Consider the following 72089-nt stretch of genomic DNA (forward strand, 5'->3'; position numbering starts at 1 on the left):
ATGAATTTAATATTGGTAAAACAAACTTCTTAGAATTAGAAATTATGCTTTATACAAAGTGCAACTTTTAAGACCCATTTTCTTAAAACAATTTCAGTCAACAAAGCAACTTGACCTATGGGGAGGCCTTTGTGAACGATTTTTTTCAAGGAAATTGCCTCATACTCATGCTACAGATAGGAAGAACCACAAAAATTCCAGTGCAGCCACCTTGCATTAACAGGGATTTTTCAACCTAGAACAATTCTGAATGGTACCATTTGTCACATGTCCCCACTCATCATTTAAAACATAAATTGCATTAGATTAACATTTGGTTCTAATTTCTACATATTTACAGTAAGATGTATGTATAAAAACCACTTAAAACACATTTAAAACTTTTAACTACTTGCTGGTTGAGTGACTATAAAACTACAGATACATTTGGGAAAAGAAAAATTAGCTTCATTTTTTCCACAGAAAAGTAAGTAGGTCAGTTTACACCTACTAACAGAAGTGCTTCCTAGTCATTTTGCATAATTTTGTATTTCATTTAATTGGCTTGATACAGAATATCTTAGATGGCATTCATGCTTTATGATTCATTGTAAAAATGACAAAGTTTTTTAGCATTTAGTTATTAAAATTAGTATGATGGTTTAATTGATTTTATAATAATTAGTAGTTTCTACTTTTCAGTACCTGTCATATTAATACATAAAAAAACGATAATTTTTTTCGTCATTTGATCTTAAATTTACTTTTCACCATCAAACATTTTTATTGTAGAAGGTTTTATTGTATTTTATTGTTGTCTTTATTGTATTGTAGAAGCAATTTTTCTCTCAATTGAGATTCCTGTGCATAACTTTCAAACATCAGCTAGCTAGGGAATCACACCATGACTTATGACAATACATTAACTGGTGTTAGCTAAAACCACACTTTAGGTCTTGTATGGTGTGGAGGTGAAAGATTAGTATTTTTCTATCTGATCTAAACAATAAAGAGCCAAAAGACGCATTTATTTATACAGGGATGGGGCTAATATTGGTTTTCTTTTGTTTGCATGATATAGGAAAAGAGAAAGAATTAGATTTGGAAGAAATTCAGTTAACATAATAGAATGCACTTTTCCTTAACTAATTTGATCCACATTAATATATAAAAATGACATAAAATAAATTTTTGATTGTGGTAACAATGCCCCAGTACGCCATAAACTAACAGACAGTGAAATCTGTAGAATAATTTTAAATCCAGAAAATATCACTATCAATAGGGGTGAAAATCATGGAAAGATTTAGATTGGCAATTTAGTGGGAATTTTCAACACTGTATTTACTAGATTTAATAATAGAACTTTGTAACCGAACAAGAAATTATGCCTATCTATAAAATTAAAAAAGAAAGTATAGTATAAAAAATGAAAAGCTTAAGCAAATTACATTGATATAAATGTTAAATAAAACAAATACTGAACTTTTTTTTTTTTTTTTTTTTTTTTGGCATTTCCTTAAAGCCATACATGCTTCACTCTAATGATCTAAATTCCAGAATCACATATTTCATGATGATTCCAGATTGCAGACTTTGTAGTATATTTGTTTTATAACATAAGATGCAATTAATTAAAAAATATGTCTTTAAAAATTAACAACATACATAAGTGATCTTGATATAATACTCTAAATATGTAACCTATAAATGTTATGCTGTTCGCGATGGTAAATGTCTGTTGATGCCCTTCACTGTCAACATTCTTAGTCTGTGATGCGAGTGCTCTGCAAGGCACTGTCATAGTTGTCTGAATGTTGTAACATTACTCAAGTGATCTTAGCCCAGGCACTTGCATTTCTGACTATATTACTGACCATGCAGGCCAGTGTTCAAGAGCTGATTTCTGCTGGTGCTGTTGCTGAGTATTAGTTCATTCAAAGATTGAAATGGTCTGTATTGCCTTCCTGGCAGTAAGGACATGAATCTGTGTCCATAATCACAAATCTAAATAAGTATGAGGAGAATGGACCACATAACTAACATGAACTGAGTGATTGACAAGTTGCTGCTCCAAAGTACAATGCTGACTTTGGTATTAATAGATGAATGCATTAACTTGTGTTAGCACTACCCCAGTGTCCTTGCCATTTGAAAAGCAGTATCTGTAAAGTGGTTTTTAAAGTAAGAAAGAGGTAACTTAGTCGTGTTCTCAATGTGAGTGATATTGTTTGCAGTTTCTTTTGCAGAAAAATCTGCTTTTCCATTACCCTTAATGTCCATGTGGTCTAGAACCGAGCACTGGATAGATGGGCCCACAAGAGAAATGGCCAACAACATTTGTTATAGCTGTACTAAGGGTTACAACTGCTTACACCAGAGATTTGCTATAGACTGGACTGTAAATTTGCTGTAAACCAAATCCTTTGAACATTAATAATTTAATGGAAAATTCAGTTTTGCACTACTTCAAAACCATGATAAAAAAAGCTTTATCAAGCTTGCCCCACATTTAAAAAGAAAAAAAAAAAAAAAAAAAATTAGAGTTAATTAAATTTTGATCAAAAGTAGAGAGAACAGCTTCTCTGTTTAGACCAGTGGTATTCAACCTCGCCCTTACCACCTACTATAGGGCATTCCAGCTTTTATGATGGGTGGTAGTGGACGGCCAAATGATGACACGATTACATACTAATCAATTAAGTTTGACCAGCCAAGATCAGGACTTTGTTACAGAGCATTTGTAGTGGGACCGCACCTGACCTCATTTGCGACAACCTAGCCCACATCTGCCTGACCAACAAAAAGAGAAGAGAAAAACATCCCACATACTGGATCGAAAAAGCATACAGCCTTCCAAAAGCTACGACCATGCAGCAGACTTCAAGCTTATAAGTTTTGTTCGTGTGACATAAGCGAAGTTAAATCGCTATGTAACTGAAACTAAAGTCAGGAGCCCATGTCTCGAAAAAAGAAATATGCATATGGCTATTCGCCAGAGTATCTGAAGTTGGGTTTCATAGAATCTGTTGCAAATAAACAACATCCAATGTGTTTATTATGCCATAAAACATTATCCTATGAACCTTAGTCAATTGCCAAAAGATCTTTCTGCAAAGCATTCAAATGACAAGGACAAGCCCATTGAATATTTTCAGGAAATACATAAAAATTTTCAAAATTGTTCAACTATCTTCGCATCATTTATGAAACAACATACAATGAAAAAAAATGGATTAACTCACACTTAACATATTTCACAATTAATTGCAAAAAGTGGTTAAAAACTATAATACAGTCAAAAGTCGTTAATCCGGACCTCAAAGCTACAAACTTTCTGCGCATGCGTGAAAGTGCGTAATACCTTTACGATGCATGTATGCATGCGCGTAATACATTTACGCATGCACGTTTAATATATAACGGACGGATTAAGCTAAGCTAAAATTATCTTATTATCTATTTCAGTTAATGTTGCAGATTGCGTTGTTCCTTAATCTTCGAATTGGATCCGGCTGATTATTTTTTGCAGACTGTTAGAGCAATTTTATAAAAGTAAGTTGGAACTTTCGATTATGTCAAAGGGAATTTCTGATGCTGAATATACAAAGGGAAAGCATGTTTCGATGTCCATCAAACAAAAAGTGGAATTGCTGCAAAAAATGGATAAAGGCATATCCTTTGTTTCTCTAACCATTCCGAAACCTGTTTATCAATTTCACGCTGCTCTGCGGGGAAGGGGGTGGAAACGTCGTGGTGCACAATGAACTGGAAGTTGATCTGTCAGCACTATCCTTATCTTCAGGGCAGATGTTTTTATTTTATTCGGTTTATAATTCCTTACTAAATGTAAGGATCATCTCGATGTGCTCCGTCTTTGATATGATTTAAATCAAATTTCTCATCATTATAAATATCACGACTACATATCAAATAGTTTTCTGGTTGCAATTTTCTAATTTTGACTATGTGTAATGTATGCTTTACGCATGCGCACATTGAAAGATGCGCGTTGAAAGAAATGTTTAATAAAGTAAACAAATAAATATAAAGCTTTTTTTGGTAAATTTTTATACCCTTTAGATAATAATTGCTCTTTATTTCATATATTAAATTTTATAATTTCTGCATGCCATCTTACCAGATTTAAACTGATGATCTATAATTAAGACACAATAACACGCTGAACAAATAATAATTCAGAAGTCAAACAACAAAAATCAGCGTTATATTTTCAAAATTTTCAATAAATCTATAATCCAAAAAAATCGATAATCCAGAATCACCGAAGTCCCGACGAGTCTGGATTAAAGACTTTTGACTGCATTGGAGAAACTGTGATAATACACTCTGTAAAAGAATTATCTCAACAGAAATGCATCAGGATATACTTCAAATTTTAAAAATGTTGCTCCTAAGTGCTAGCAAAGTAAAGCGATGAACTAATGAAATGGCAGTTAATCTTGAAAACAAACTTACACGTATTCTAAAAAACACTTCATTTTCCATGCAACTGGGACAAATCTACCATTGCAGATAATGATGCTTTATTGATGTCATATGTATGCTATTTTGATGAAAGCAATATACTAGGTGAACAAAAGCTGTTTACAATAAATCTCATCACAACTACAAAAGGATTGTTTATATTTAATACTGTGAGAACACAATTTACAAAAAATAATATCTCTTTGAATAATATTGTTGCATGTGCTACTGATGGAGCACTATCAATGATAGATCGCTATCATGGATGTAGAAAATGATATTCAGTTATTGATACCCTTCCCTACCTCATATCTTGTGAAATCAAGACTTAGTGTTGTTAATCCTATTACGACCAAAGAAACTGCCTGCATATTTCCAAAAGGGCAGACTTTTATTTGTTCCTCACAGAAATTGCACTGAATATTCAATATTTAATTTCCCAGCATCAGCCTTAAGGATCCCACTAATAATTCAAAAAAGAGATAGATTTAACTAGTAAATTGTTTTATTAAGACTTATTCTGCTAAACTTATGCAAAAATCTGACTTAAAGTACTTGGTAAGTAATTATTATTACATGCTTTAACTTGATGTAGCTCTGCTTTATAAATTTTAAAAAGTAAAGTTACTTCCCTACTTTGTAAATCACCACTGCTGTGAAATGGTAGGCAGTTAAAAAATTTAGTACTAACAGAGATACAAAATTGGGTGGTAGGTATAAAAAGGTTGACTACTCCTGGCCTAGGCTACACTTTTTATATAACATCAGACTTTTCCTTCTGCACTGCAACTTGCTAACAATAGTCACTTTTTTCACAAACTGCAACAACTTATGTTTTACATTTGTCATTATTATTTTTAAAAGATTAAAAAAAAATAAATAAAATAAAGATATTCTACCTATATGACAGCAAATTTACTCCTAAAAGATTTTTGGTCAAGAAAAAATGCTTTTTTCTACAAGACAGAAAAAAGCTATTAAGAAATTAATTTAAGAAAGAACAGCAAAATGCATAGCCAGAAAGTATTTCAAGAAATAAAATACTTACCTTTTTCCTAAAAACATCTGTAATATCTGCCAAATGTGCAAATGAAAAGAATGTTTACCTGTCATTGTAGAAATGAATAAATTAGGAATAACATTAAAAGAGTTAAAATTTTTAAACTAATTCAAAGCCTCTTATTTCTCATTACGTAATCTTTAAAAGTGTACTTTGTGGAGAAACTTGCAATAACAGAGCAAGAGAAGTGCTTCGTCTGTTTGATCATAGCTTTCTTTACGACGTCACTCAAATGCTTACATTTCAAATTCAAGGAAGAAAACCAGCATTCTTAAGAGAAAACATTCCCTTATAAGGGAAATAATGTTGGAAAAGGCATTTCCATACATTAAGCAAATTCTAATGCAACTGAACAGAGTCTTTGTATCCCAGAATTTCTGCCGAACAAGAGTAAAAATTTTTCTCTAATTGCATTGGCACTTTTTTTTGGAGGGAAGGGACTTTCGTTAAAGGCATGAGAAACTTAAAACAACATTGACAGCCACAGAGACATAAAACAAGGAATGCTAGTTTAGCCGTGATCTCAGGCTGACAGTGCTGATATCAAACAAATTCAACCTCGTGTATGTAGTGTACATACACATGTATCATATTTTCTCCTTTAAATATTTAAACAAACATAGATATGAGTGAATAATAAGCCCTTTCCCCGAAATGAAAATATCCTCATAAGAGAAACAGCTTTAAAAGATAATATCAATGATACAACTGAAAATGCACCTGATTTCTGACAGAATGAGTAAAGCACAAATCTACAGGAACTTCCCACATCCATTAAATTAGAATGAACACAAACTGAATGAAAGGGATAACTAAGCTACTACACAAATTATTAGCAAGTGAATAATTTACAGGATTTTTTAAAACTTATTATTTTAACATAATGTGGACGTTTTCAATTTTGTGCACAATACAGACACATTATTCGTTGATAAATTAATTTAAATTTTCTAATTTACATAGCTTAATCTGTTTATTAGAAATACCGTATTTCACGGCATATAATACACACCCTTATTTAGAAGGCCACACATGTAGATGTAGAAAAAGTTATGTGTGTCTAGACCTTTATCCGGGCTAAAAATAGCATTCAGTATTGAAAGTTAACCCGTGTCCTTCACGTATAAGATGCAGGCAACTTTTTTTAGACAAAATTTAGGAAAAAAAGTGTGTCTTATATGCCGTCAAATACGGTAATAGGGTGAAGCTACTTCAAATGACTCATGGTAAATATTTTAAATAATCAAAGGTATAAATAAATAATTATAAAACATAGTTGAACAAATATATGTATTGCAATACATATACATACCTATGTTACAACATATTAATTTAATTTGAAATAATAAGTTAGCTTCTGAATTTTTATTAACTGTACTTAAGAATTTGTCACATTACCATTTAATATGCATTACATCAGTAGGTGGATATTCCACATACAGTTTAGTTAAAAGTGAAAGAACAAAGCAGTTTCTTTTCTTCTTGTTTAAGTAATATATTATTATGGAAACATCCTTACCTCTACTATTTTAAAATCCATTATCCATCATTTGCTGTCACTGGATTAATTAGCAGTTTCATTATCATCCATTTCCATATTGTCTGCTTCAGCTTTTTATTGAAGCATAACATCCAACATACTCTATTCTTTTAAATCAAATTCAACATCATCCGATACTAATCAAGTATTTAATTCATCCTGGACAATGTCCTCCAAGAATAAAATTTATTACAGCATCACTTGTAGGTTGAAATAGTCCCTACCAGACAAACATATTAGATTTTGCTCTACAATTTTTTATGAGACAAAATATGTTTACCCAGATTTGAATATACCAATAGATAACATGCTTCACAATCACAAAGTTTAAGAAACTTGTTAAATTTTTGGTGGATTACCTTAATTCTTCCAGGAAAGATTTTTAAAAAAAGAAAAATCTGACATGGACACCTTATGTTTTTACATATGATATATCGAATTCTAAACATTTTTTGCTGCATTTTATTTAAACTTACTTCTTTGAATTTCATTAGAGATATATTTTTGATTTAATAAATTCAGTTCTCATTTCATGATAAGGCATATATAAATAAAACTCAAAATATCTTTATTACAAATTGTAAAACACTGAAAAACTTAAATCAACTATACTTCAAAACAGTTTATAAATATTTTTTTTTTTAAATTAAAACTTGAGTTTCTATACAAAAACAAACAATTCGGTCAATGGCAGAAAGACATAGTTTTCCACGCACAAAATTTAGAGTTAACTTTTGGACAAAAAGGCAATGGAGTTGGCACTCCAACTGACTTAATTCACTATCCTAGTAGGAGTTTCAAATGTTAATAAATGGTGGCCTCGTTAGGCTAAGTGCTACTTAAACTTTCAAACTGTTGATAATTCTAAAACTATTGCATGCAGATTGACTAAAGGCACAAAAACCTTAAGAAGAACATATGTGCATATATATATATATACACATTATATACATACATAAGAATGAATATATAAACACCTTCGTGGAGGCTGATTACAGTGAAAAAGGGAGGTGCACAACTAGATGTTACAGCAGTCCTTCATACAAAATTTCAATGTTCTACAGTTAATTGTTTTGAAATTATGCAAGATAGATACATACATACGTATGTACAAAAATCACGAAAAGCTCTCATCTGAATCCATTTTTTGGGGGGGGGAAAGAATCCTTTATTCTGTCCATACATACAGATGTCGTGCAAAAAATTGTTCAAATGGATATTTTCATTGAAATATTAATACCCAAATTTTTTTGTGATTACAATATTTCCTTTACTTTGCACAAGGAAGTAAAAAAAAAAGAGTCATGATGACCAGGAAGTCAAGCATAATGGAAGTAATGAATGGTTCAGTTTTCTTAGACACACAAATATTTTAAGCTTGATTAACACTTTTGATGAAAACATTCTGTGAAAAGATCCTAAGGCATCCATGCACTTTCCCAAGTTTGATAATATTTCAGAAGTGCATTAAGAGAAATAGTTCTAGGTGTCTCAGAATTTTTAAAATTTTCTTATACAAATTAGCTGAAGTTTATGAGTACTAAAGGCATTAATATACTATAAAATTGTAATCCTCTCCTTATTTATTTTGTATTTCGGTGCAGATGTTTCCTTTATAAACGTCAGAGACATTTAGCTTCAGTTTGAAATCCAGTCCAGTTTTACAGGCATTAAATATCTGATCATTCATGAACTCCTCAGTGATATCCTGAAACTCTGACAACTGACATCTTCTTTCCACTTAAGTATATATTCGATGTAGGCTATATATATATTTTTTAATTTATCTAGAACTAGCATTAATTTTTTCTATCTTTCCTCTCCTCTCTGAGTATAATTTAGCCTTTTCTTGAATTATAAGTCCAGTTGATATCCTTTTTATGTGCCTTTCCGCAACTAAGAAAAATGGTGCTTCTTTAATTTTTCCAAACTTAATTTGTTTTATTGTTTCATGATTTCGAAGTTTAGAGAAATGCTCCAAGAGTTCTGATTTTGATTTTACCCAAACTGAGATAACTGAGGTAACATCATAATGAACTGTAATGTTTTGCAACTATTCTACTTCCTTCACAACCTTATAAGCTTTGCTTTCACTTTATAAAAAAACACTACTTTGGAGAAAAAAAAAAAAAAATATGCACTTACTTAAGCTACTACACAAATAATAATTAAATATATGCAGAGTTTAATTAAACAAATATTGAATGCTTGTCATCAGATAAAAGCACCCACTAAGTTGTTAATTAGAGTGATCCACAGGAATATTTGGATAAGACCAAGTAAAGAACATGATATTTAGTCTTGTGTAGATAAACTGTGTAAATAATGAATAATGTTAGGCAACTCTTCTAGTAAAATGCACAATTTTATTAACATAATTCATTAACAAATGTTAATTAAAAAACTCTGAGTCATCTAAAATCACCGTTTTAGCACATATTACTTTTGCCTACACTAAACTGGGATCAATTGTTTTCATCATAAAATATATATTTATCCCTAAAAAATAAAAAAGGAAAAGTTGCTTAAAATATATATATATACTAGGGTTGCAATTTACTGATTAAGTATACATATTTACATTTATTCTCTATTTTGGCTAAAAGACATTTTATTGTGATTAAGATTTTGCTAATTTAGCATTTTTCATAAATATTACCAATAAATGGATAAATAAAAGTGGGGAAGTATACAGTTTCGAACTGTACCTTCATTCTTACTCTAATATAGCAAAAATTAAACAAAACTTATTAAACTAAATTAAACAAAAATTTATTTATAATATTAAATTCTAATTAGCAACAAATATTATAAACACAAGACTTCAAATGACAACATAAAGCAGATAAATTTAAAATTATTAAGAATACAAGAATAAAAAATAATTCTAATTGTATTTACTATGTGAAAATTTAATTCAAATACAATTTAAAAAAATAATAATAATCTTATGAGAAAAACAGACTTATTGTGCATTTTTGCAAAATTTATTTTATATACAAATGCAAAAAAAGAATACATTTTCATCAATTACTCATACAAATTCTACCATATTCATACTTTGTTTAATTAACACAATACACATCAAATGAAAACATTAAATTTAGAGCTTTTTTCTACAAAAAAAAAAAAAAAAAAAAAAAAAAAAAGCATTCATATGTAAAAACTAAAAAAAAAAAAAAAAAACTCCTCTCAAAACTTATAATGATTTCCTGTGACAATTATGATAATGAAATTTAAATCCAATTTTGGATCGAAACTCCTTCCCACATGCTTCACATTTAAATGAATTTGCGCGTGAATGTGAAAGTAAATGAGATTTCAGGTTCTGGGTCTGTGCAAAGCTTTTTCCACATAACTTGCAAACATATGGACGTTCACCAGTATGTATTCGTACATGTTTTTTTAAGTCATACTTGTAACATGTACTATATGAACAGTAATTACATGAAAACTGTTTTATTCCCATAGAATAAATCTTTCCAGAACAAGCATCATATTTTTTTAAATGACCCAGCACGTAAGCAGTACCTAAAAGAAAAATTTAAAGACAATTAACAAATGCATTTGCAAATTTTAAAATAATGCATAGTTACAAATATATTCATGAACATTTTTATTTAAACTTCAGAAATTAATGCATAACTTTAGCAATGGAAATTTAAATTAAATTACATTAGTTTACAGCATTTTGTCTTAAATATTGTATTCAATGGTATTTAGGACCCACCAGCGGCCGAGCGGTAAAGTCGCTAAACACTGGTAATTTGGTCCGAGGTTCAAATCCCACCAACGGGCTGGCTGCATGGGCGTTTTTGTGGTTTTCCCCATGTGTAACATGTATACGAGCCATGTGTAATGCGTATAGCATCTTTTCCCTTAGTCCTACACGAAGGCATTCCTCCCATTAGGCAGATAGCCCTCGAGGCTTTGCCGTAATCACACACACACACACAATGGTAATTATATATATTTAAAAAATGTCAAAGTAAATCAGATCTTTTCCATTACAAGGCAATGTTTACTAAGTAATTTTCTAAAGAATACATATCATTGTTACCTGTTGAATGCCAGTAAACTAAACATGTTTGTTCTAAGATCTTATAACTTTTTTGTTTTCAAAGAAAGTATTATCAATAAAAAGTTCTTAGTATTTTCCATTTAGTTTTCTTATTAAAATAACTAAACAGGGTACAAACACATTTCTGCAAATAGAAATTAAGGAATTTTTAGGATCATCAATAAAAAACGTTAAGGACCTATCAGTATCAGCAAATATGAACTGAATAAACTAAAGCAATTATCTACTTGCAGTTTGACTGTTTGCTAACAGACAGAGAGCCACTGGTCAGAACAGATGTGAATGCTTGGCGTTGGTACAGTTGGCAAGTGTTGAAAGTTAGCTACCCCTTGTCTGACCCAGTTAGGGTCATAGCTTCATGTAGATATGGTGGAGTTATAACCCAGTTAATGTACAGTATTTAATATAAAGTTCCAATAAGCCACTGAAGCACCAGAGGTGAAAGGTTGCCCTGTTTTATTTTTAGTCTCATTATCTGTATGGAATAAAGTTTGTGTTAATTTTTATATTGCATCTTGCATCCACAATAAGGATTAAGGAAAGGCGGTAACTCACCTTAACATGGAGAGATAAGTTCTAAAGGTGAGCAGTTATTTATGAATAATTAAATTATATCGTTACATATCTTGTCATAATAGATTTTCACAGTTACAACTATAATATTTTTTTTTTTTTTTTATTTCTAAAAGATATCCCATGAAAAAGTACTAAGAACATTTTACAGCAGTTACAATTTATGATATTGATATGAATTAATTAAACATGAACTTTAAAAGCTACAAAATATTTATATTTTGTAACAACTAACAACAAGCTAATTTACATCAGTTTCTTTCTCTTAAAACAAGCATCTTTTCTACGTTAATTTGTTTCAATAAACTAAGCAATGTTCACACTAGTCTCTGCTTCATCCCCTAAAGTATTAATGTTTTAACAAATGCACCTCTGAAGAATAATTTTCTCTCTTTTATAAAATTAATTTCTTCCTCAATGAGTTCCCTCTTCATTTTAGAATTTTCAAATTTAAGTAAAGATTTCTGTTTATTCTAAATAACTTACACTTAGAATGCATAGAAGAAACTGTTCATTTTATTTCTTTAGTAATATGAGTATTACGGATAAATATGAAATGATAATATGTCAAGGCTGATACGACAGTCATTGTGGCAGAATGTTTAGACTTTAATGAAGTGCTGAGGAACAAAAGTTAATTTAGTGTAGGCACTGAGGTGTGTAAGGTACACAAAGAAATATATGATTTTTTAAAATTAATTATTGGTTTTCAGTGTCTTTGCTTGCTTTAATGCTTGTGCCTAATGGAAAAATAAGAAAATAAAGGAAAGATAAATATGTTAAGGAAAAAACCTTTGGGATCTAAAGGAGAAAATTCAAATAATTTTGTTTTCACTGTTCTTCCAAACATTTTCTAAAGATAAGCAATTCATTACAAATTTCCTATAAAACACTTGTGTAACAATTTATATGTTAACACCATAAAGAAATTTTTCTGGAACCATAGATCTATAAATCTTGCCTTCAAATCTTTCTAAACCTTTTGAGATGCAAGGTTTGAAATCCAAAAGAAAAACTATTCCTACCTGAACAAATGTAAGAACAAAATTTAGAAGGTTTAAAAAAAATCAGAAAAGAAAAATGTAAAATGACTTTTCAAGAGAAAACTGATACCCATTTAAATATTCTGAACAAATTACGTAGGAAAAAACTTTTATCATGAAAAAATATAAAAGACAAATGAAATTAATTTAAAAGTAATTACAGCAGCTTTTTTGCTTTTTCAAAGAAGTGTTTCAGAAACTGTGCTTTACAGCATTCAGTATTTTGTTTAATTTGCAAAATAAAAACATTTCTAAGTCTAATGAAACTTCTAAGTCTAATTTCTAAGTCTTTCTAAGAAATGGAAAGTCGTGCAACTTTAAAATATGACAAGAGAATTTTTTTTCATTTCACTGTTATTTCTTAAATATAATTTTAACATATTATCATTATTTCTATGTTATTTATCCATATTCATAAAAAAATCAAAAAATTCACAAATCTCCAAATTAAATTTTTTTTAATACAAACTGAGCTTGAATTCATCAAATTTAGCAATGCATAATAACAGAACTCGTATTTAAAAAAAGGAAAAAAATTTTTTTGATGTAATATTATATGAACTCTTCATTCGCAAAAAAGAACTCGTATTGAAATATGTATTTTTCAATCAAGGCAGAGCCTTGTGCCTAAAACTCAAGTATACATCATTTTTATTAGCAGTAAAGAATTCAAATGTTAATTCATTAAATACACATTTGTCAAAAGCGTTGCCAAAAATTTTCCTCCAAAATGTTTATTCACACTCAAGATGTCAGGCATAAGAAAACAGACAGAAATTTTCTATGAGTAAAATTAAGGATATTTTGCTGATTTTCACCAAAATTGAAGACAGATAAAAAATTGTTTAAAAAAAAAAAAAAAACACTTAAGAACTTTTATGTACTTTTAAGGACCATATGAAGCTTGCTAACCTAAATAATATATAGTTACTCCTAAGAAACATTTTTACACAATCAAAATGAGCTGATGATGAAAGTATGCTTTATCACTGGAAGTGTCAAACTGGTATCAAGAGAGATTTGGTGGCACTGTCCTATAATGGAAAAGATCCAGAACCAATATATTAACACAATACATACAAAACATTATTTTGAATATACGGCATAATAAAATTAGAAAAGGAAATAGATTTTATGAAGAATTCCAACTAAAATATTACTTTCGCAATGAAAGTACATACTTCACATATGAAACTACATTTAAAACTCTTTACTCACAGATTTTACCCTGCTTCACAGATCTCAATTACAAGAACTGATTTCAATTGCCCGATTTGTATACCCTAAGGAATCCTATTTTCCTTTTAATAACAAATATGCTCTGTAATAATGAGAAAGAATACACAAACAGTTTACTGATTTAATTTCAAATATTTGTGCTATGACAGCTTAATGTTCTCTTGCATCGAACTAAATTACTATATTATACATTCCTTGTTACAAAGAATAAAATATAAGGATGGCAATTTAAATCTGTTGACAACAAATAAAATATTTCAGTAACAATATTATATAATATTTTCAATTAATATTTAACACAATTTTATAAAAAAGCTGGAGAGAAATAAGTTTCATGTTTCAGTATGTATAGGCTTCATACTCTAATAAGATTAATTACATCTTTCTATAACTATTAAATACATTCAGCACTACATTTTATTATTGCTTATGTGCAATTACCTGACAGTTTAATATGTGCATGTGTAAAGCTGTTTGTTTTGACAAAAAAATCAAACGATAAATTTTTCATATTTATATTATTGGAAAATTTTATTTAAATAATTTTGCACAGACAAGTTTCTTAGCCCAGAAATCTGAATTTCCATTCTTGTCTAAATATTAAACAAATTATAATCAAAGTATAATAACAAAATGTTCTGTTTCCACGTTTTATCAGCACTGAAATAAAATGCATTTATATATATATATAAATAAACTAAGTTGTAATATGTACAACACGCAAGGACTTGAAAATTAAATTAGAAAATATCTTAGGTTCTAAGATGCAATTGCAGCTAACTGAGCTAATAAATATTCAGTGATAATATGTAAAAAGCATTAAAAAATCATAAAAATTACATATCTGTATGAAATTACAGTTTTATCATAAATCCAATTACTACACATATTTTGACAGGAAGATCATCACAATCATGTCAGCAATCATTTTTCAGATAGATCTACACATATAACCTTTAAACAAAATATTTATTTCTGTTTTGAAAATGAGCAACCATATTTATAACATACATAAAGAAAAATATGTCAACAGTAAATTGCAGGCTTTCAGTTATTAAAAGTTAAATAATTTAACCTCAGAGCAATACAGATGACTTACTGCTTTTCGTTTTTCATAACGTTTTAATTAAAGGTGAAAATATTAGAGATTTATAAATGACTTTTAAGTTTACAGTGATTTTTAAGTAATAAAAAAATGTAGACTACATATACACATAAGAAGCCAAGATTAAAATGTAATTACTTTCATTATAGGAGGAAAAAATATATATAAAGCATTAGGTACAGTCAAATAAATATCATATATCAAGTTAAAAATTACATTTTTATTACATATTTTGCCTATATCAAGATTTCAACTGTATACAGTAAAACTCCAATTATTCAGACTTTACATTTCTAGATCACTTATTGTTTGTCATTACAGTAAAATTAGGTTTCATATTAATTTATTTATAGGTTTCTATTTTAATTTATTTATAAGTTTTAAATTTTATTTATATGTTTCTAATTTTAATTTATTTATATGCTTCTAATTTTAATTTAGTTATGTACTTCTAGTTTTTTCATTGGTTTAAATAATGCAATATTATTATTCATGTAATACATATTTTTAAGAAACTATAAATTAATTTAGATGAATGCATAATCACATAGCCTATACATGATAAAGATACAATCATATGAATTTTTTTTTAATATCTAGATCTAGTCTGGATATTTGAAATTCTTCTGTACTTGCATTCACTATTTTCTTCAGCAGGTTTTATTTCAAAATAACAAACAATGCCGACAGCAAAATAAAAAATTTAAATATTCTTTAATTATATTAAAAGCAAAGCAGTTTTAACTTTGAATGGACAGATAATTTCTTTTCTCTACGCACACATCAAATTATTTTCAAGAATAACTATGCTATCAGAATCCTTTTAGATGTGCAAGTGATTATGCATTTTGAATTTAATGAAGAATACAAAAACTTCTAAAAAAATTTGATACGAACAGCATGACTTCCTTTTATGGCCTATTAAATTATAAAGATTTTCTGCTGCATTTTATCTAAACTTATTTGCTTGAATTTCATTGGAAATATATTTCTCATTTAATTAATTCAGTTCTTACTTCACAGCAAGGCAAAAATACATAAAAACTCGAAACATCTTATCTTCATTTAAAATTGTAAAATACAGAAAAACCTAAAACACCAAATACAGTTCAAAATAGTTTTTTGCAAAAACAAGCAATTTGGCCAATAGGGAGAAAGACAAAATTTTTGGTGCACAAAACTGAAAAGTTAACATTTTTGTCTCCCTGGTCCCCCCCCCAAAAAAAAACTAAAGTTGCTGCACAAGCTGACTTAATTCACTATTTTACAAAGAGTTTCAAATGAAAACAAATGGCAGTCTCGTTAGATTTAACAATGTCCCTTAAACTTTTAAAAACTATCGCATGCAGATTAACTAAAGGCATAAAAACCTTACCTAGAACATAAGAATAACATAATTAAATCCCGTTTAAAGCAAAAAACGTACATTTTACCAACATATAAGAATTAAAAAAAAAAAAAAAATAGGAGCTCATCGAGCCAGGTATCAGAGTGTGTATGTATATACATTTGGTGCAGCAAAAAAGGTAGGTGCACAACTACATGTTATAGCCATGTCATATGCAAAATTTCAGGTTTCTAAGGTTGGGGGGGGGGAAGAGTCTGAAAGAATAGAGTTTATTCTGTTCGTTTACACAGATGTCACATAAAAACATTGTTAAATAGATTCAAGAATGGTCAAAATGAATATTTTCATTGAAATATGATACCCAAAATTTTTCATTAATTACATTACTTCCTTTACTTCATACAAGGAAGTAATAACACTTGAAAAATTTATTTTAAAATTTTATTTGAATTATTTTACGCTTAGCATCACTGCATACATTAAAATAATATAAATATTGCTACATGTATCCACACACAGATATAATGAATTGACAAAATTATAAATTTTTGTTCTCAAATATGTTATAATGTTTTAATAATGCTATTTTTTTTTACAACAGATGATTTTAAAATAAGCTAATGAGCTCAAAAAAAAAAAAAAAAAAAAGTAGAAACAGTTTACTGTGATAAATTATGCAAGTTACAATTTCATTTACGATCTCCTTCACACACAGTAATTGAATTTTATTCACAATAATTTCAAAAAAGTAAACTGAAGATTTGTAATCTTCAATTGAAATATAAAATGGCAGTAAGTTTATGATTTTACTGAATGTGCTTCGAAAGTAAAGCAAACACCACACTAATATAATTTGAAAACAATGACTGTGTTTTGAAAATGCAGTAAAGAACTGCATTTTAAATTTAAAGCTGCCAATGTACTGGAAAACATTTTTAACGAGAACATGGCCAGGCAGATAGATATTAGTAAAATTATTTGGCAAAAATTTGTTAAATATATTTGAGATTTATTTATTTGATTTAATGGATTTTTAACATACTTTTAAAATTTCGAGGTCCACACCTTAAGATTACAACGGAGATATCTGAATCAATGGCACACTGTGTAGCTTCAGAAGGGTTATTTTTAATAATTTTACCAAAACGCAATTTTTAAATAAGTATCCTTAATAAGAAGTGAACATATCTTAACTATCTTAATAGTTATTCACAAAAAATAAATTCTTTAGAAATCAGCCAATAAGCTAAATTAACCCGTTCGCGACGGGCACCTCTGTTACCGAAGCGTTCTCTTGGGATGGCGCGTTAACCGGATACGTCGTCTTGTGGGGACGGGCAATTCACGCTGCTAAGCCTAATTAAAAAAAATTCTTATAAATTAAATTTGTCATCCAATTGTTCCAATTTTTGGTACATTATGAGAAGAACATTCAGGTAGTTGTTAGAATTAATTTTAAACCTTTATTGTTATATTTTCCTTAAAAATTTTATAAAATACTCATTCTAGAATAATATAATTTTTCCTTTATCCCACAATTAAATATATATGGAAGTATATCCAAACAATTGCAGATTTTATTTAACGCAACACATAATTAAAATTTGAAAATATTAAAACCGTCTTTCATACAAATTCAATGTGAAAACAACGAAAAGGAAGCAATATTTCAAAAAAAAAAGGACAGTGTATGATATTTTTTGAAACATGGGTGTACGCAAAGTCCAACCTTGCAAATGTCACAGGAATAGAATATCAGCATTTGTGTATCTTCTATGGTCAGACAGCTTTCGCTTTGCCATTAAAAAAATAGAACACCAGCAATAGAACATTAAAAAAAAAAAAAAAAAAAAAAAAAAAAAAAACCTTTCGCTAAGCCATACAAAATATTCGTCTCAATGCTGAAAAAATCGAAGAGTAATAAAAAAAGTCTCTAATGATAGAACATCTATTCCACTATACGGAGATAAAAAAATTAATTAATAAAATTAAAAAGTATTCCAGAACATCGAGAACGTTCATTTGTTTACATGAAGTGACACGCAGTAAGAGCCATCACTTTACTCAACACTAAGGAATTAGCATTTGTATATATTCTTCTACGTTCAGATACCTATATCGCAAAAATAAAAATAAAAAGTACCTCAAAGCATTGAGAACACATGCATTTGTTTACATTAAATGACGCACTTAAAGACACATTACACTGCTCAACACCCACCCACGAATCTCCCTCTCATTCCGAAACATTTGATAACAAACTTAACTTTCGATATATTTCACCTTAAAAGACATACAGCTACATCTAGTGGCAACAAAAAATACTAATTAAACGTTCTATCTAAAAAGTCAAATGTGATATGCCCGGCCATAGAGTGAATTAAATGGCGATTCAAATATGACACACCTGACTGTGAGGTAATGTTCGCTGCTGATGCATATATGACACGTCCATACTGAATGGGTTAAAGCATTTAAAAGTTAATAATGAATGTGCTTTTTTTCCCTATTTGTACAATAAATTTTATTTTAAGAGATAATTTAAGATACGTACATGAACAAACTTATAAACACTTAAAAATAATAGAGTAACAATTTTTATTTACAAAATTATACTTATTTACCTACAGCAGCAACAACCAATGCCTATATGTCTAATATTTAAAGGCTTATAAGCCATTTACAGAATTCATGACAGATACTTCACTGCTTAATGTCTTAATTGACTTTATTAAAATTATTAGTGCACGTTTATCATTTATTATACATATTGGTACTTTTCCGTTTTGCCGGCACAAGCGATAAAGTCGCCAATAATGGTACAACCGATGCCAAACGGAATATTCTCGCTGGTAACCTTTTAAGCCTCATTTTCAAAACAAGTCGCAGCTTTTTCTTATCAGATTGATTGTTTCTTTCAATACTGGCATATAATTACATAGAATTTTTATCAGATAGTTCAGTTTTATGTCTAAGGCCATTTTCGGTAATTAAGTCAATCAGGATGCAATCACAGCGCTTAACCCGAAGCCGAAAATATAGAAAAGGTAAAGTCAAGTGTTAAATTCATCAATTCTAACGAGAATGCATTAGCAAAGTAAAGCACTGCAGTTTTACATAATTTCTGAGTAAGCTATTCGTACGAATTGAAATATTTCTTGCATTTAAACTTGTGTTCCAAATTAAGATTTAACTTGAAATTAATGTAGATAATTACTGAGAGCATTAGATTTTTGTAGAGTAGTTTACGTGAGATGAGATCGCTTGGTGTCACGTGATATAAACCGACGAATCAGGATGTTGAACCATGAAAGCATAGTAAATTCTTAAATTAATGTCTTTTTACAAATTTATTTTCTTTATTTATTGGCTTTTTATAAAATTTTAAGCGATATTAAAATGTTTATGCCTTCGAAAAAGGAATTCTTAGAACTAACATTTTTTTAATATTTTTTATGTGTATACTGTATGTTGTCGCCAATAAAGTCTGCTTGGCGAGATTTGCGCCGGCGAAACAGAAAAGTACCTACATATTTTTATAATGGCAGAAAATATAAAGTTTTCAGTAATCAGATTTCTGCTACAGAAAGAAAATAAAGTGAATCAAAAGAAAAAATATAATGCAGAATACAGATAAAAAGTTCCTGCATAAGACATTTTGTTCTTCTATATCTAATATTTAAAACTCTGTAATAAAACTTAAAAAGGAGAACAATTTTTTCCTAGGTACAAAGTTCTGTCTTATAAAATTTCCTACTTAAAGTTTAATTTTATAATATCAAGAATACATGTTTTTATTTAATTTTATTCATTTAAATGAAAATGTTAGATACCTAAACAAAAAATGCATCTAAAAGTTTTATTTATTTCCAAAATGAAAAACCTGCTAAGTTTTATTCAAATGATTTATCTCTAACCAAATTATTGACTTTCTGATATATGCTACAAATCAAACAGTATCTATTCACATGAATAAAAGAATTCACAAGAACAATTTTTTCAGAAAGCAGTAGCCCAATGCACGTTTTTCATTTAAATAGTCAAAAAACTTGGACAGCATTATGATAATTATGTCAATTAATCAGCTAAAGAAATCAGCCAATACAGATATGTCACTATTTATTATATAATCTGTATACTTTCTTGGCTCCTGAATCACTCGCCTCAGAAAATTGCTGAAATTGTAGAAAGTTATATGTACTATGTCAAGGAAGCTTCTTCAGTACTGAATTAATTCTATGAAAAACATATACATAATAGATTTACTATCAGTCATAAAAATCTACAAATTATCATTTTCTGTCAGATGGTTCTTAAGCTGTTGGCTGTTACTTTTAATAAGGTTTCTTTTTAAAAGGCATTTATTTCTACTTACAAAACTCGTAACACTATGGATTTTGAAATTTTTCTTAATTGGGTTCTACTATAGGAGAAAGGACAAATGCATGTAAAACCAATGATGCCATACCTGCATTATAGATGAAAAAATCAATAGTTACTTATGGTTAATAAAACAAAGTAAATTATATAACAAATTGAAGGATTTCTGCTATGCAATAAACAGTCATTGCTAAAAAGTATGAAATACATTTTTAGAGCTGAATTCATAAACAGCTACTATAAAAAAAAAAAAAAAAAAAAAAAAAAAAAGAAAAAAAAAACTTTTTCACTATTTAGACTCCTACATATATTCGTTCTAAAGCTATTCATGTTTTGGCACATCTTCTGGGTTGTAACTTAAAAGTCAACTCCTGAAAACCTCTTTTACCCATTTTTGAAGTTTTTGAAATTTTCTTAAAATGGTTCTCTTTAAGGTGAAGTTTTAGTTAAGTGTCCTGAAAGCAGTTCATTGTTGTATAATTACTCTTTTGTCGGCCTTATGCAAGATTTAACTATCAATTGTATTACACACACATACAAAGGAAAAAAAAAAAATATTGCTTTTCTCTCTGATTAGGCACTAAATCTGTAAACATGATATAAAAAGAAACAGGATGAAAGTGCAGCCAGCCTGTACCTTTTTTGATCAGTTAAGTCATTAATTTTCCCCTTTCAAAAAGTTATGCAGTTGATATAACACTAACCTGAAAGAATTGATGAACAACATACAAACTATTTAGAGACCTGAATAATGAGACCCATCTTTTAGCCTCCGAACTTCCAACAGCAATATTATTCCCATATAACATAAAAGTACATAAGAAACGAAAACAAAAATCAAGAAAAATATACACTTTCAGCATTTCCACAGTATTTAAACACCTCAACATATAATATAAATCTCTCATTCCTTCACTCTTTTCAAATAGTATATTTATCATAATGTAGTAATTTGTGATAAAGTAAACTATGCTTTCGTGTAAATGACTTTTGACAAATGTCACAAATATAAGGATGCTCTCCAGTATGTGTAAGAACATGCCGCTTAAATGTTCCAAAATGGTGGGAAGAATAGGAACAAACATTGCAAAAGTGAATCCTGAAACTAGGTGTATGTTTCATAAATTCAGAACTTGTTCTTTTGCAAGATATCCCTGTGAACAGAAATATATAGATATATATATATATATTCATATAAAAATACATATGCATACATATTTAAACTTATACACAGCAAAGGTTTCATAAATAAAATTCAAATATTCTAATACATATATTTGTCTTCATATGGAGGAAAGACTCACAAATTCACTTTTTTTTTTTTTTTTTAATATGACAAAACATACTTCACCACAAAGAAAAGCAAAACTGATTAAATCATGAATGCATAAAACACATGAATTAATTACATGAATGCATAAAACACAGCTACTAATGCAAAATAAAATAATTTTTCTATATTACTTTTCCTCGTATACTTATTTGCTTAGTCAAAATAATAATTTGTATTCATAAATTTAGCATTTCTCATAATAAAGTAAGTAAGTGACTACATTTACAATTGTCTCAAATTTCAGGTGAGTTATCAAAAGCATTTGTTATTCAAAACAAAGTTTGACTTTGAAAATGTGAAATACATGTAAAGTATGTTTCTTCTTAAACTATTTACATAGAGAGACACATTAAATGTTATCAAATGCACTTTGGAAGAAAGTATCAAATCCTTGAAAAATTATAATGCATCTTTCTTCTTTTAAAAAAGAAGGCTTCTTGAGGCTAAGCATTCTTCAAAAGATATTCAAATAGAAAATTTTAGATAGTGCCACTAAAATTAAATGTTGCCTTAATCATTTTTTTAGTAATGTCTGTGTGGTTGACAAAGTCCTTGTCAATCCTGCAGCTGGTACTAATATTCTAATAACCGATATGCTGGGGGATCTGAAAGCTAAAGGACTCTACATAACATGCAAAGTACCACACACTACAAATGCTTCCACGTTATCTTGCAGAAGCATCATGGAGATTTGTTAATAAGTGTGATGATTCATTTTAGCCACGTTGCATGCCTTTCATAATGGATATGTCCGAATGACTCATTAAAATGGCGATTTTTGAGGGCATCCCAGCTTTTGTTTTGCACAATTGGAAGGAATTTTAATTTAATGGAATTAAAACAGAAGGGCTATTAATTTCATTTTGACATTTTGCGTCGATTCACTTTTCAGACTGTTGCCACCAACTATTACAGCCCTGTATTATAGTTAAGGAAATTAAATAATGAAGAATCTACATGAATGTATGTATATTTCTCCCAATGTGATAAAACAACGGTACCCAGAGTCATCAAATTTTGAATATCGTATGAAAGCCCCAATTTGGAATTTCTTTTATTATCTATTTCATATTTTGTCAAACATTAAAGAATTTTTTGTTAAGAAACTCAATGGTTTCAAAGCAAGGAATGGCAACACTGTACAGGGGAAAAAAATCATTTTATCTCCAACACGCGAGACTGTGTATTGGAAATTCTAAGGATATGCTGATTTTAAAATTATTTTGCGATATTGCTGTTGAACTGAATTTTATGGTTTAAGTGCGAAGAACATGATATTTAATAAATAAGGGTAACACACAAAACATTAAAAAAAAACGCCCCTTTGGCGTTATGTAAAATCTGAAAGCTTTTTTTTTTTTTTTTTATTTTTTTTATTTTCATATTTAAAAATAGTGCTTTAGTGGCACCATATAAGAAATAATTAACTAATTAAAAGTGGTAGTTTGCATACACTATTACCTGCTTTTTCTTATTTTTTCATTTTATGTTTCATACCATTAAAACTGAAAAGCTTTATTTTTATTTCTTAAAAAAATGGTCTGCATATAAACTGCTAAGTTTGTCGGTACTGACACTCTTTATTGAAATTAAAAGTGGCAATGCATACTTTTCAGGTTTTATGTTATCTCACTCAAAAGCATCAGAATTTTTATTTATTTACTTTTGCTTGTTTGAAAAACACTGCTTCTAATTTGCTTAAACTTTTAAAAGAAAATATTAGACTGGATGACTTCTGGTGATAAGATTCTGATTACAAGATGATAAACTGATCGTGAAATTAGATCAGAGTATCAAATCTAGTTGATGAAAATTTAAATACTGACTCCTCTGATAATGAGGAAATTATAATTACATCTGATGAAGGTTCAGCATTGGGTGGGGCAACTTTCTAGAAAGCAAAATTTTGTAACACTCTACAAAATAAGACAATATGTACACTTCAGGAAAAAGTAATGAAAAAAGATCTAAAATGTTAAAACAAGCAACAATAGAAATGATATTCCAAAAATATTAATAACATTAACAGGTGTATAAAATTACACTTAAAAATATAATGGTTTTGTACTGAAGAATTCTTAACATAAATTTATTAGTTATATGTATAGAAATAATCCAAATGCAGTGTAAAAATTTAAAATGGGGAAATGTTATGAAGTCTAAGGAGCCCCAACGATCATCGGTCCCATTTACACAATCCTTGGTCTCAAGGAGTGCAGATTAAAGGAATTCTACTACACAGGGTGAGCCAAAAGTTCATTGAATGTTTAAAAATTCATAAAAGAGAGAAATTATGATAAAGAAGTGCCATTTGCAAGAATAAAGAAAGGGCTCACAAGGAAGTCAGATTTTTTTCAGCAGCCAAAAAATTTTCAGTTAAAAATTCACTGGTATAGAGCACTCACATGTGAGAGAATCAGCAGAATTATCCAAATTAATCTTGCAATAAAAGACTGTGATACACGAGGATTTCTCGTTCGCTTTAAGAATGTTATCATTACCTGAGCGAGCCTTGTGGCTGAAGTTGTTCTGTTTAAATGGAGAGTCAGCAACTGTTGTGTTGCTAAAATTTCGCACAGCGAAAGGATTGAAGATGAAGAGTGGTCCCATATCCTGTTCTGGAATACTGAAGCTCGTCACACTATCTCTGCGGGATATTGTATCTCTATCCCTACAAATTGCAGTCACTGCATGAATTACAAGTGGGAAACACAGCTATGAGGGATTCATTTGTCGAGTGGGCTATGGCAAAAATTGAAAGCGACCCTCAGCGGTTGTTCAATGTTTTCTGAGCGGATGAAGCACACTTCACATTACCCAGAGATGTCAACACCCAGAACACTCCTATATGGGTAATGTCAAATTCTCATAAATGCATCACAATCATAATGAAGTCACTGCATCCAACCAAGTGGACAGTTTGGTGTGGCTTCACCTCATCTTTCATTGTCTGATCACTCTTCTTTGAAGAAACGTGTCCCATATTTGGCTGGAAAACATGCACAGTAACCACTGAGCATTATCTCACTCTTTTGCGTGACAAAGTCGTACGTACATTAAATCAAATAGCTGTTATCTGTAATAAGATTTATGCAGGATGGCACACCGCTACACTATGCTAATCTAGCAAAATGATTCCTATTTACTACCTTTAGTAAAGACAGAGTGATCAGTCGAGGTTGAAATACTGCTTTTGCAATCAACCGATTACACTGTGGTCGATTGCTGGTTACGGGGCTATTTGAAATCACTTGTGGAACGTTCAACCTCTTCAACACTGGCCAAACTCAAAGATTCTATCTTTCATCAGGTTTCTGCATTTCATTCTAACATGTCGCATTCAGCCGTAACGGGCATCATAAGTCGCTTGAGTTGTGCCGTACAATGTTCTTTAGGACATGTTAAACCAATTGTTATTGCAAGAATAAATGAATGGAGTGTACTGTTGTCCTTTCCATTGTGTTTCGGATCATCAGTGCCTTCTATCGGTAGCATTTTTAAATAATTTTTTTTTTTTTTTTCTGTTAAAAAGCCCAACTTCCTTGTGAGCCCTTTCTTGCAAACTGTACTTCTTTATCATAATTTCTTCCTTTTTTTTATGAATTTTTAATGTTTTAATGAACTTTTGGCTCACCCTATACAGATACATAAAGTGGTGAAAATTATTTGAAATTTCATTGCTTTCATAATATTTGTACTTAAACCTACATGTAAAACAAAATTATTATTCTACAATTTACATAATGCATTAATACAGAATAAAATTAATTATGCTTCCATATAAATGACTTCAAGATAGCATCACAAATGAAGGTGCTTTCCAAAATACATAAGAATACGCCACTTTGGTGTTCCATAAAAATCAGAACAAATATTGCAAAATGATCTTGTAACCAGATATATTTGGTATCCAAATTCTAAACTTGTTCTTTTACAACAGTCCTGTGAATAAAAATATGCAATATACACATTTGAATTTATATACAAAACAAAATATACATATTTCATAAATAAAATGCCCACATATATCAGTTGCAGATTTCAGTGCTAAAGTAGTACATGGCAAATACTTTTTTTACAGTTTACAAAAGAAAATTAAATCTCAAAAAATTAAATTTAAAAAAAATCTGATTTAATTTTGCATGTAAATATAAAAAACATAACTAATGTAAAACAAAATTAAATGTAATTTTTTATACCATTTTCTTCTATTTCTTGTTGAAACAAATTTTAACTCATAATTATTAATTTGGCATTTTTCAAAACAATATAAATTCAAAAAATTATAGATATTTTAATCTTTCTTTAAAAAAACTTTTTTAATTAAACATATAGCTTCATTAGAGCATGTTATAAGATTATAAATATAAATTAGATATGCTTTCAAATTATTTATTTACATCGAGACTCAAAAATGCACATGACCAACCAAAGTATATACACCGACAGAAAACCGCCAAGGACTGATGACACAGCACTGATAGCAACCAAAAAATTGAAGGCAGAAAAATGTGGAAAGTGCAAAATGCAGCAAGACATGTTGTGCATATGCAAATTTGGGATTGATGAAGTTGTTTGTCACATGATGCGCTGATAAAAAAAAAAAAATACAGGAGTTAGATGTACTGACTGTTGCTGTTTAAAAGCAAAATTTAATGGGAAAGAATTAATTAACGAACTTGCAATTTTCATTAAATCTTCCCACTTAGGTGATTTTATGCATGGCCTATTATTGGCAAGACTGAAGAAGAGCAAATAACAGATGTTACTAGGTAGTTCCACATCAGCTGCAGTGCTGTTTCAAGGCTTTAGAAATCATTTCAAATAAATAGAATGTGTAGCAGACATCACAAAGGAGGTCGTGTTCACAGTCCGATGTCCGCAGAAGATAGGTAAATAGTGCTAACAACAAAAAGAAATGGCACACCACAACTATTGAGGTAAAGTGATCACATTTTCATTCACACAAAGGGAGAATTATAATTTAGTTATGAAAGCAGACCAATAATTCAAAAAAATATATTTTATTGTATACATTCATATACCTGTCTATAAATATACAAAAATATAATTATTATTAATTATTGGTAACTATAAAATATTTGTAAAAAACAAAAATTTGAACATTATGATTTTAAATTAATTAAAATTTTTTATTTACAAAAATTATGATTTTCTTTCATGGTCATATTTTTGTTCTGAGTGAGTACTTTGCAATAGATTTGGATCATTTATTAAAATGTCGTGAAATTTCTCACATGAATTGGTCAAATTATATTTTACGCTTAATATAGATTTTAAAGTTTTAATATTCAACTGTGTTTTTTTCAGTTGTCCATATTTCAATCGATACTAGAAAAAACACTTTCTGTTGCTGCATTTGTTCCCACGCATTCTACAGTTTTCAAAATATTTTGATACAGAATATTATTCTACTTAAAATGAAGGAATAACTTCATCCATTGTTTGTCTGTTTGTACATTTGCAGACAACCAACATTTAATATTTTCATCAGTAATGTATCTTCTTACCAATGACACCTCATCAAAAAGATCATTTTTGCAAATATTATTTTTTGGAAAATAGTTACTCATATATTCAAAAGATTTTTCCACATATTCCCATAAAATCTCTTTTTTTAAATGTCCCTCCTGTAAAAATTTTGAATATCCTCGAACTGAACTGTCCATTCTTCAAGATATTTAAAACAGTTATAAAAATTTCTGATTTCTTTCAGAAAATCCAGTCTTGTTCTTCCAACCTAGTGATGGCCTTTCGAATAACCAAAGAAACACAATCGCTATCAATTCATTCTCGAAATTTTGTTTTTAAATTACTGATTTCATTTGACACTTTCGTAATTGAAATTTTGTCCCATTCAATAATTTTCACAGCATTGTGAAAGAATGTAGCTTGGTTGTGGATAAACTGAAGACAAATTTGTGATGTGTCATTTTCAAAAAACAGCTGCAATATTCTTGGACATTTATCTTGTGATAAAAAGTAGGATTTTAATGGTTCGTATATTTTAAAAATATATTCTACAGCAGGTAAAAGAGCTAGCCATCGTATTATGCTGTAACCAATAACTCTTTCATATTCGATTTCTGTGCTTTCACAAAAATCCTTCACACTTTCGACTAGCACAGTATATATATATATATAAATACGAATAAATTTTTGCAATAATATTTTTAACATCTACTGGAAATCAGTCAGATGCTGCTTGAATAGTATTGTGTAGAATGCGCGCTGCATAACCTACTCGAATAATTTTTTGGTTCAAACTTTCGTTAAGTTTCGTAAAAACGTTATTGATGCCTCTTCTACCTTTTCCACAAAAATTTGCATTAGTGTCAACAATAAAATTATTGCCTCACAATAAGCAATAATTTTAATGTTAAAATTATTCTTTTTTAAAATAATACTTATTGAATCAAAAATTATTTATGAAGTTTCACCCAGCAGCCACCCAGACGATATAATGGTTAGGGGAGCCTGATTGCGATACCGAAGGGCCTGGGTTCGAATCCCGGAGAAGGCATGGTTGTAATTCCCTTCATAGGTCCATCCCTTCATAGGAGGCAATGGTGGACCACCTATTAGGTGTCTCCATAATAAAGAGACCACCACATCTGGCCTTAGTATAGATTAATGGACTCTGTTACAAAATTGCAACTGTTCACAATCTGCCATTGGAAAAAAAAAAAAAGTTTCACCTGGCAATGAAACAGAATCTAATATTCTAATTTTAATTCCTGCTTCTGAATCAAACAGTCTAACAATTGTGGGAAATAATTTTAAATCTTTGTGGTTGGAAGCATCATAATGTATGGATATAAATGTGCATTTAAATCTAATTCTTTCTGCAATTGTGAAAACGAATATGGTGAAAAAACATTACAAATAATTGCTTCGGTTTTTGTCCTTGCACGTGCAAATTTTTTGTCGTACAATGTTTTGATCATATGCGACTTACAATCAATTGATCTGAAACTTTGATTTCGGTTTATGGTATGGAAAGCAAATAGCTCTTCAGCTAATGCTACATGTTCCACCGTTACACAACAATACATATTCCTTGATGAGACGTAATAATGATCGAACACCATCGAGTAAATCTAACTCATTACATCGCCTAATTTAGTTTACTCTGCATGCATTTTATGTGGTTTTTTATATTTCTTTATCACTATAATAATTAATAGGTACTATATTTTTATAGTACATTTAAAATAAGAAATGCAGATATTTTCTAAACAGGGGAGTGAGTGAGTGAATGAGAGATTATGGCGCAAAACCAAAGCTGATTATAGTGCGCCAAACGCGAGATGGGGTAAGTACAATTGATGAAATTAAAATACAATAAATAAAAACAAGTAGACAAATGTATCAAATCCAGAGGATGAAGTCATATAAAAACAAGTTAAAACCACACATTTAAAATTCAAGACACAATTTTCAAAACAAATTACATTAGGTGATAAAAGACAGTCTCTTTTAAATAATAAAATAAATTACAATTCACCTCCCTTCCAATTAAACGGTCGAGAGGTAAGTCACAGCTATTAAAATACTTCTGATGAAGATTATTAAAATATGGACGACATTTTTAAAAATCAGTGGGACGCGGGACAGTCCTCCAAAAAGCTGGACTGTTCCACCAAAATTGCGACATGTGGTCACTTCAGGCTACTGGCAGGCAAATCTCCCAAAAATTTGTAGCAAAGAGGACTATATGCCTGCCATCCTCTTGTATGCATTCCATTGCCTAGATTGCAATGATATTGCGAGCATTGTAATTGGACTCAACAGAACTGGGTTTGTGTACTATTCTTAGCTGAGAGTAGATTCAGTCTGTTACTGGATTATAGACTACAACTGATCTAACATGACAGATATCGCCCAGAAAATATCCTGAAAAGATGTTTCAAATGCTTTGGGGAGGAGTCTTGCTGGTCGACAATGCCTTCCAATAAACAAGGACACCCTCATTTGTGCACCAACAGAGGAATGGGGTAACAGGTGTTGGATAATGTGCAAAGTATGACATGACATGTGGAATCTTAAATTGTCCTCCATGGTGACTATATCCCGAACTAACATCTTATGACAGAATGTCTGCTGAAGGTAATTTTCATTTTTTTTTTTTTTTTTTTTTTAAATTTTTCCATATTTAGCACAATATGACTATTTTGTCCCTTGAGCACTTTTCAAAGCCTTCTAGAATTTCAGAGCACAAAAATTACCTTTATTGCTATGTCCTAGTGTTCTGGCATTATTTTATTTCACTTGGCATACAAACACATTTTTTAATGCACTATTTAGCTGTTTGCGATCTGTCATTAGCAATTATCCAACAGTATATATATACATATATATATATATGAAGTATGAAACAAAATTATTAAACTCAATTGGCAGTAGGCCTTTAACCCATTAACCGCCAAAACTACACGAAATGATTCTTTTCTCATGAAAATAATAACAAATATTAAATTAAGCATTTATAACATAACTTTACACTGAAAACAAAAAAAAATGCTCTTACCTATGGGAAAAGCGAGTGTTGCATTTTCGCAACATCAGCGGAATAAGACTACGGATGTTTAGTGAGTAGGATTGTACTCGTGTGATGTTTCCTTTGAGTGGAGCACAGGATTACTTTTTAGCTGTATAACGTTTCAGAAATCTACAAATCACTTTACTTGTAATTAATTTAATATTAAAATATGCATTATATTTCTTTTACAAATACAGATTATTTCAATTGAAAGATTCAAGTATGAAAAGCTTCATTACAATCATGATGTAAAGCTACATTACATACTTTGCATCTATAAACAGTCTGGCTATGCCACTCTGTACAACGAAGTCTTTTGTTATCAACAGACGTTATGATAAAATGTCTGCCATCTCCATGCAATGGTTTTTGAATGCTGAACTTACTAGGTCTTCCTGTTGCTGAGCTATTTCTGGCTAATTCTACACTCTCAATAGGAGTTTGCAAAAGGAATAATGCAATCTCGCATCTGAAATCTAAGAGACTTTATATTTCCAGTAGTAAAAAAATGGAGATATTTAGTAAGTTTAGATAAGGTCTAAACTCATATAATTTATCAGTATTGTCAATTTGACTATTGTCAAATGCAAATTCTGCTTCACATTCCTGTATTGCAAACGTGATATCGATTCTCGTACAACGGGACCAGAAATGTCCCTAGTTTTACCTTGTATTTTGTCTTTTATAATTTCTCTTCTATCTCTTTCTTTACGTTCTTCCTGAGACATAACTGACAGTTCCTTTTTTATCCACTTCAAGTTTTCAGTTTCTGCTTTTAAAACTTTTTAGTATGACTACAACTGCTTTTAGAAGGCTGAAACTTATTTCTTACGTGAATTTCAACTTCCCCAGCAGTATCATTTGGTAAAATATCATTATCATTATTTCAAACATTGTCATTCCCTTCTTCTTCATCACTAGCTTCTGGAATTTCTGGGGGAACAACAGCAATATCAGTTTCATTCTGGTCATTATTAACATTATCATCATCTGTTTTTCATAAAAAAATCTTTGAAGGACTTCTTCTAGTGTAAGATACCTCATTCTAGGCATTTTTAAAGCAGCCAGAACATGAACCAGAACATCGAAAGGAATGAGTGAAAAAGGAGATTGATTACCCGTTTCCTGCTGACGTTGCATCAGCGCAACACCTGTTTTCCCTTTCTTCCCAACACAAATATAAACATCTGATTGATGTAATGTTCTGATAAACAGTGACCTTGACTAAAAATAGATCACTCATAAAGACGGCGATTCTTTCGTTAAATATTTTTAGCAAAAATATCCGGTTGAAAATTTTGCTTAAAGTATGAAATTAATTATTATAAACAAAATGATTGTTGAAGTCAAATATTTTTTTACAGAAATAATACTCTCTACACAAAATCATCTGCTGGTGTAAAATATCTTAAGTAGTTATATTTATAAACACATTTATTTTGACTGTAACATCAATGCAACACCAGCGGCTAATGGGTTAAATTAATTAATTTTAATTAAACATACCCACGTTTCAAAGATATTACGCTGCACTATTTTGCATCACTCTGCAGCATGTTCCGTCACTATTCACCTTCTCACACTGCAAAATCTTTAGCCCATTTGCTGCTCAAGATTAACACAAAGACTTTTCGTCTATAAATATGACTGCTTACTTTTTCTCATTTGCTGCTGCTTGACTAAACCACATCTCTCACCTTGCCTTCCTTCTCTGCTGTTTAAAATGCAAAACTGTATATACAGAAACTGAATGATGTATTTAGCATCCCTAGTCCATCCTAACTTAAGCAAAAATATATTCAGAAGAATTTTTCCTGTTCAAAATAAAAATGATATTTTAGCAATCGAGCCAGTTGTGATCTTCACACCACTCATCATCTGAGCGATAGCCTTCTCGGCTATGACTAAAGAGTGAATAGTTTCATCTTCCGGAAAAACTAATCATCACGTAAAACCAATAGGATGAAACCTATGCAGCTGACCTCAACGGAAAAGTACCCACGAGTTTAGAAGTAAATGAGTGGAAGATATCCCAAACGTTATCTATCATCCACGATGTGTTGACTTCAATGCATCATCAAAAGATTTCAAAAAGAAGGGACAATTCATAGATCCATTTGGAAGCAACAACTTTCATGCACATTTACTATCACTAGTATCAGGTAGCATCCCTTTATTGCTGGCATACAAGTAAGAATTTTGAACAGTATGTTAATAACTGTACATTAACATTTGCTTACAAAAATAAGATGCACTGTTTATAAAGTGTGCATCATTGCACAGAGACGCAAATAAAAAATCATGAGTTTAAATACACTAAGTAATATTAAAAGATCCTTTCAACAGAGATGATCACAGTAGAAGAGAATTAAATTAAAAAGTTGCATTTGCTAATTTAAAATTAATAGAAAAAATGTGGAAGAAAATTTGTATATGTCTTTTTTTTTTTACTCCGGCATTATGGAAGGGAAAGGAAAATTGGTTGCTATATGTACAAGAAGTTCGCCAAGTGAATTATTCTTAGCACAAATTGAAAATATTGCACCAAGATAAATTTGTGAATTTCTTCGTAAATTTCACATTAAATTTTACAAAATTTAATATCTAGGCATAATTTGAGTTGTAGAATCGAAAAATGGAAAAAAAAATTGGTATGTTATTTCAGGAAAAGTCCAATTTTGTGTCAAAATACCTGTGTTAGAACAATGCTATATATAAATCTAATACATATCCCAAGTCGCGCTTTCGGGAGATGAAAAACGCAATTTGAATTTCGGCAATCGGCCCACTAGAACGGGAGATATAGAACTGTCCTCCCCTCTGCCAGTGTACCTGAATTAGAAGCAAAATTTAATGTCAAGAAAATAACAGAAAAGTGACCCTCAGTTCTATTTAAAGGAAATAAATGTATAATTGTGAAAGAACAAATTTTTCTATAATGTCATGAGAACTAACAATATTTACTAAATTAAAAAAAAAACACTAATTGAAAGAAAGAATGCACCGTCAGCTCCCATAGCATTCTGATGCAAAATAAAAAACTGTATTACACTTTAACATAGACGTCTTGATCACAGAAACCACAAAGCAAATAAACAACTAGTAAACAAAGAACCTACCAAAGAAATCACACTAGATAACTGAAAATATAACAACACATGTACTCAGTACATAAAATGTGAACTAACTGATTTTCCATACCCTAAAGAATCAAAATTTAGAGCATCCAAACTGCTTGAACTCATTTGCATGTATGTTTAAGAAGCAATGCAAACATCATCCATCAGTGGTTACCTAAGCTTCATAACTTTTGTTGATGATTACTGTAGATTTACCAAATGAAAAGAAAATAAATGCAACTTCAAAACAAACAATAAATTCAGAAGAAAAGTAAAAATACTAAGAAGTGATAACACTGTGGAATACTAAATTAAAGAACTTGAAGAATATCTTACGAAACATGGTATAAGTCATCAGTTAACTGTACCATATAGTCAAGCACAAAATGGAGTTCGCAAATGCAAAAATAGATTTCTAATAGAAATGATGTCTTTCAGCCAATGCAAGTCGACCTCGCAAACATGAGGAAGAAGCAATGTTGACTGCAAATTATCTACAAAATCTTATAACTACAAAACTCAATGTGAAAACACTCTGCAAATATTATGAAATAAAAAGAAGCTCAACCTCTCTCAATTCAGTACTAGGTATAAGGCATTTGCTTACATCTATAAATCAAAAAGAGGCAAACTGGATGATAATGCAATAGAAGGAATATTCATTGGCTACAATAACAGAAGTAAAGGCTACAGAATCATGGAGGTAAAGCATAATGAGTCGATCTGCTCAATTTATTCAAGCCACTCCAATTCTCTAACCAGAATCATTTTTGTGATTTCTGTAAGAATGTATATATATGTGCACATTAAAAATATGTCAAAGAAATTAAGATAATATATTAAAAGTACACAAATCCAGATATAAAATACCAGGAGAATTTTTTATATTAAATCAAGAAAATAATTTTTTCTCACAGTAGTTTTGGAAAATTTGTGCCTTCTTAGCTTGGCCAGTCAGAGAGTTAATGAACATAAAAGCACGCGAGTTTAAAAGTTCGGCATGTTATTTTAACCTAAATTATAAGCACATCTCTCACTCAAGATAAAAAAATCCCAAAGAAGAAAGCTTAATACAAAAAGAAATAGAAGAATGAGGTTCTTGAAAAGAAGAAATATCAGAATATAGTGAAGAACTTTTAGGACTCAGAAGACCAAACTGAGTAAAAAAGTTAAACCTTCTGATCACTACAGATATCATGCAAAGTATTCAGTCAGGGTTTTTGCACCTGAAATCTAGAACGTGATTCAAACTTTGGTAGAAAATGGCTCAAAGCTGTTCAAGAAGAAATTAATGTATCATAAGAAAATGACACCTGGGAACTAGTTGATGTCAAACCAGCTTTCCTTCTTGGAGAATTAGAAGAAATTAATATGACTCAACCTAAGCTGGAAATAAAAATATAGTTTGAAGCTAAAGTATTAATTTATAAATGGATAAAAACAAGCAGAAGAATTTTATAAATAGATTAAAAGAAGCAGCTAGAGCTTGGAATATAAAAATTGGGAAAATGCTACTAAACCTATCATTTACGCAAAGCAAAAAGGAGTCCACTGCTTATTTTTCAAAAACAACAATGGAAAATTATATATAATCTTTTATGTAGATAATATAGGAAGTGAACGTGAAAAAGATAATAAGAAAACACACACAGCTAAAAAGAGACGTTGGAAATCAAAGACCTAGGACAGCTCACCTACCACCTTGCATAAATATCATAAGATCTAAAGATCGAAACTTTGCCTTAAACTAAAAGAATAAAACTGAAGAAAGAGTGCAAAGATTCAGACATCAAGATGAAACTCTAACATGTATTTCAATAGAAACAAATTACTCCAAACTTCAAAATGAAGATAATTTTCTAAAAGATGGGAGGGGAGAGTTGATTTCTGGAAATGTCACATTAAAGTCTAGCATTTTATGGGAGCTACCACTACTAAATAAATAAAAATAACTGCTACCATTAACAACTGAAAAAAGTTATCACTGAAATTTACTAATAAATATAATTAATCTAAAAAATATATGAATTTTGAAAATCCTAAAATTGATTTCCATATAAATATAAAATAATTAAATGGCTAAATATCAAAATATTGAAAAGAACATTATCATATGAGAAAGATAATTACAGTTTGAATAAAATAAAAAAAAAAGAAAGAAAGATATAGTGAACTCTAATATATACATAGAAATAAATAATCAGTAAAAACAACCATTCACGGTTCAAGACAATTTTAATCTGCTGCATCTTAGACATGACCAACATTGATGGCTTTATCATATTGAATTCTCTTGCTACCAGCTAAACAAAAATATTGAAGCACAAGTGTGGTGTATAGGTTTATCCATAAAATTTTGAAATAACTAGAAAGATAAGATGTGAATAACATGGCTATAAAGACTGTTATTCTAATTTTGCAGCTTTTGTCTCTACTTTTGTGACAATGCTTACTGAAATCTATATAATGAATCTGATGACAGGTGTTTTTTTTTTTTTTTTTTCGTGGAAATCCTAATCTATTCCATTACTTCCCTCAATAATAAAAAGGCTGAAGAAAGCCATGCAGCTCTTGCCAATTCCTACTCACATTCCTTTCTATTGCTTACCTGAAGGCTGTGCCCTATTGGCCCACCTCTTTCTGGGTAGAGTTTGTTTCTCGTACACGCACAAATCAGGAACTATTTATTTCTCGTCAAAATAAAAGTGTACTAATGCAATCTTGCCAAGGCCACTACAGAAGATGAATATCAAATTTAGTTATATATTTTTAGTACGCAAATTCATTTTAGTTATATCATCCAATCAAGACTATTGTACAATATACATTAAATGAAATTTCTAACTGCTTAGCTTTATCTGGAATCATTTATACTTAACCATCTGACTGGCAAGGCCGTACATATATGTATACAGACTAGAATATTTCTGTGATGTCTATTAGAATGCATATTTAAGTGCATCCAAGGAACTAAGGCAATATATTAAAACTACATAAATCCAGGTATAAAGTACCAGGTGCATTTTGTCATTAAAATCAAGGGTAAAAGTTTACAATTGGGTGACCCTTGTTTTTTTTTTTTTTTTTTTTTCCATTTTTTTGGGGGGCGGGAGGACGTCAAGATCAGTGCCAGGAAGGAACAATTTCAAGATGGCTGCTACACAAAACTAAAAGAAACCAAAAAATTGCACAAACTCGGTGTCCATGTACATGTATATCTATTTTCAATAAAAAAAATATCAGTGAATTGCACAAACTCAGCATTGCACACTGCCTTGACTTTTGTCCATGTACACATCGATCCATTTTCACTTAAAAAATGTCAGGAAGCTAATGAAGTTAACTATCACGGTAACCAAAAATGGGGCTTCATCACCAAAATTGAACAAAATTTATCACCAATCGAAGGGGCACCCAATTCTACACTAGAGCCAAATCAAGAAAATACTTATTCTCATGGCAGTTTTTGGAAATTTCGGCTTTCTTTTCTTTTCCTGTGCTAATCAGAGGGTTATGATATGTAAAAAGGAAACATTGATAATGGCAGGAAATGAAGAAATTGCAGTTGAAGTGAGGAAAGACTATTTATTAAAGCATATGCTATTGTAATGTTGCTGCAATTAATGAATTAATTTCATTTTTATTTCTTGCTTGCATAAAGCAGTAAATGGAAAAGTAATAGATATGGATTTTTTGGCACTTTTCTATTAGCTGGGTACCAGAATATTTGCCCCTGCTGTATTACAACTAAACAACTTTTAATAAAGAATCAGATAAATAAATTAAATCACACAAACTAATTTTTTCCTACACATTTTTCTAGTTATTAACATGAATTAAATGCAATAAAAATTAAAGTAAAACATTCTGATACCCAGTTAACGAAAAAGTACTGATATTTTAATGGTTGTGAGTTTATACTGCTGCTTTTCATATCACTTTTATGAGCATTTGGCTCTACTCTTATATGCGCTCTAAGATCACAAAATGTGGCGATATGTGTTCTGCGCTGGTTTTTGGCATGATTGCGTGTTGTATGGCAACCCTTTTGCTGGAGCGGTTTAATTGCTCGATGGTTCGTGTCGTGCATGTTTTGAAATGGCCTATGTTGCAATGAGAGACGTGGTTGCAAGTGGGTCTGGGAGATTATTTTTAGTGGCTGTGCATGATAGAAGAAAGAAAACGCTGATGCAGTGTATTAAAAAGTGGATTGAGCCTTGTACAACTATTTTTTTGGATAGCTTGGAATCTTACAAGGAATTATAAAAAGAAGGTTTTGAACATTTATTTGTGAACCATAGTATGAATTTTGTGGAAGTCTGGCTATCACATAAATACCATAGAGAGTATGTGGCGGCATGTTAAAGCTACGTTCTGCTGTTCGAAGAAACATCTATTATAGTAAGTGCATTTTATTTTATTGTTTTTATTTTGTAGAATGTTATGTTCATTATTTTTTAACTATGGATTTTTTTAACAATATCAACAGAAGTTGATATTGTTGTTTTTTGAATTATTTGTAATTTATTTTAATTTATTTTGTTGATTTGTGCACAATGCCTAGATTGTGCAATTTGTAGATGATTTTTTTAAAGTTTAAACAGAATGCTGTGTATATGGTATTCTTTGAAATTTATTGTTGTTACGTTAATTTATTAAAGCGAGGTGTGCATAGTCCGTAGATTCCTTCTCTGCCTATATTGTGCAATCCGTAGATGCTTTTTAAGTTAAAACATATTGCTGTGTACATGGATTCTTGTCAAATATTTTTGGTTAGAAACTTCATGTTTTTGCTATCTAAATTTTTTGTTTTTGTTTCACATTTTTAGCTTAGATTGTGCGTTTTTGGAGACATTTTAGGCTTAAAGTTTGAAACGTAGACAAAAAAATTAGATAGTAATATGGCACAGAGGAGTTTCTCGCCAAAAATGTTTGCCGACCTGAGGGCGCATATAAGAGTAGTTTCAAGCATTTTTAGGTACTTACACACTATTACAGCCATCTCAGTAGAAGTTGCCAAATTTTCGGAATGTGCCAACTATGCACATAACAGTTTTTCAGTCAAACAACGTCGCCATTTTCATATGCATTCTTTTTGTTATGTTCCATGCTCCAATGGTTTTTATAAACAAATTGTGATATTTTTTGCACCAATTTAATTTTTAAATATTTACTTGTGAAATTTTCCAGCATTAGCAGAAACTGCAGTAAAATTTCTGCAGAATAGAATTTTGCTGCAAAATCTCAAACTGGAACAATAATAAGAAGGTATGCTTGACAGATAGCCGGTGTTGCCAAGGTTTGTGTAATGCCGAGTCTGTGAAGACCTCTGATTATTTTTTAGCTAAAACAGATCAATGTATACTTGGACTAATATAATGAAAAAATATTACAGAAAGATTTGGTGAAGAATGCGTTTTATTTTTATTTTCTAATCTTTATTTAATGATTACAATTTGTGATTTGAATTGCTAAAGTATGTTTTCTTTTCATATGATGACAATATCTGCTGACTTCCAATAAATATGAACAGTTTCATAACAAATTCCCCAAACCCACTAACATGCACCCAGTAAGTAATGTTTACCTTTTTACGTATAAAAAATCACCAAATTGTGCCAAGGTGGTTGCATTAATATGCAAGTATTCATTTTCAAAGATTTAAAAAATAATATATACTAAAAGCATTATGATACAAATCCATCATTATTTTAAAATAAATTGAACTAATAATTAGATTTTGACACTAACACAGCAATTTATTAGAAATGATATCTTTAGATATAATGAAATCAAAAATATCTTATATTACAAATCTAACGGTACCTTTCAACCATTTTGAAGTATGGTACTTTATCCACCCACAGTTATTTATGGATACCATCACATAAATATGAATTCCATCAACTATCAATGTTATCTGTTGTTTCATGCCTCTACCTGTGTGTAAATCCTAAAGGTGAAAAATATAAGCTCATAATACTCAGTAAGCTGGGTACTTACACTGGGATGCCATATATTATACTAGATCTGGATGGAAAAAATTCTAAGTTAGTTGGGGTAAAATGGTATAATATATATCAGAGAAAAATTACTCTGATTTCCTCTAATATGTATTATACCATTTATATATAGTTCCTCTTCAATGTATATAGAAATCTGAAGTAGCTATAAAATTAAACATCACACGCAGAAACATTACTTATGCACACATGCTGTAAGCTTTTAATTAGATTTTTTTAAAGTATTATTACACAATCACATTAGTGAGACTATATATATGACCTACTACAATAACTAAAAAATACAACTACAAAATAAAAGTTAACTAGCTTTCTGATGCTTATATCAGAATAAGAAACAAGATAAACAGAAAACCAAAATAACAAGTTATCTGTTCTTTTAAGAACTTACATGCAATAGAATATTATAAACAGTAAAACTATATGTTAAAATATGCAAGCCTTGGAAAAAAACCACCTATTCTAACAAAAGTAAAATAAACAATTATAATAACATATAAAAAAGAACTAATTCTATTAAATAGAATGAAGAAATTTAATAGCATTCTAAATTGGAAAATTTATTTGTTAGATGATTTTAAGATACTTTCTTATAGTGGTTTCCAAAATGTCATATATAGTGAGGTATAAGAATACATAGCAAGATATCTCGGTTGATCAGCGATTCAATCTTGGGGGCCCCTATAATAAAAAAGTACTGATTTTTTAATCTGATAACCTCAGTGATGCTTACTGACATATTTATGCAATTCTGTGGTGCTTTTTATCTCTGTGCACAAAAGAATAACAACAGTGCAAGGAAACTACAGGAAGATTTCTGGAAAATTGTTAAGTGTTTTATTTTTTAATTTTTCATATAATCCTTGCTTAATAACTCAAATTATACTTCCTTTTGATATGCTGATGTGGTTGATCTTTACATTATGGTAACCTGGCGTTTTTTTGGCGAACATTTGGCGACCAACTCTCCTACAGCAACCCTCTATTTTTTTTTTTCCCGCCGCCATTTTGTCTTCACGAAGTAAAGACATGCTTCTTTTCTTTTTATCTACTGAACACTTCTTCCAACAATCTACTAGCCGAATTACACTTATGCTAGAAATTTTATCTAACAAAACTGCTTAATCATGACAAATATTCACTGCAAAATTGGGAAAAAGTGCACAATACCATACTCCTTACGCGTTTTTCAAAATAACACATACACATAAACCATGTACACGCTGACTTATTTTTACTTAAAAAAACATCCCAGAATTGGACAAAAATGGCATTGCGCATACTCTTCACTATATCCATGTACACTGCTTTTTTCTCATAAATTAGAAAAATTTCACGAAAATACATGACAATTTTCTCAATCTTTAAACCCGGTAAAAAGAACATATATGAAATTACATGATCGCGAAAAAGTATTTACCCTTTACAAATATGAACATTTCCACATATAAAATAAATAAAATATCCAAAAACTTTTACCTCTAAATCATCTATTACATTATACACGTCACCAACGAATTCATACCGCAACCATTACAAATACTTAGTATCAAATATTTAAATTATTTCCATGCACGTTTACTTCAACTTAAACGTGTACCAAATTCCTACAAACATAAAATTCACAAAATAACTATCATTTAATTAAAATATCACTAAACCATGTACACGTCGACTTATTTTTACTTTAAAAAACATCCCAGAATTGCACAAAAATGGCATTGCGCACACTCTTCACTATATCCATGTACACTGCTTTTTTCTCATAAATTAGAAAAATTTCACGAAAATACATGACAATTTTCTCAATCTTTAAACCCGGTAAAAAGAACATATATGAAATTACCTGATCGCGAAAAAGTATTTACCCTTTCCAAATATGAACATTTCCACATATAAAATAAATAAAATATCCAAAAACTTTTACCTCTAAATCATCTATTACATTATACACGTCACCAACGAATTCATACCGCAAGCATTACAAATACTTAGTGTCAGATATTTAAATTATTTCCATGCACGTTTACTTCAACTTTAACGTATACCAAATTCCTACAAACATAAAATTCACAAAATAACTATCATTTAATTAAAATATAATTAAATTCAAAAACACTACTTAAAATATAAATGAGCACATACATTAAATTAATACATACATAAATACCCATTTCGAATTCACTTTAGTTACGGCCATGGGATCCAAAAATTCACGAACACTGCTTCACACAACACAGAATAAAGCCAAATACAAAATTTCCAGATTTTTTCCCGATTTCCCCCCTTTTCCGATTAAAGAACCGTAATTCGTCCATTAATATCACATGACATATCCCATGATCTTTCATTTCCCTCACACAAAATAATGCGTAATCAGAACTGAGTACTGCTCACATTATTACCAAAGTCCCAGGTAGTAATTTTTATCGCCTCCAAAACGTCGCCAAACTACCAGTTACCATATTGTAAAGATCAACCGCTGATGTTTGCCACCTTAGAATGAATATCCATACTTTAGCGAAAACAGTAACGATAATTACAGAGTTGCAACAAGTAATTATTATAGTAACTAAAACAATGTACTTAAATGCAATTTTAATTACTGTGGCAGTACATATCGACCTATTTTCACTTGAAAAAACATCCCAGAATTGCAGAAAAATGGCATTGTGCACTCACTCCCTTAACTTTATCCATGTACACACCACCCTATTTTCACTTAAAAAGTCAAAGAAAATTGACAAAAATCTAATTATTCTTAAAGCGTCAAAGAAATAAGTGGGAAATTCTGCACTTTAGTTACATTTTTTATTTAACTGTGGGCAAATACTGAAGTTTACAATTTCTATAACATTTTGAAAAATATTTATCATATTCGATTCTATTTTTTCTATCACCGACATTTTACAATTCATATTTTTTGCAAAATTATATGGAACATTTAATTTACAAATGACAGGAATATTAATTTTTGAAGCTCTTTCATAATCTGCAACTAAGGCCCTTAATTAGATATTTTTTATTATTATTTTTAACGTTTATTAGACGCACTCACCTATTTCTATTAACACCGTAAAAGAAAATTCATGTTATGTTAACCTGGGCTAGTTTCGTTAACTTGACTTCGTAAACATAAAACTTTTGAGGAAATATTGTAAATAGCAGTAAGTAAATTTTATTCGCTTTAGGTTTTCATAATTTAAATAATTCCCCACCTTATTGTTTATTATAAAACATTACTCGAATAAAAATGCTCGTTACGTCTATGTAATTCCATAACAAGACTGTGAGATGATATTTCTAAAATTAATATCACTTACGATTTTCTTTACTATAAAAACTGTCTACTAATATTTAAATAAAAGGTGTTGCCACATAACACATTGGCAGAATTTAAATACATTTTTAATCCAAAACTTAAAAAATAGAACTACTATAATCTAATCAAATTATTAATACATTCGAACTAAATGCATTCGTTGCTTGGATACTAGACATTTCGGTGTCATTACCCACTTTCTAAACAGTAACACACACCTCTTCACTACATCCACACTTACGGCGAAAGGTGAGAAATCAGTTTTAAGTACATAAGAGTCCCTCCATCCTCCGTGACCTACTCACCACGGAGTATTATACTCCGTGCTACTCACATAGATGGGCTTTGGAATAAGGAGGCATTCTTGAACGGATTTAATTCAAAAAGCCAGAACTGCTTGCTTTCGAAGATATTAGTAATAGCGTTTCCTAAAGAACTACATTAAGATTTTTTTTTTTTTTTTAAGTTTCTAATCTGATTTAGTATAATTTGTGTAGAATATCTGTATAAAAGCAAATTGACATCTTGCAAATTGAATAAAAATGTCCCCAAACCAAAATATTTTGTAAGACAGACAGACAAAGTACACAGATGTCTTGTTTTGCACCTTCTAAGTCTTTCTGCACAGATGGGCGAAAAATCAAGCATAGGTGCGAAGGAAAGGGGGGCAATTTCGTATTTGAGGAGAGTAAGCTTTTATCTTCTGGTGTCCTTATAGGCTGCATAAATACATCTCGAAACTGTACGGCCTTTTTAGAGTGTTTAACATTCACAATTTTCCTCACTTTAAAATTATATCAATAAAATGTTTAGTTCCTAAGACATCTTTTCCATACCCAGTTCTATTATTCTGTGATTCAATTTGCAGAGCAGCTAAAGTCTTTTCATCAAAAAGTTTAATAGCAGTACTTACATTCTGCTTCTCTATAGAAGACGGAAATAAAACTTTTCTTGATAAAGTTGGAGCCATTTTAATATTATCATTTTTTTCTATTTCATACAATTTTTTTAAATGTAGAACACTGGAATTGTAAACAATATTTGAGTTTTCAAATGACGGTATAAAAAATGTTTGGTTTGAATCTTTCTCATTGAACCAGTTGTTTCGTATACATTTCAATAAATGAACTGTATCAAATAATATAAATATAGGAAGATTATGCATAATAGGGTTTAAAAATGAGGATTTTAATGCACCACCACAAAGCATTTCGAACATATTTTTGTTAATTCTATTATTGTCTGATATTAGAGTTATAATTCGATAGCCACACCAAATTTACTGAAATTGAACTACTAAAATTGTTGTTCAGTTACATAAAATAAGTGCCGGAGCCTTCTTATTTAGGGCTCAGGTGCGCTCCGCCTACAATTATGATGATTTATCCCAAAAATTAAGAAGTACCGGAGCCGGGCTCCGGTGCAATTTAAGCTCTGATTGTACTTCATTGATACACTAGAAAATTTGCAACTCTCTTTTCAGGTTTTTCACAACGATGAATGGACTAACTGTCACCGGACAAGATAGATGGCGCCACCTCTTGAGCTTGGTAAGTCTCTACAGCTTTAAAAAGCAATACTCTAGTGCCAGTTACGTTTTGGCACAGGCGTCTCAAGACCAGAAGAGGAAAATGCGTAACCTAATGCTGATTGGTTATTACAGGTCACGTGGTTTTCTTTCCTTTGGACGTCAGCATTAACACTAGAACTTAACTGTGTAAGTTTACCACTTTTGGCGAAAATTTAATAATTAGAATCGCCGAAATAAAAACGCCATATCATAATTGCTAGTTGCATCGTTTGTGATGAATTACCAAAATAATTCATTAGTAAGATGGGGAATATTAAAAGGAGCAACAGTTTGCTTAAAAATTTACATTAAGGTTCAGAAGTGGTGTCAGTTTTTTCAAAGTGAGCCAGAGTCAGGCCTAAATGTTAATACAACATTTTGTTTATTTAACACTGTTTATATTATATTGTAGTTCATTAGTTTGCGATGTGCTGTTTACCACTTTATGACATGAATATATTTCAAAGACTAAAATCATATTTTGATGTTCAAAGTAAAGATATGATCACATTAAAATGGAATATATAACGCATTTTATAACATATGGAATTATTTGCATGCATTTCTCGGGTCATAATTAAAGAATTATAAAACAAAATTAAGAATTCAAGTGTGAACAAGCATACCAAACAATATATTTGCAGTACTATATTACACAGGAATTATATAGAAATTGATTTGAAATAACTGGGTTTGTATTATAATAAGTAAGTTGCAATGACAGGAATATTATGGTAATGCCATTGTGAATTAAAGTATATTTCTGCTATGCAATACTTTTGCAACTGATGTCAAAATTAAAATTGCTATATTTTATAACTGCAGACTGGTTTAATAGTTATAAGTGTATCTACTTATAATTTCCATTAGAATATCATTTATGTTATTGATAATTTGTCAGTATGTTTTCTGATGTTAAGGAATTACATATTAACATATTGTTTATTTTGAAGATACAACTTATGTACCTTTTTTTTTTTTTTTTCCAAATCCATTTCACTTAATAAATAATGTGAGGCATTTCAATATATATTCTTTCACAAGATATTTTGGCCCTGTTCTGTTATCGGAACCAGATTCAGAAATGTACATATCAGAGTTGGCCAAACTTCATTTCAGTAAGCACGTTTGAATTCAGGAATGTTCGAGAGCTGCATTTAAATTTTCTAAAAGCCACAAGTTCATATTTACATCATTATAGAAGTAGTGGAGGAGGTTTTAAATAGAAAGAAATCCCTGATAACTTTGTAAAAAGAGTCTAAACTAATTAATTACTTCCTTTTGGACACTGAATAGTTTTAGTTTACCACATTTCATACATATATTTTATATGCATGAGCCGCACAAATTGCCTGCAAGAGCCGTATAAGGCTCGCGAGCCGCACATTGGCCACAATTGGTATATATATTTTGCATGTGCATATATATATGTATGCATACACACACAAATAGACATGCACATATATATACATACATACAATCAATCCTCATAACAGAAGAGTATCAATATTTCTAGCAGCTGCTTTCTTAATTTTGCATGAAGTTATCCTGGTTATGAAATCTCATTTTCATATTTGTTCAACTACCTTTCTTCTATAATTCAAGGTAATTTCATATGTTGTATAAAAATTAAAAGCAGTTTTATAGAGTGTTCGTAAGATTATTCTTCATGTCCACCTGTGATTTTTTAATATTGTGAATTCATTGTATTCCTGATTACTTGTATTTACATTCCACAATAAAATGTGAGCATATAAAAAGTGTGGTTTCATTTTGGCATGAATGCAACTTCAGTACTTGGTTTAAAATTCACGAAACTTTCCCGAGTCAATAGGTGTTTTTCTAAAATTAATACCATAAATACTTAAATATACACTTATGCATTATTTCATTTAGCCTGTTTATATTATAGACTTTTAAAAATTTAGTACCTTATTCATATTCAGTTCTTGTTCTTCATTTTTAATCTAACTGATATGCAGTTTGAAGTTTGCTCACATGGTATCAAGCTTGTAACAAATTGGTTAAATGTGGTACTTTATGGTGTATTTTCAGGAAAAGCTATATCTTTAAATTATAATGTTTTTTAAATGTAGGGTTATGAAAACTATGTCAGTGCTTGCATTGTTATAGTATTCTGTATTAAGAATTAGTCAACTTTTAATATAAACCAACAGATTTTTAACATCTGAGATAAGTATGAGTAGTGTGCTCTCAAAATTTTTTATCGCTTAATATTCAAATTTGGCATCTTCGCTTATTTGTTATCTGATGAAAGGTTTTTACTTGTTTCATTCTCGTTATTCTCCATAATACAAATGAAATAGTCAAAATTATCTTTCAAAAAATTAGCAAAAATATACAAATTTTATTCAGCTTTATTTTCCTAAAATAAACACTTGCATTTATGCTGGAAATAAAGCAAAGATAGCAAATTTTCGTTATTTCATATAGCCCACCAGAGGCCGAGCGGTTAAGACACTGAACACTGGTAGTTCGGTCCGAGGTTCGAATCCTGTGAATGGGCTGGCTGCATGGGCATTTTCATGGTTTTTCCCATGTGTAACGTGTATACGAGCCAGTTTCCCTTAGAAAGTCCTCCACGAAGGCATCCCTTCCCTTAGGCAGATAGCCGTAATTAAATAAACCAAACCAAAACCATTATTGATCTTCATCAGTAACTAATAATAATATATGTAAAACAATAATAATAATTCATAATAAATTCTTCTGGTCAAAAGACAAAAAAAAAAAAAAAAGTTAAAGTGAGACATTGAAATCAAATTATGAGCCATACTGTGCAACAACTTTTCCATATTAAGGAACAAGTAGTACAACAAATTATACATGGCAGTAGATAAAAAAAATAAGTTGCATTTTTTGTTAAATTTTTATAAGACATTATAATAAAAATATACAAATTGCACCCACACAGAAAAATAATCTCAGTTGTTAAAACTATAGTGTTCTGAAATTATAAGTTTTATAGTAATTAATGTATGCTAATTTTTTCAAATAAATGTATATTTGTGTGCTGAAACAGCTTAAATTAATAATACCATATATATGTTTTTTCAAATAAATGTGTGTGCTGAAATAGCTTTAATGAATAACACCGTATTCATTAAGCTATTTAATTTGAATATAAAAAGTTTAAGGGCTATATACAGAAGTCACGTAATATATTTTTCTTATTTATAATTGAACTAAAGAACAAAATAAGGAAAAGATCATTACAAACCTTGTTTTTTATGGAACTCTAAGTTTCATACATTTTATCATGTTATTATAATTATGGTGAGTCTTTAATCTTAATCTTAAAGTGACTTAAAACTAACTTAAAAGTGAGATCTTAAATCTCCTGTGGTGAGAAACAGTTCTAGACATCCTACTTCACTGAATTTAATATTTTTTTCACATTACGTTATGAATGCATATTCTGTGTTTGCTTAAAATTGATGATGAATATGACGTAACTTTAGCAACGGTATCTTTGTGCATACGTTTATGTGCTTTTAAATATCTCATCACATAGAAAGATGCACTGCAAGATTTGCATTATGTTTAAATATCTATATAATATGGATATGTTTAAATATCCATCTCAGTAATAAAAGCAAAAAGAAAGAAAGCGAAGTGCAAGCTCTTTGATTTAAACAAACTGCTAACAATTGACGAGATACGCAGTTGAAGGAGAACTAGAAATAGAGCCAACAACGTTTCAGGACTGTCATGTGATATAGTCAATGACAGTAAAGATAAGCATTTTGCGTTATCTATCTTGAGATGCCTGTTGCAGCATGGCTCTAGAAACTTCTGGATGAATTGGTCACAGGGCTTCGAAAATAGGTTTTCGTGTCATAACAAACTTTGCACTTATCTTGCATAACACATCCTGCAGAGTATAAATATGGGTCTGAGAACAAGAGAGCTTGTGAATCAGGTGCAAACTTTGCAGTTAGCTGAATTACAAGTTAGTGTTTATCCTGAGAAAGTGATTTAGGAAACTTTAGAATTTATTTCATGAGCTAAAAGTGAATTGCTAAATATCCCTATTCTCCTTGATTTGTTTTCAGCCATTTTTGTTCTGTGTGTAATAGTATTGTGCCTATTCTCCTAATAAATTGTTCATACCATCCTGCTTATCTGGACTCATTATTTAAAGAAACATCAGCAATCCTATCACCTAACTGGACAATGATTACGTATATGATAAATGTGTAATTCACATTTACAGTAGAATAGTTATTATAAAGCATGACTTTATAAATAGATTTAACGTATGCGTAGATTAAGTATAGGATAAATGCATAGCTTAGATATACAGTAGAACAGTTATAACAATTTTATTAAATTTATAATAAGATACATAATTAAATTAAAATGAGACATCCAGATTAGTTACATAAAAATCAAATAATTTGTTATAAATACACAAATTTTAAAAATACTTAAATAGCATAATTTTCTTAAACATTATTTAGTGACTTTTCTTTTAAACTTTTGGCATTCAATTCACTGCAATACAAATGATCATAGCTGGGATCTGAATTAACAATTAATTGATTTAATAAAATAGGTTTGGTATTATTTTTTTCTGCTGTTGAAGGATTTCCAAACTGTACTTTTTTACACACTTTTCGTTTTTTAACTGAATAAAATCTCTTTTGGGGAACAATTTTTTTATTTGTTGGTTCTTTTGAAACTGAAGCATGTGCTTTATCTAACAAAGGAACTTCTAATAAATGTTCAATTACATTTAAATGCTTTTTTATTTGTGTAGCAAGATTAATGTCCATATTTTCAATGCAGTTTAATTTTTCAGAAATTGAAAATGAAGATTGAATAAGTTCACTAATGCATGTTTTACTTACTGTTAAAGATTCATAATTATTCCTAGTAGGTATTCTGTTTAGAGGGCCTATATAAGGTTCTGTCTTTTTTTCAGACATGATTACAAAATGTATATGTTTACACATATTATTTAAAATAGAATAATCATGGCATGTACATTTATAAGCTTTTAAACAGCATGAACAAAGTCTACAAGTTATGAGGCATAAATCATTACAAACATGATCTCTGATAATTTTATAAGAATTTTCTCCCAGTTCTGATGAAACTTCCCATACATCATCTTTTTTTACACAGTTAGCATTTAAAAGCTCAGCAGCTTTATGACGTTGAAATGTTTTTGTTGTCTTCTTTGTTATTTTTCCTTTCTGATATTTTATGTAAGTGTCAAACTTTTGATCATTGACAAGATTAATTAACTCGATGATACATTTATCAACCCGTTTGGTTTTCTTCCCATCTAAATAAATATATTTTAATTTCCGATGAAATGTTTCAACATACATATTGGTGTTGATTTTAGCCCCTTTTCTGAAACAGTATGCCCACATTTTGGCTCTTTCAAAATAGTATGTCATAAAATATTTATGGAATTCTCGCGTGTCTTCATCTTCACATAGTTGCTCAGAAAATGTTTCTAACATTTTGTTGAACATTTCTTCATCTAATTCATACATTAAAGTTTTTAAAGTTTTGTACACTGCTTGTCTTTTATGTTTTGGCACAGAATTTAAATGACCTTTCCATGCTCTGTCCACATGCCAAGCACATAATAATTTTTGGCAAGAACCAAATGTATGCTCCCATGCATTATAGAACATGGGAGCATCATCGCTCATGAAAACCTTTGGCTTGATATCAATGATCTTTTTGATGCAGTTAAAAAAGTTTACCAAAATTTTTTCTGATACTGTTGATGATATTAAGAAAGCAACTGGTATGCCCTCTTCATACTTATCAACGACAAGCAATGTTACAAGTTCAAATCCATAAGCAGAAATTCCATGTGTAGAATCAATACAGATTCTATCATTACCAAATTCTATCAACATTTTTTTTTTTTTGAAATTCTGTCATTATTGCTAACATGAAATCATTTTCGTTTACATTTGCATATTTTTCTCCTTGACGTTTATACATCAGAACGGGGTTGAATTCCATTTGTGACATCGTATTAACCCAGGACCAAACACTTGTCTCATCATCTGTTAAAATAAATCCTTTAGAATTAATGCTCAGACCAAAATCCCTCTTAATGTTATGCAGGTCTTTTCTCGTTATTAACTGTTTTGTTTCAATATCATCTCTCGAAGAGAATCTTGCATCTTGCAAAATTCGTTTCTCTTCCACCCCCTGCAATAATTTAAAAAGATAATTAGGAGATAAAAATTATATATACTATATGCAAAATAAAGTTTTTCATTTATATGAACTTGAAAAGAAAATTTTATATTATTTTATACCTACTAAATATGAATTCCATGCAAACAATGGTATGATATTAGAATATCAGCTTGCAACTGAAATTTTTTTTTAATGAACATTTCATTGCCCTAATCAATTCTTTCAACAATATATAAAATAGTAAGTGTTTTGAAATTTGAACATCAACTTAAGGAGTACAGCAACTGAGACCAATATTTATCCAGCGCTTTTTGCATTTCTGCCTTATAAGACACAAGCAACGTAAGTTGCAATGTTTCAGGAAGTGAAATGTTGGTATCCTAAGTAGAAGCCGGACATTATAAAATTTGATTTTGAAGCCGCAGCCATCAATAGCTGTATGTTAGAATTTCCCAGTTCGACTATATTCGGTTGTAACTTTCATTTTAATCAATGTTTGTGACATAAGATGAATGAGGAGAAATGGGTGTAATAAAGGAATATAAAGAGAACGAACATATAAGACATGTCTGTAGAATGATTTCTGCCTTAGCTTACTTGCCAATAGAACATGTAGATGATACTTAGAGCATTGTATAGGAAAAAGCTTTTAGCACTAACAAACTTACCACATTCATTGATTCTTTTGTCGAGTAGTGAATGGAAAATCAAAATATGCCCATTAAAATACGGAATGTACATGGACAGCATCATAAGACAAATAATTCTGTTGAAAGGTGGAATTCTAAATTAAACACAATCACTGGCAGAAACCAGCCTATTGTGCACTTATTAGTTAAAATGCTAAAAGAAGAAACACAAAAAAGTGTCTTTTAATTTGAAAGCCAGAGAATTAGGCGACCCTGAAATAACAAGGAAAAAAGCATATGTAAAATTGGATGAAAGAATTAAAAACATCCTAAAAGAATTCGAAACATCAAACAATTTAGAAAAATGTCTAAAATCTTTAAGTTTTGTAACTAGATTGGACTAAATTGTAAATTATATTTATGCCTTTATAATAAAGGATAGCTAGTATTTATTTACTAGTATCTGTTTTGTATATTTTACTTCTAATATTTATTTTTACTTACATTAATGCAGCTAATTAATTTTATGGTAACTGCACCTGTTCTAATATTTGACTCTAAAATACAGTTTTCCACAAAATCCCTGAAATTTTTATTTTTATTACATTTTATATTTACACAAAAGTTTTTATTTTTATTACATTTCGCTATGTTTAAAATGCATTCGCACTATAATATCATAACAATTTAAATACATATAAATAATTAAATATGATTGGCAAAAATGTATTTATCATTGTAATTCGATAATCGAGTGCAAAAACAGAGAACATCGGTAAAAGAGATTTGCCACTTAAAATACTGTTTTAAATTATATTTGCAATTTTTAAAAGTATTTATTTACTTATTTATCTGCACCCTTTATCTGTTCTAAGATGGGGAAAAGATGTGCAGCTCTAACCACGATGAGTTTCGAAGTGTCTGCTCTGATCGCGAAATTGTACGTGTCCGCTCTGGCAACGTCCGGTGTAGCCACACCACCTGTTCACAAATGTGACAATAGATTACTGGCGAAAACTCTAAACTGACTATTAGCTCATTAGTATAATATAGTTACTGAAAAATGTAAATATCATGACAGATGTATCTTATATACTAAAAACTAATGGAATAAAAAAAGTATCTTTAAATTTACAAATATGCCTATACAGTAGATTAGTAAGAAATATGATACTTAATTTAATAATAAGAAAAACAATTGTTACAAATCTCAGGTTACTTAAATATAGATAATTAATCACTTTTATATAAATATTTAATATGCTGTTCATAAATACAAGAGAAAACAATTTACCATAATTTTAAATCAGATAAAATATTAATCTTAGTTTCATCTAGATTTTGAATCAAACTTCAGCATTTTCAAGGTCCCTCTTCTTCAAGACAATTATCCAAATTTATATTAAAAGCAGTTGACAGAGAAACACAAACATTGAACCATTCAGATAAAACAGTAATGAAATATAACAAATTAAGATATTAGAATTATAAATGTGTTAATTCCTTCATAACACATTTAGAATTATAATATCTTGGTTTTACATGCTTCATTATTATTTTCCACAGCAGACAGTGTTACGTTCATCTTTACTTTGCTCTACCCACTCCTTCCATTTTGCAAAAGTTTTGTACTCCTGAAGAGATACCTGTGTCTCATTGTCCTCAAAGCTGATAATTTTATTTAAAATCTATGCAAATTAAGTCTGCTGTTAAGCCTAATTTTAAATTTCACACTCGCGTGTTTCTCTCCCAATCTGAATTTTCCATGAATGATTTTCGTTATCAACTTCATTAATATTAAAATTCATTCACTTTTGGAATTTTGAACCACCTGTATATTAATGACAGCTAGAAAGGCTCCAACTGCATAAGTAATTATAGTTTTATTTAAGAGAAATTAATACAATCAAAATACGGTCTAACACATAACTTGCCTGCTATACTTTGCTTTTCTTGTTTAGGAATAGGGAGATGACAAAGGGATTTTTCATGCTTGTAATGTTCTTTAAAATATACAGCTTCAAAACGATTGCCAAAATCTTTTAGTATGACAGTAGCTGTGCAAGAGAAACCTGTTTTGGAAGTCCCTTGTGCTTTTAGCTGTCTTTCACCTTTGCCTTTTGCTTTGTATGTCCCACTTCTATTACAGCAAAACAGCGTCCTGGTGTAATTTTTATGTTTCTGCCCAGATGAATCTACCACAAAATGAGTCTTTGTTTTTCTTTCTTCATCCGATAGCCATGAATAAAAGTCTAATAAATAAATAAATGTATAAATTTTCATAATAAGGGCATCTGATTAGTAAATAAAAATATGCAGATTGCAGCCACACAGAAAAATAATCTTAATTGTTAAAACTATAATGTTTTCAAATTATATGTTTCAAAGTAATTAATTTGTTAATTTTTTCAAATAAATGCATATTTGTGTGCTGAAACAGCTTAAATTAATAATACCATATATATGGTGTTTCTTCAAATAAATGTATTGCTGAACTAGCTTTAATGAAGCTATTTAATTTTAATGTAAAAAGATTAAGGGCTATATACAGAAGTTACGCAATATATTTTGCTTATTTATAATTGAACTAGGAAAACAAAATAATAAAAAGTTCATTGCATACCTTGCTTTTTTTGAAACTCCAGTTTTATACATTTGGTCATATTGCTGTAATTATGGCAAGTCTCTAAGTGAGATCTTAAATCTCCTGTAGTAGGAAATAGTTCCCGGCATTCGTCTTCGCCGCATTTAATATTACTTCGCCTTATATTATGGATACGTATCCTATGTTTAGCTAAAGAATTTTTTGTACAAAATTGCTTCGTACAATACGTACACGAAAATGGTGCAACTTTATTATTTAAATTCGTGTATTCTTTGTGCATGCGCTTTCAAATATCTTTTCGCATAAAAAGATGAACTGCAAGATTTACATTTAAACATATCCATTTTGATAATAAAAAAAAGCAATATCCTTGATTTAAACAAACCGCTAACAATTGGCGAGAAACACAATTGCAGTTGGCGAAAAACCAGAAATAGCGCCTAAAACCAAAGAATCTCTTACAGATTCTTTGCCTAAACGTTTCGGGAGTGTCACGTGGTATACAGCCAATGACAGTGAAGATAAGCATTTTCCTCTTCTGGTCTTGAGACGCCTGTCGTTTTGGCTCCCTTTCTTCAACTTTCTTATGTGTATTTTAAGTAGTTTTCTGCTTTCAGCCCCCTAGATCATCTTTATTTTATTGAACTGGCAAAAAGGAAGTTTGATATATTAGCTAAGCACGGCATAATTTATAAATAAAGTCATCTCAGCTCAAATGATTCGCGACAACAGCGCAACTTGGAAATCTCAGGTCACAGTGGAGTAGCGAGCATAACTGGCGCCCGGGGCGCGTATTTCCACAAGGAGGTTAGAATAGAAGGAGGGAAGGTTCAACTCAAACGGTGAAGCTTGGCGGCCATCTTCCTGTTATCACCATGGCTCGTGCAAGGAAGTCTGTCATTGCAACATTTTTTTCTTTTCTTTTTGAAGCATGTCAGCTTGTATTGCATATGGATGCACAAATAGATTCTCGAAAAAAATTTCGCGCATTATTTTTCACACGTAAGTATTAATTTTCTTTTTTTATGTAATATGACAACTATGTCAAAAATATCACGTCATGTGTTTTTCTTTCCAGATGTGAAAAAAAAGGACTTAAAATAGGTTATTTAATATAACTATAATCAAAATATATTAAATACATTTTAATGTTTCTGTTTATAGCTGGTATCTTCGTTCCTTAAGATATAATGCTATATGGTAGGATTTAAATTGTATAATTTGAACGTTTTAGTTAATTCGTTTTATAACTTTCATGAAAAGTAAGAAATCAATTGTTACTATTTTTATTAATTGTAAAGGTGTTAAATAAAGCAATGCTTTTCTTTATATATTAATTATTATTCATTTTTTAAGATAAACTGTTCTGTTGTTAAAATTTTTTTGCATAAACTTACAAATTTCTGGGCAGTATAGTGATAAAATTAAGTAAAATATTTACACAATTGAACATGTGAAAAGATGTATCAAAAACTTATATAGGTGTATTTCTGTAATTCAACTTAATTAAAGGCAGTTTCTTTGAGATTAATAAATATGAAATGCGCATAAACTGAAATCCATGAATTCACATAAATCTATTTTATTTTATTAAGATTTATTTTCTAACCTAAGCAAGTCCGTGAAATATGCAGAAACATCATTTTTTAAAGGCTTTAATGCTATGCGCATGCATTTAGATTTCGAACTATTTCTTAATAATTTGCTGTTCATAGTAAATTATGGATATCATCTTTATTACTTTAAAACAAAAATTCAACAATAGCGAGGGATTTCATTATAAATTTAACATATTTTTACTGGAAAATAAATGCACGGAACAGGTTAGAAATACGTACATGTCACTGCCGGAATGCAATGTTTTGAAGTCACAAACATGGACGCCGCTTGTTCGGCGGAGTTTCATTCCCCGATAGTGGTGGAAACCGCGAACCCTCCCTCCTTGTATTTCCAAACCCTACCCCACTTTTCGAATTTTTGACGTCATGGACAAATCGACTAGTTTCGCCTGGGTGGTAATTCTTGAGCATGCGCTGAAGGGCGAGAAGTAACATAAACAGAACTTGTGGCTTGCACTTGTGAACTGTATGAAGTATATTGTCTGAAAGTGCATTCGTTTATGTAATGGCATAATTTTACTGTTTCTGTAATAAGAAAACTTCATTCAGATAAAATTTATTTTAATATTATTATTATCTGGTTATAGGATTATACGATATGCTGAATACTCTAGGTACTATCGTAATCTTGGGGATGTTTCCATAACCGGCACTTGGCGAAATTGCGGATTTGTTTACATCGGAAGTGAGCGTACGTGCGCTAGAATATGGTAACCCTGTTAATTGTTGCAACCCACACAGGGAATTTTCCTGAAGGACGAAAAGGGAAATTTTCTGTTTACTTTTCGAACATTACGGTGAGAGGAGGGCGCTGTGATCACGTACGATGGAGGCAGGATCTTGGAAGAGTTCCTGAATTTTCAAAGGTGTTTTCCGGAAAATCTTCATTTATTTCAGAAAATTTTCGCGAATATCCTCTGCATTGTCTCGTTCTCAAAGCTGGGAGTTCTCCTGTACCTGGGGGTTCTTGTCTTCCTTGCAATCTTTTGCAGCACTAAGACGGAGCGTTCAGATAAGTAGAACTTCTTTTCTCTAAGCTAAATCAAATATCTGTCACTAAAGTACCTTTAAATTCATTCATTTATTATGATCATTATTATTATTATGCTCATTTTATTATGTTTTGGCATTAAATACTTAGTAATTGCTTTAAATCATGTGGTTCTTTTTTGGTTACTATCTCGTAGGGACGCTATCCTTATCAGTAGTGGTAGCCCTACCCATTGGGGCCCCTTTGAGGAATGTCTCGAGAGCTAAAAACACGATCTCGGGCCTCAATGAATGTACAGAGTTGTAGTTTTTGCTCCTTTAATCTATATTTCCTATCTATTTAAATTAAAAGCATATATTAATACAGTGTGCCTCAAATTGATAAAATAGTACACATATAATAAATTATGACCATTAACTTAATAAATAAATAAAATGCTTATTTTTTTTAAAAAAAATTAATTAATAATAATAATAAAAAAACTCCGTAATTTATTTACTTATTTATTTTTGCTGATATGTTCTCGCCTTGTTTTGGATTTATGATTTTATCTGATGGTGTTTTCTGAATATATAAATATGTTGGAAACCGCAATAGATGATGTTACTTAGTTTAATGTATAACTTTGCATGATATTGTATGTATCTTGATCTTATGTGTCTTCTGTTACTGTGTCTCAAGGTAGAGGCTAATATTGGTTTCCATGTAAAAAAATAAAAGTTTAAATTTAAAAAATTTTAAATTTTAGTTTCCCTGTTGTAATATTTAATAATTTGTAAATGGTAACATTTAATATTTAGTAACTTGTAATTGGCAACACTTTGGAGAGGGATTAAAAAATAGAACTATGCTGGTATTGCAGTGCTCTGTGATTATACATTCTAAGATTGTAAATAAATAGTTTCTAAAAGCTAAAAGTGTACCCTCATAATTTTATATGGTGTCAGGAGTGTTTTGCTTTCAAAATGGAAAGTTTAAAACCACCAGAGCCGATGAAATTTGATGGAAATCTGGCTTCGAATTGGCAGAGATGGCTGCAATCATTTGAAATATATGAAGTAGCTAGTGGATTACATAATAAAGAAGAGAAGGTAAGAGTTAATACTTTTCTTCATGTAATAGGAATTCGTGGTCTTGAAATATATAATACATTTCCTATAGAAGAGGGTAAAGAAATTAAATTATGTGAAATTAAAACAAAATTTACAGAATATTGTATTCCTAAGAAAAATATTACATATGAAAGACATTTATTCTTTACTAGAAATCAAACCGCGTCAGAAACCATAGATGAATACGTAACTGATCTTCGAAATAAAGCTAGAACATGCGAGTTTGCACAATTAACGGATAGTTTAATAAAGGATAAAATTGTTTGTGGTATTAAAGATGATATAGTGAGAGCAAGATTGTTACATGAAACAGAATTAACATTAGAAAAAGCTCTTGATATATGCAGATCTGCTGAAATAAGTGCACATCAAATGAAAATCATAAAGGATGAGGAAACTGCTGTAAACTTAGTGAAAAAGAAACTAAGTAAATATAATAAGAATACCTACAAAGAGGTAAATACCAATAAACAAAAGACAAAAGTTTGTTCTAAATGTGGAACATCTCATGAGTATCGAATGTGTCCAGCATATGGAAAAATCTGTCATAAATGTAAAAAGGCAAATCATTTCGCGAGTCAGTGTAAAAGCTATATAATAAAAAATGAAGCAGTCAAAGTAAACAAAAAAGATAGACAAATTAAAATAATAAATCATGACTCTGAGAAAGAGTTAGAATTTTATGTTGGCACATTAAACCTTAATTCAGATAACAAGGAAGAGAAATGGACTGTTGACGTTAATGTAAATAAAAGTAAACTAAATTTGCAGTTAGATACTGGAGCAATGTGCAATGTTATTTCTAAAAGCAAACTGAAATTGCTAAATGTTCCGATACAGAAGTCTGAAATTAAAAGATTAGTTACATTCTCTGGGAATAAAATGGATACTTTAGGAAAAGTACTACTTAACTGCCAATATGGAAAAAATAATTATGTTGTGGAATTCCAAGTTATTGACAAAGAAGTACCTTCTATATTAGGATTAAAATCATGTTTGCAACTAGGTTTGATTCAGAAAGTAATGTCTGTTTACACTGAAGACTTACTGGAGGAATACAAAGATGTATTTGAAGGCTTAGGTTGTTTGAATGGAGAATATAAAATCCAGTTAAAACAAGATGTAACGCCAGTCATTCATCCTCCAAGAAAAATACCCATAGCTATACGTGATAAAGTTAAGAAAGAATTACAAAGAATGGAAAATTTAAATGTTATTGAGAAAGTAAAAGAACCAACTGAATGGGTAAATTCAATGGTTACAGTTGTCAAACCGAACAAAATAAGAATATGTTTAGATCCTAGAGATTTAAATAAAGCTATAAAACGAGAACATTATCCGATGTTAACCATTGACGAAGTTGTCACTAGAATGCCTAACGCAAAAATATTTTCTGTTTTAGATGCTAATAGTGCTTTTTGGCAAATCCAGCTTGACGAAGAAAGTAGTAATTTGTGTACATTCAATACACCTTTTGGCAGATACAAATTTAAAAGATTACCTTTTGGCATATGTTCAGCTCCAGAAATTTGCCAAAGAAAATTAAGCCAAATAATAGAAGGTCTAGATGGTGTTGAATGTATTATAGATGATATCTTAATATGGGGATCTAATGAAAAGGAACATGAGCTACGACTTAAAAAAGTACTCCAGAGAGCACGAGAAAATAATTTGAAGTTCAATAGGGCTAAATGTAAAATAAAAGTTAATCGTGTGAATTATATAGGACACGAGTTAAGTGAAAATGGACTAAAACCTGATTTTTCTAAAGTGGAAGCAATTGTTAAAATGCCAGAAACTACAGATGTGCCTTCGCTACAAAGATTTTTGGGAATGATTAATTATTTAGCCAAATTTATTCCTAACTTAACTACTATTACTGCACCATTAAGACAGTTACTTGAGAAAAATGTCCTCTGGCACTGGACTGAAAAGCATCAAAAAGCTTTCGAAACACTTAAAGAACTGATTGCAAAAGCACCCGTATTAAAATTCTATGATGTTAATAAGGATGTAACTCTTTCAGTAGATGCAAGTTCTGAAGGATTAGGTGCTGTTTTACTACAAGAAAACCAACCAATTGCTTATGCTTCCAGAGCTCTAACAAAAAATCAGAAAAATTATGCTCAGATAGAAAAAGAGCTTTTAGCTATTACTTTTGGATGTTCTAAATTTCATCAATATATATATGGCAAACGTATTACAGTTGAAACTGATCATCGACCATTAGAAAGCATAACTAAGAAACCTCTTTTTAAAGCACCACAGCGATTGCAAAGAATGCTGTTAAATTTACAGAAATATGATCTAGATGTACGATACAAAAAGGGGAAACACTTATTAATAGCAGACACTTTGAGTAGAGCATATTTGAATACAACAGAAGAAGATAATGATGAAGATACAGAAATTTGTACACTGATTCCAGCATCTGATGACAAAATTTATGAATTAAAGAAAGAAAGTGAATGTGATGCTACACTACAGTGCTTAAAGAAATATATTCTGAGAGGCTGGCCAGAAAGGAAACATCAGGTAGAACCTCAAGTCAAAGTATTTTGGGACTACAGAGATGAGTTGACAATGGAAAATGATTTATTTTTCAAAGGAGGAAGGGTAATTATTCCTTTATCTATGCAAAAGGAAATGTTAAATTTAATTCATGAGGGTCATTTTGGTATAGAAAAATGTAAGAAAAGAGCTAGAGATGTTTTGTTTTGGCCATTTATGAACAAGCAGATAGAAGATAAAATAAAGAAAAAAAAGATGTAATGAATACCAGAACAAAAACATAAGAGAGCCTATGATACCACATGAAATTCCCAAATTACCTTGGTATAAAGTTGCGACAGATTTATTTGAGATTAACAAAGATGTATATTTATTAATTGTAGATTATTATTCCAACTTTTTTGAAATCTGCAAACTACCGGATACTCGAAGTCAGACAGTGATCAGTCACATAAAATCTCATTTTGCAAGATACGGTATACCATTGATAGTGATATCTGATAATGGACCTCAGTTTGCAAGTAAAGAATTTTCAGAATTTGAAAAGAAATACCAATTTAAACATATAACAAGCAGCCCATACCATCCACAGTCGAACGGATTAGCAGAGCGTTCAGTACAAACGGCGAAGAAATTGTTAAAGAAAGCTCAAGCAGATCATGCTGATCCTTATTTAGCATTGTTAGCTCATAGGAACACTCCAACTAATGAGATGCTAGGATCACCAGCTCAACGACTTATGAGTAGAAGAACAAGAACGATTCTTCCTACATCTGAAGAATTACTTAAACCTCAAGTTGTGAGAAATGTAAAAGAAAAAATCAACCAAGAAAGAACTAAACAGAAGTCATATTATGATCGTCATACAAAAACATTACCATTGCTAAATAAAGGAGATTGTGTTCGGGTATATCAAGATAATCGCTGGAAACCAGCAGTTGTAGAAGAAGTGCATAAGACGCCTAGATCATATATACTTAGATCAGGTGGATCAGTATTGAGAAGAAATAGAAAAGATATTAGAGGAAACAGTTTAGCTGTTGATGAGAATATCAGAGGAACAGAACAAGGAGTTAATACACAAAAAACAGATGTAAAAGGATATGATTCCAGATATTCTCAAGGGCAAAGTTTAGAAGATCAACTACCAAACTCTGCTAACTCAGAAACAAGGAACGGTGATCTAAGAACTAGAAGTGGGAGACTGATTAGAAAGCCGGCCAGGTATTTGGACTGATTTTAGACTGTTAAAACTTTTGAACTTTTTAAAAAAACGGAAGATGTAATATTTAATAATTTGTAAATGGTAACATTTAATATTTAGTAACTTGTAATTGGCAACACTTTGGAGAGGGATTAAAAAATAGAACTATGCTGGTATTGCAGTGCTCTGTGATTATACATTCTAAGATTGTAAATAAATAGTTTCTAAAAGCTAAAAGTGTACCTTCATAATTTTATACCTGTTATAGCAAAAGTTAGCTTCTAAACCTGACTTATACTGTTATGTGACTGGACCCCCAAAATTTATTATTTTATTATTAATTTTCCCCATCTTTACCTCTATTCAGCTTTACAAAACACACTCATTACACACACCTGGAAGACTGTATTTAATGTAAATGATAACAACTTTGACTACACTCATGAACACAATTGTGGTTTTTTTTTTTTTTTTTTTAACAAAATTCTCTTACTTCCTTTCCTTTTCTTTCTATAGGCCCTTTTTTTTTTTAATTATAAATAAATTTTTTTTTCCCTCTCCATTACTTTTGGGCCATTTATTTTTTACTTTATTTTGTCCCATCTTTTCTTCCTGGCCTTTCGAACTCGTATAAAATATACGACGTTCCTTTTTACTCTCCTCTGAAATACGAAATTGCCCCCCCTTTCTATATACCTTTCCTTCGCACCTATGCTTGATTTTTCGCCCATCGGTGCAGAAAGACTTAGCGGGTGCAACAAAAGACATCTGTCTACTTTGTCTGTCTGTCTGTCTGTCATTACGGTGAGAGAAAATAAAGTTTGAAAGTCGCAAATCATTATTAGTTCATATTTTCGCAAAACGTTTATGGGGTTTATTTTTCGAACATTACGGTAAAAGAAAATAAAGTTTTTTATATTTTCGCAAAACGTTTATGGGGTTTTGGGTCGCATAATCTTTCACATTGGAGTTTGCCGTATCATTGTAAAATATATTGTATTATAAAGATTAAATCAATCCAAATTACTGTTAGAGATGTGAATGTTCTAACTGAATTTTCTTTTTACAACTCATTATTTATTTCCGCTTGAAAACACATTCATATTTGACAAGTAATTATCTCCGCTTTAAATTTTTTGATTGTTTAAAAACTATATTTGTCAATAACGTAATAAAAACTCACTAATCTAGTGCTTCATAGATCAATATGACAACGAATTCAAAATGTTTTAAAAACAGAATGTTTTTCTTTAATCTTTATTTTGTAGTAGATGCAACTAATGTCACAGAGAAAAAATATTTCAATAAAAAAGTTCTCCATGTTGATTCAGTAGAAAAATTATTTCTATTTCAATGAGAAAACCACTTTCAATGCTTATATAACAGAAAGATGTAACATAAACATTTTAGAAGTTTTATGTAAAAAACGTAATAATTTACTTTCATTCCTTTTAAATCGGCATATTCGTTTCCAGTAGATATCTAAAATTTTTGGCAAGTTAGAGACTTAACTTGAACATACAGTATTCTGTCACTTAAAATATCAATTAATTGTTCTTTTTCATTTAGAGATACATTGGAATTGAAAATACCAAAGGCAAAATGGGTCACAGATCCAACCTAATTCCTTATTTGGAAATTTTTCAAAAAATTTTCTGTCAGTTTTATCATATGTTGTTTTAAAAAAGAAATCTGTATTATTTTTAGTAAATTCTGAAGAACATGTTTCTGTCGTTTTTGTTCAATTCTCCTTGCCAAAGTATTAGCTTAACCCTTGATTTTGCCTTTTCTATATTTTTGCCTTTGAGTGAGTGGTGTGATTGCATTCTAATTGACTTAATTACCATGAATGGTCTTAGGGCATAAAATTTAACTATCTTGTAAAAATTCTATGTAATTGTATGCCAGTATTGAAAGAAACAATCAATCTGATAAGAAATGGCTGCGACATGTTTTGAAAATGAGGCGGAAAAGGTTGCCAGCGAAGATATTCCATTTGGCATCAGTTGTACCATTGTTGGCGACTTTATCGTTCGCGCTTGCAAAGCGGAAAAGTACCGTTTCTAAATGTGTTTTTAATTTTGCAGGTTTCATGCTTTCCATATGCTAAGTTTTTACAGCATTTAACACACAATGGCTATTCATTTTCCATTAATAATGCAACATGTAAAACAGTATAAAATAAACTCTTCTTGATATTTACTCAATTTTTTTTAGAAGCAGAAAGAGAACCAGTGGATTCATTTTTGTTTACATTTTCATTAATAGTTTTTCTCTAAGTTTATTTGATGTTGGTACATCCATCCCGTTTCTCTTGTGAACGTTGGGTATCTATTTTGGGCCATTTAACCATCAGGAACAAAATTGCAACTAAAACGAAATTGTTTTTATTATCCTTAGACGCTACTGAATTTTCCAATACTTCGGAAATGTTAAGTGCTTACTTGACAACAAATTTGATTATAAATAAGAAACATAGTTTATAAATGATGTGTATTACAATTACAAATTGCATGCAAGACACTACTAAGATAGTAAAAAAAAACTACATCTTAGCTGCATGTATGCAATTGCTTTGAAATTTGATTCGAGCTGTTTGGAAATCATCAAGCATAACACACAAATCAAGTGGAAAGCAATAAAATCAAAATTAAAATATGGAAATGTTAAAAAACATCAAAAATTCTCTTCAAATTCTGTATATCTTTTATTGTCAAATAAATTTCTTTGAATTTGGTGACCCCCACAAATTTGTTCATGACTCCCAGGTTTAAATTTTGTAAAAAAAAAAAAAAAAAAAAAAAAAAAACAATATAAGTTATCAATTGCATTTTGAAAAAAAAAAAAAAAAAAATGGCTGTCCAATGTGAAAAGTGAATTATGGTTTAATATGTTATGTCCATAGCTTGTGTATTTTGATTATCTAATTAAATACAGAATGATCAGTTCCTTCAAACTTCTGCTGGAATAACTGCTAGAAAATCTATCCGATTTCAGATGAACAGAAAGCAAGTGTTGTATTCTTATTCAACAATTAAAGTACTCTCGCATAATACTTACAAGGAACAAGTCAGGTTATTTAACTAAAGTGCAATCAATTTTATTCCTTATTTGCATGAATGACATATCACACAATGCTGTGTAGGCTGGTGACCTAGCGATGATGACTCAAAATGCATCTCTGCATTCAGGCATACACTCCTTACAAGAATATTACTATGCACTGGAGTCCTAGCTTCAGCAGGTACATTTTGTTGTGCTATGCAATCTCTGTGGGTCCTAAATTCTAAAAACTTTTTCACTTTTTTTTTTATTTTCAAAAATTTTGCTACTTGATATTTCTGTGAATTCCAAAATTTTGCACACCTGCCATAACCACACTGGCTGTGGCCTCAGTTATCCAATGTTCTAGCAAGATCAAATATTGTAATGTTATTTTAGACCAGACTTTCTTAAACTGTAGATTGCAACCCCCATCTACAGCAGGGGTCGCAAAAATTTTTAGTAGTTTTGTTATTTCTTAAACTCAATATAATAATTTTCAATTACCCAATATGTTTACACAATGTATCTGAAAAGAGATAAAGATAAGACAATACAGACAAAGAGAAAGACAAAAATGTTTCAATGCATTCTTTTTATAATATAAATGTTCATTTTACTTGCTTTGCACATGACGCTGTCATTTCATCTGTTACTTAATTAAAATTTTAACATTGTCTTAAAATGAGAAATTAAAGATAATGACCTAAAACTGCAATACTATCTTATAGCAGTACAAATGAAAAAATTGACAGTTTCACTCGCACGTTTCGGATTTTTGCAATGCTTATGGGGTCCCACAAAATTTTCGTAAATATTTTGGGGTCATGAAAAAAATCTGTGATAAAAAAGGGTGACGACTAAAAAAAAGTTAAAGAAGCCCTGTTTTAGACCAGTTTCCTGACGGCAACCCATTTTTGGCTTGTTTTGTTTCTCAGCCGAATTATGTTTCTGTGGGAATTTTTCTATATTTTTACTGTTTCAGCTGAATGGAAAAACATGCTAAAATGTTTGAAATGACTATAAGGGGAAGAGGATCAAATACCTCACATTATTATCATCTCTATTTATCTCCTGTTTCGGTTGAGTTGAATTATGTTTTTTGATAGAATTTTTCCATATTACATATTTCAGTTAACAAAAAATCAACTTTTAAAATATTGAGGAAAAGCATGTACTAAAATGTTTCAAAATGAAAATGTGGGATAAATAAATATATGAATTAGTTTTTTCTAGGAGTTCTTAGAGATATATATGTATAAAGAAATTTAGAACCAACTTTTCACAAAGACTAAAAAACTGAAGTTCAAATGATCTTCATAAAATCCTATCTAAATGTAGAATACGAATACTTTAAAATGTAAAAATTAATACGTTGACTGCCGCGCGCATTTTACGTGATTTGCCCATGATGCCAACTTGAAATTTTTATTATGTGATATACGAGGGCCATCCAGGAAGTAGATTACGTTTCCGTCTGTGTCCGCTAAGGGCGGGGCTAGCGCGGCCATCTTGGGGTCAGAGCGTTGCGCAGCTCAGTCTGCATCTAGCCGTGCTAGTGAGAGGTTCGTGCTGTGCTCCGTTCAGATACTGTGACGGTTTGAAATGTCTGCGTTAATTGAAAATCCCGCGAGCTGCGAGGTGCGCTCAGTAATAAGGTTTCTGACTGCAAAAAACTGTAAACCGATAGAAATCTATCGGCAGCTTCGTGAAGTGTATGGGGACAACATTATCACTGAAGGTGGAGTGCGTCAGTGGGTCATAAGATTTCAAAATGGCCGAACCAATGTTCACGACGAAGATCGAAGTGGGAGACCCAGCATAGTGACCGCCGAACTTCTCGAAAAAGTCGATGCTAAAGTCCGTGAAAATCGAAATTTCACAATAACGGAACTTTCTTTCAGTTTTCCACAAATTTCGCGAAGTTTGTTGCACGAAATCATCAGCGAAAAGCTTGGTTACCACAAGTTTTGTGCAAGATGGAAGGCAAGAAGAGGTAACGAAGTGGTTGAAGGCACAGGCGGCCGAATTTTTCGACGAAGGAATTTCAAAGCTCGTACATCGCTACGATAAATGCCTTAATTTGTATGGTGACTATGTAGAAAAGTAGTATTTGAGTGTGGCTTTCATCTGTATATAATAAAATTTGTTTCCTATACTTTGTTTATTTTTTTATTCCAAAACGTAATCTACTTTCTGGATAGCCCTCGTATATTATGTTGAAATATTAGCTACAGAACATAATGTTATATATAATCATGCTTAATGCATTTTTCATGCTGGGGGTCACCGGCGACCCCCAAACATATGTAGACCATTTTTGTGATTTATAATTAAAATTTTTACGATTTATTATTCTTCAAACCATCATAGTAACAATGGTACTATTTAAAAATTTATCAGTATCAATATTTATTCTAAGTTTGTATTTTACTATTGGTCACATTGCCGGTGTCACCTGGGGCGCTGTGGCCAAATCGAGTGCTGGTCACCGGTGATATCCACAGCAGTCAACATGTTAAAATAAACCATCACAAGAAAAACAAAAAAGAAGTATAAAAGAACAAGAAAGGTGAGGAATCCAACCAACTTTAACATAGTATCGTCAAGAGGAGGTATGTCGAATTTAATTACATTTCCCCTTTAAAAACAAAATCCTTGCTTCTCTGTATCCAGAATCAGCTGATGAACCATTTCAATATATTTTTTATCTTAATAGTTCCCCAAAAAATTCTAGTCCTCCTCAAAGCGAAGGAAAATCATTGAAAATATCTTCCGATTTAAAAATATTTTTCTAATCTAAAAAAAAAAAAAAGAAAGAAAGAAAGAAAACATGCCCTTAAAAATGTAGAAAAAATGAAAATCCTGCAGTGGAAAATCTTTGAAAGTTAAAAATAATCTTAACACAAAACTTTACTAGAACCTCTTATCAAACAGCAGTAGCAAAGGAAAATAAGGGGGGCGGAGAAAGTAAAATCATTAAAATATCTTTTAAAAAGATTTTACTAGTCTAAAAAGAATATTTTCTTCCGGAGAGGATCCGTTGGTGCTTCGGCAGAGGATCCGTTGGCGGCGAAGCGTATTTACTCGCCAAACTCGTCAACGGCTAATCGGCCATGAGTTTAGCGGTGTACAGTTACGTTACAAGATATTTAAAAAGGTTAACCATAATATAAACCGTAAACTGAAAACGTTAATAGCAATGAAAGGACTGGATATTATGTTCCCATAGATCCCCTAACTCCATATTCCCTCTGGCTTGCAGTATGCCATTTCCTGTTTGTAATGAAAAACAGCCTGTTAACGCGCGTTGATCGTAATTGACTGTTCATTAGCTATTTTGGTGATACATACATGTCTTCTCCATTTAAAACAGAACCAGATCATATTTGCAGATCACAGCAAATAATGAGTCTTTCATGGCAAAGTTATCAATTTGTTGAAAAATAACTTAGTGAAATTTATATATCTTTCTTTAAATATGCTTTAAGAATATAAAATTAGAAAATATTTCTGTTTTTAACAGTGCAGTTTCTTGGGAAATTTTCAAAACACAAGAGAAACAAAAAGGCACTTTTACTACTTGTACCTTCATTACATAATTTCAAAATGCTTTCCAAAGTATGAGTGAAAATAAATTCTCATCACATAAATGAAATAAACAATGTTTTCATTGAAATATAAACTATTGCAACTGTTTGACTAGGTAAAAAATAAAGTTTGTATAGGAATAAATTATATTCTGCTCTGACTTACTTATGCATGCATAAATAAGTGTGTGCTTATGTGTGCATGTGTCATAAAATAAAAACTAACATATCCACTATTTTTATTAACAATCATGCTAACCTCAGAAACAGTAAGGGCAGAATTTAACTTTTTTGCATGTAACTCTAACAAGCATACTATGATTCATTACTTTCCAACTGATGTTCTGTGACTGAATTCTGGTAGTTTGATTTAGGTCCTAATCTAAAAAAAGACAGCTAATTGCATGGGTGTTTTCACGGTGCTTCAATATATTACAGGAATGCAAAGCCAAAAATCCCTTATAAAGTTCTCCTCAAAGGCACACCTTCTCTTACGCAGATATTTTTTGCATGCTTTGACATAATTAAAACACACCAAACCAAACGGATACATGCCGCCAGCAATTTTAAACTCAAAATATTCCTTAACTAACCCTCAAACCCTAACCTGATTTCGGTTATTGTAATTGGAGAGCTATGCTGAGTGATCAGTGAATAAGAAAAAAATTTCATTGAAAAATCATGTAGGAATAGTTTTGTATAAATTATCATTGTGATATTGCATATACAGTCAAAAGTCGTTAATTCGGACACCCATAATCCGGAATGATCTATAATCCGGACCTCAAAGCTAAAATCTTTCTGCGCATGCGCCGCAATGACGCATGCGCAAAGGCGTTTTACTCGTGCGCCCAAGACATTTACGACTGCGCATATGCGTCTGCGCAAGTGCAGAAACGTTTTCGCGTGCGCGTTTAATGTATAACGGACGCTATAAGCTAAAATTATCTAATTATCTATTTCAGTTAATGTTGATGATTGCGTTGTTCCTTAATCTTCGAATCGGATCCGGCTTATTATTTTTTGCAGACTGTAAGAGCAATTTTCTAAAAGTAAGCTTGAACTTTTGATTATGTCAAATAGAATTTCCGATGCTGGAGCTCCCAAAGGATCTAGAAAACGAAAGTATGTTTCGATGTCCATCAAACAAAAAACGAATTGCTACAAAAAATGGATAGAGGCATATTCTTTGTTTATCTAACCGTTCCGAAATCTGTTTATCGATTTCACGCTGCTCTGCGCGGGGGGGGGGAAGACGTCGCGGCGCGCAATGAACTGGAAGTTGATTTGTCAACACTATCGTTATCTTCAGAGCAGATGTTTTTATTTTATTCGGCTTATAAATGTAGTATTTAATTTCGATGTACTCCGTCTTTGATATGATTTAAATCAAATTCCTCGTCATTATAAATACCACGAATACAAATCAAATAGTTTTCTGGTTGCAATTTTCTAATTTCGGCTATGCGTAAGGTATGCTTTACGCATCCGCGCGTTGAAAGAAATGTTTAATAAAGTAAACAAATAAATATTAGGCTTCTTTTTTGGTAAATTTTGATACCCTTTAGATCATAATTGCTCATTATTTTATAAATTACGGTTTCATATTTTTAATTTTATAATTTCTGCATGCCATCTTACCAGATTTAAACTGATGATCTATAATCCGGAAAAATCGATAATCCGGAATCGCCGAAGTCCCGACGAGTCCGGATTAAAGACTTTTGACTGTATTTATTATATGATTACTTAATTTTTTTGTTATTAATTATTTTTATTTTTTTCTTATTACGTGCTCCGCCCTTAGCCACTCCACGGAAAGGGAGGAATGCCCTGTAGAGGTCTTTTTAAGGGAAACTGGCTCGTATCCATGTTACACATGGGGAAATCACGGAAACACGCATGCAGCCAGCCCGTTCGCCGGGACTTGAACCCAGGATCGAACTACCAGTGTTCAGCAGCTTTTACCGCTCGGCCGCTGGTGGGCTCATTAATTATTATTAATAATATATTTAGGCACAGTATTTCTTTTAAATTCATCTTCTGATTTTAAATCTATTTTGAATTTTCAAATCATAATTTTATCAAATAAGTTACTGAAAATGTAGTCACAATCTCACTCTATCAAATCCGAAAGTTGAGTTCAAGGATGGACAAACTATGGCCAGTGAACAACTACCTGTTTAAAGCTTCTATATAGATCTATATATATATAGATCTATATAGATATTCTATTCAGCAAATTATCAAAATATATTTAGGATTTTACTATGCAATACATAATGTATATTGTAAATATATATTCATTTTTGTTTTGGCTATACAATGTATACTGTATTTGTATAAATAAAACGTAAAGGAATATCACGTGATTTGCGCATAACATGAGTTCACATAGATATCTGTTATCTCACTTCATCGACATGTATACTGTGCTCATCGACTTTGTTACATCATGAACACAGATAAGTATAACAAGATTTAGATCTCCCACTGAAAATTTCCCAGAAAGCGAGAATTACTGATAATGTAACGAAATGAAGAAAGGTAATCTTTTTTTTTTTTTTAATGTGGAAATTTTAATTATTTTCAAGTGGTCTGTTTAAATTTCCATTGAACATTAAACCTGTGCTTGATGTAACCATGAGGCTTGGGAATAGTATTCAATCTTGTTGATGTACCCACAGGGAATTACGAGATTTACTTAAGCCCTTAAAATCTGAATACTTGCATGTGCTGTATTACACAAAACAAAAGTAAGATGGCTTAGTGCAAGATGTGTTTTCGAGAAAGTTTGGCAACTGATTAACGCCATTCTTCAATGAGAAACATTGTTCTGTAAAGTGTGAAATTTTAAAATATATAGCATCAATTAATTTAGAAAGCAATCACAAAAAATCAGAGTCATATTTGCAAATTTTCACAGGACTAGTAAGTGATTAGTCACAGGATTTAATTTATATTGATACAGCATGGTTTTCAACTTAGCATTTTTCAGATTTCTTTGTCATATGAACAATTTAAATGTCAAAATGCAATAGTTATGAAGATAGCCTGAAAAAGAAACCTGCATTTTGAGTCTGATTTTGAGTTTAAACACAGATTTCAATGCAATTCAAATGTAACTAGAAATTTTCAGCATGCCTTGCAATATAAACTATGAAGCCGTGAGACCTGCAACTTGAAGTAATTTAGTTACAGTCTAACAATCACTTGAAGCAGTTGTTTCTCAGTGTTCCAAAATTACAGTTGTTCAAATCATTATATAACTACATACACATGGGAATAACAAAAAGTAGTAAAATTTATCACAGATCTGCACACGTTGGTTGACTCTTTTCTTTTTACGATATTCTTAGCATATGCTAAGAACATGATGCTGTTACAAAATGCTGGTTATCAAAATTAATCTCCAAAATAGATAACTTATTTATTTTGATAATTTCAAAATATTTTTCTATTCAACTACATAGAGATAATCAAATGAAGAAAATTCCCAAAGCCTGTGGAAACTATCCAACATTACAAAAAAAAATCATAAAACAACAGTCTCCTATTCAACTTATATAAACAAAGTAATTGTTCAACTTTACACAATCCTAAACAAGTCTTTTAACTGAAGACTAACTTTATATCTCTGGTCAGTGCAAAGTTTTGTAAATGCGTATATTACAAATATTTTCAATAACACATTAAAAACACTTAAAAATAAATAGCAATGTCTCCGTAAAATAATGAAACAAACATGAATGCCAAAGTGAAGACTAGATGTCATGCCATAGTCATTTGAAATAAATTGTTTTGACACACATTTCTTTTTGG

The 72089-nt window shown here is 30.5% G+C and overlaps 1 protein-coding gene, 2 long non-coding RNA genes and 1 pseudogene across 3 annotated transcripts; 1 reads left to right on the top strand and 3 right to left on the bottom strand.

Annotated features, from left to right (window-relative positions):
* Positions 1-7454: 7454 nt before the first annotated feature.
* Positions 7455-26578, bottom strand: LOC146997312 (uncharacterized). Its single transcript, XR_015041319.1, has 3 exons — positions 26369-26578; positions 13677-26111; positions 7455-10598 (listed from the first exon to the last, which is right to left on the bottom strand). It is a non-coding gene; the product is annotated as an uncharacterized LOC146997312 (long non-coding RNA).
* Positions 26579-26713: 135 nt separating this feature from the next.
* On the top strand, positions 26714-48909 carry LOC118184055 (uncharacterized). Its single transcript, XR_004757347.2, has 2 exons — positions 26714-27109; positions 44680-48909. It is a non-coding gene; the product is annotated as an uncharacterized LOC118184055 (long non-coding RNA).
* Positions 48910-49088: 179 nt separating this feature from the next.
* LOC146997313 (uncharacterized) lies at positions 49089-50979 on the bottom strand (annotated as a pseudogene).
* Positions 50980-52965: 1986 nt separating this feature from the next.
* Positions 52966-54725, bottom strand: LOC146997314 (uncharacterized). The gene is made up of 2 exons (XM_085817328.1): positions 54217-54725; positions 52966-53845 (listed from the first exon to the last, which is right to left on the bottom strand). Exons 1-2 carry the CDS (start codon positions 54476-54478, stop codon positions 53481-53483), a joined length of 627 nt encoding a protein of 208 aa, XP_085673454.1. The 5' UTR covers positions 54479-54725; the 3' UTR covers positions 52966-53480.
* Between the last annotated feature and the right edge of the window lie 17364 nt (positions 54726-72089).

The sequence above is a fragment of the Stegodyphus dumicola genome, chromosome 5 (genome assembly GCF_044657685.1).
Source record: "Stegodyphus dumicola isolate Sdum_Otavi_A_Nest chromosome 5, ASM4465768v1".
NCBI lineage: Eukaryota > Metazoa > Arthropoda > Arachnida > Araneae > Eresidae > Stegodyphus > Stegodyphus dumicola.

What these genes read in the sequence shown, in the direction of transcription:
- LOC146997314 (XM_085817328.1), bottom strand. Translation starts at nt 54,478, where the DNA reads ATGCACAAAGAATACACGAATTTAAATAATAAAGTTGCACCATTTTCG. An exon ending in GGAGTTTCAAAAAAAGCAAG is followed by an intron (nt 53,846 to 54,216) that starts GTATGCAATGAA and finishes TTTATTTATTAG; the next exon opens with ACTTTTATTCATGGCTATCG.